Below are 72,089 nucleotides of genomic sequence, written 5' to 3'. Positions count from 1 at the left end.
TCTTGTAGTCATTAACGATACTCCTAGCTTAATCTCATTCTGCCATTACTTTTTTTCACATCATCTTTTCTTGTTAGGACATATTACAAGCTTATATCTTATCTCCTTTGGATTCTAGTAAAATTTCGGCAGAATTTCCTATATATTTCTTACTATCCCAAAACCTGTACGCAGAAAATACCAACAATGCCTCACAGGGCCAAGATATATACATATATATATAGCATATCATAGCCACACAGGGCTCCCAATATCAACAACTGTATGGAAATAATGAACTTACCTCGTATGTCCAACTCAAACTATATCTGTTATACCTTTTTTTTTCCTTTTAATCTTTGGTTGTATTTCAATCATACCTGCAACATTCATACCATATCTAACATATATTCTGCTTACCATTACTGATTCCTTTAGCTTCTTCTGTGGGCACCTTATAACTGAACTTATCAACAATACATATATATATTCAATCCATTTTTTTTCTTACTATACTTACAGTAACTTACCTTGATGATAACTAGTTTTCCATTCTGTATATACAAATTTTGATACATAACCTCAATGAAATATTACACTCTGTAACTTCCAGTAGCATTATTTACCTTCTCTTGTCGACACCACTCTCCTGCTGAAATCAAAGATCAGCATATAAGGGATATCATTTCCTATCTTTTAGCTCTATCGCACGATCTAGATTATGAAGGAGAGGTAACATCCTAAATGTCCTGTAGCTTCCTGTTTATAAATGTGGCGCGCAACACACCATAAACAAGACTCTACTAAACACGGCTCGTAGACACTTCCTAGGACTAAACTGCTCTGATACCACTTCTGTCACGACCCGAATAGGGCCGCGACGGGCATCCGGGGCTAACCACCGAGCACTGCTCGTTCTAATACTCATCTTACTCATTTAATGCCCTTTTACCAATTTTATACACGAATTGTAGGAAAATCATATTTTATATAGAAACATAAATACTTATATACATTTGCCTCTCGGCCGTCAAAATAATATATACATAATAATAACATCTTGTGAGACCATCTAACCCACACTGCGCGTCTACGATCCTCTACTGACATATTATACATATAGACGGAACAAGACTCCGTCGTGCGCGAAATACATAAAGGAACCAAAGGAATAAACATAAGCACCTCCGAACAATGGAGTGCTCTCAATCAGCTGACAGCTACTAAGAATCTGGATCAAGCTCACCTCCCTGTCTACCTGTGGGCATGAACACAGCGTCCGAAGAAAACGGACGTCAGTACGAATATTGTACTGAGTATGAAAGGCATAAACAGTAACAATATATCAATGAAATATGAAGGCATCAATGAGATAAGGAGGCATCAAGAAAGAGCAATCTGTACTGGCTATCAAATACAACTGAAATAATGCATGCTGACTTACTCATAATATTTATCATGTCATGTATCTATACATATATAAGCTGCCCGTCCATGCAGGTACGGTGTGATAATGTATAAGCTGCCCGTCCATGTAGGAGCGGTGTGATAATCATAGCCTGCGTCCAGGCCTCCCGCGTCCGGGGTATAAGCTGCCTGGTGTGCACATCTACGTGCCTGCTCGGCCGACTATAGCGCGGCGCGGTGTGAGAAAATACATAGATATATATATATATATATATATATATATATATATATATATATATATATATATATAAAGCATGCATAAGAGCCCAATCAAAAGTCATAACTATATCGGAGTGACGTAAGGTCGGTGGCTTCCGACGTCATTATGGAACATTCATTGACATCCTGCCTCACTTTGAAGGAATTAGCATATAAGGTGAGTGTAAGTAATAAATAGCATCATTAATATCATAGGATCATCACAACATGAGTATTAGGATTTCTATACTTTACTCATTACCTTGTGTGGCTAATTATGGACATAGACTCATATTTTTCGGAACTTAAGGAAACTCATAGATAAAAAGAGAGTCAAGCTATAAGATTCATGCTAGAGAAAGAAAGGACTAGCCTCACATACCTTTGTCGTTTAGCTATGTTGTCGTTCACTTGCCCTCCCCCAATGTCACGTCATTACCTTCACGGGAGAATTTGTATTAACATTAGTTAATCGACTATAAGAACGCGTCGTAAATTCTAGAGAAAATTGGGCAGCATTTCCCCTGTAAACTTAACAATCCTCGAAATTCCAACTTAGCCAAACATCAATCAAAATACCAACAACAACAATACCAACAATTTCATATCAAACTAGGATTAAATCCATTCTTAAATTACTCCCAAAACAGCCCAACATGCATTCGGATGCCAATGCTTGTATACACTTCTTTATTTCCTTATATCCATAATATAACAACAACAACTACCGCCAATCCCCGATATTCCAGCCTACAAAACAGTCCATAACGACCATAAAACAGTCCCCAAAATATCATCGCAATACAGCCATAAATATTATACCAAATAGCTCCAAAATACAGTCATAAAATAGCCACGAAAATTACATAAAACAGCCCCAAAATATTGTCACAAAACAGCCACGAAAATTACATAAAATGGCCCCAAATATCGGCACAAAACAGCCCGGTATACGCTTTGTATACAATATCGTTATACACGTTATTCTCTCAAATTCAAGAACAACAACTTATCAACAACATCAACAACAATATCAACAACCTCATATAGCAATATAAGCACCTAGAAATCTCTCAAAGTTCCAATCAAAAACAACCCTCAAGGCAACCATATCAACCAACTAATCTATGACTTCATAACATAATTCCCTTCACTTTAAACTAGGGAATTCTCCCATGAATAACTTAATTAACAAGAATAGAGTTTATTACATACCTTATTGCCCAGAAAACTCAACTAAAATCCTAGCTCCAAGCTTCAATAATCAGCCACACATCAAGCACCAAATACTATAATCCTTTCCTAACTAGTTTCCAATTTCCTAAGATGAAATCTTGCTTTGATTTGGAGGAATTCAACTTGAAAGATTTAGAGAGCTTTTAGGAGGGTTTAGAGAGAGTTTAGAGTGAGAGAGAGAGAGAGGTAGAAAATGAAAAAAAATCAGATTTTTTTTCGGTTTTTAATTTCTGATTTTTACTGTTCACCGGATATTGTTCATCCGCGTCTATTGTTCATCCGTGTCTACTGTTCACCCGCAGAATTATTTCATGGACTCAATTTTTTTTTTCTGAGGTGTAACAATTATCTTTCGCTCTTCCTTTTCATCCGTTTTTTTCTTCCTTCTCTTTTTGTTTACTTTCTTTTCAATTCTTATCTACCAATTAGTCACCAAAGTCTGAAGTCACTGCTTTAAATATAGGAAAATTTCTTTTCCCTTAAAAAAATCAGACTAAATATTCTATATTTACAGCATCTCATAAAATTCATGTTTACCAATTTACAATTTTCACGACGTTTTTTGCATATAAATTCCGCAAAAGAAATGACGTATAGAAAACAAATCTACAAAGTTCAACTAAAAGAGAAAAGAGAGAATAAATTATAAAATTAAGCGAAACTAAAATGCGAGACTCCATATTCATGAAGTACAGAATACTAAGGATTAATAACATATAACAAGTCACACACGTACCAAAATATTTCTGTGGAAGAATCCAATGCTATCACGCATCTCCATGACTCCACCTTTCTACTTCCACCGACATGACCACTTTTGTTATCTTCATCGTCTCATTATATAAAGTTGTCATTATTTTGTCCATTTGATCGAGGACTCTCCTCATCTACGTTCTTCAGAGTTGATATCTTGCAATTTTCCTTTCTTTCTATTTTTAATGATTCACTTCTTTCCTCTGTGCTACATATACTACCGAGATCGTCTATTTTCTCCATTTCATTCCCTTCCTCAGCAACACTATAAAAATGCTTTTTTCTATTTTGCTTACCTATATACGTTGTCATAGCTATAAAATATTCGTCCTCAGAACAAAAACAGTTTGGGATGATGAAATGTCCTAAGAAGTGTTGTTTTTATATCTTGCATTTTCCTTACTGTCTTCCTCTTTAATGTGCTTAAACACATATACAATAGTTAACGTCCATACATGTATATTCTAATAATAAAGCAATTAATGGTAGAAATTTAAGGTAAGAAATGAGTAGAGGGTAACGTACATGTTAATTCTAATAACAAAAAAATATAGTGGAAGAAATTTAAGGGAAATTAATAGTGAGTCTTCATTTAGTCTTAACAGAAATAATCTGTTCATTCACTTCTTTTTTGAAAAAGATATACTACAACTAACTTTAAAATAAGTAAAAATAAGTAGGAAGTGGTGACCCTTTGTCTTCACCCGTTTGTTGATATATTAAAGATCTTATTTAGGGGACTTAAATTATAATTAATAAGGGAAAATAAAAAGAATCAGATTATTTGGATATTTTGGAGCAAAATGAGAAGGTGAAAATTTCAAAAAAAAAGAAAAAAGATAAATAGGAATGGTGATCATAGAAAAGTGTCACGTCACCTTGTTTATGTCTATCTTTATATTATATATAGATTCGTACAAATAAGTGAATTTAGAAATTGAATAAGTAAGATCACTTATTAATCCCGTACAAACAATCTTGATATTGCATTCCCCATATTAACTAATTCATCAACCAAACGACCCCAAGTAACATTAAAATATAATAAGAAAACCCAGGAATCCAAACAGCCCATTCGCCCCACAACTTCCCAGCTTCGTCTAGTACATCAAGGTTTATTGTGCAGAGTTTGGATCTTGTTGAGCCTTACAAGGACGTCATCCATGGTAATTCGGTCTTGAGGCAAGTCCGCGGTACATTCAAGAGCTATTTCCAATACTGATCTCAAACAACTTTCAGTAGCTATCAAATGTTCATTATCGTCATCTCTTGAAAATAAATTGACATCCACAATGTCCATGACCCTATGAGGATATGATTCGGCGACCCATCTCTTCAATGTAAGCTCTCCAACAAATTGATCATCTACTGGCTTCTTTCTTGTGAAGGTTTCCATCAATAAAATACCATAGCTATAAACATCCCCCATTGTTGACACTATCCCTTGTGACCCGTACTCTGCAATTTGTAACTTAGCCATCAAAACGAAATACATATATTGGTACATATGCATATAGAGTACAGTGTTAAAGAAGGAAATTAGTAAGTAAAAAATTGATCACCTGGTGCCATGTAGCCAATGGTGCCTAAGGTCTTGGTTAACGCTACTGGATCATGCGCCGTCAAGAGTTTGGATATACCAAAGTCACTTACTCTGGCAACCATGTCTCCATCCAAAAGTATGTTACTTGGTTTTAAGTCGCAATGGACCACAACAAGTGAATGACCTTTGTGTAGATACTCTAAGGCACAAGCCACATCAACCATAATTTTCAGTCTTGGGACTAAATCCAAGAAATTATTGTGAGAGTAAAGCCAATAATCAAGATCTCCATTAGGCATGTACTCTAGCACCAATGCCTTGAAATCAAGATTAGCACAACTACTAATCACCTTAACAAGATTTCTATGGCGAATATTGCGCAAAACTTCACACTCCAAATCGAACCTTTTGAATGCATCTTGTACTTGTACATTGAAAACCTTTATAGCAACTACTGTCTCATTTGCAAATTTCCCCTTATACACCATACCAAGGCTTCCCTTTCCAATCAAATTCGATTCTTCAAAGTTGTTAGTCCCTCGAACAATTTCATAGTAAGAAAATCTCTTGTGTGATTGACCATTCCAATCAGTTAAAGGAATAAGTTGGTCGTTTCGCTTTCGATATTTCAGCAACCAAATAATGAAAATGGCCATGAGTATGGCTCCAGCTACAACAGGTCCAAGAACAAATTTTAGTAGTACTTTTTTCATCCCATTTCTGCTTCTCATATTTTTCTGGTTTTTGCACGCCTTGACGTGGAATCTAGAGGGTCCACACAACTCCGTGTTACCAATGAACGATTCATCCGTGAAATTAGCAAAAGGTCCTCCATCTGGAATTTCACCAGATAGTTCATTGAAAGAGACATTCAGATAGATGAGGTGCTCAAGCTTTGCCAATGACATAGGAATTTGGCCTGATAAATTGTTGTGTGATAGATCCAAGTTTTCCAAGCTGACCAAATTTTCAAATGACTTAGGTATAGCACCATCTAACCTATTTATATCTAATGAAAGATTTACCAAATTCTGAAGTTGTCCAATAGTGCTTGGAATTTGACCAAACAACTGATTTCCTGATAGATATAACTCAATTAAACCCCTCATATTTCCAATCTCCAACGCCAACGGACCACTTAACTGATTGAAAGACAAACTCACTATTGAAATGTCTTTGTTGCTCCAAAAATTTAACGGAATATTTGAACTTAAAGAATTCGAATCCAAATAAATATTTCTTAACGAAGAAATATTCCCTAAACACCCTAATATTTGCCCTGAAAACTGATTTCTTCTCAAGTCCAAATAGTATAATTCTTTGATATTGCATAAGCTTTCAGGTATGATCCCATCTAATTGGTTCTCATACATTCTCAAAGTTTGCAACTTTTTCAAGTTTCCCAATTCTTGAGGAATTGAACCAATCAACTCATTGGCTCCCAGTGTTAACCACGATAAGTTAGTTAAATTACCAATTCCAACTGGGATTTTCCCCCTAATTCCACAGTTATAGGCAACGAACCTCTCAAGAGACAGCGATAAGTTTGTTAAGGATGATTTCGGAAGACTGCCATTAAACTGGTTGTCTCCTATCATTAAAAATTTCAAGAACTTGCAATGTGAGAGGGAATTTAGAAAACTCAATTCACCCGTAGAAAGATCATTTGTGAATTGATTCCTCTGCAAGTTGATGCTTTGAATCTGGTGGAGATTTATTCCAAGATCAATTGGTACATTTCCACTAAACATGTTCCTTCCAAGATCAAGAAAATTGAGCTTAGTGGCATTTGAGATTGAGCTAGGAAGTGTACCACTAAATTTGTTTATGCCAAGATAAAGTCCCTCAAGATTTGGGAGGCTATATGCTAAGTTTGAAGGAAGTTTACCAGACAGAGTATTTGCCGCAAGTGCTATTACTTTTAGTGATGAAATGTTGAAAATTCCAAGAGGAACATCACCTGATAGCATGTTAGATCCAAGATATAGTTCTTCAAGACTAGAAATATGTCCTAGGTCTGGAGGAATATTACCATGAATATTATTGTCACTAATGTCTATCATCACTAGAGTTGACAAATTTCCAAGAGATGGTGGCAGTGTTCCAACCAACTGGTTTCTGAAGAGACTCAATCTCCGAATTGATGAGAGGTTCTCTATTTCACTTGGAATATTTCCTGCAAATTCATTTTACACTTATACGGTCACTACTGAAAAAAAAAAATAGCAACGAAAGAATTATGTAGCTAATCAGCAAATTAGCGATGAATTAGCTATAAAGTTCGTAGCTAATTTCAATTTTTTTTCTTGCAGTGGGTTATTACCACATTTCTTTTGCTCGATATATCTAGAAAATAAAAATTATATACTTTGGAGTTTATGAGACTTTAATTTCTTCTTATAGACCACTCAATTCTTATTATAAAAATAAAATAGGAAAAGAAAAGGGCTAGAAGGAAAAAGAATCTCTTTTTGGCTACTAGTTATATATATAAATTTCCTTTTAAAGTTGGACCATTTCTCAATTTATATGTGTCCATTGTCATCGTGCGCGCAGAGACTATGCTAATCTTCTCTCCGTTCTAATTTTATCTCATGACGCCAAAGGAACCATTAGGAGGATATTAGATTACTAGGTATTAGAGATTGTTACTTGTCAGATGTTTCTTTCTTCTCATGTTTTTGCTGAATACTTCTTCTAATAAAACAAAATAAATTCACTTAACCTCTTAGGTTTTTGGGCTTGGAAAACAATGTCCTCTTTACTTTTTGAATGGAACAATAAACTTTCTTGATTTTAAATTAACAATCAAAAAGAGCCAGGTCACTGCATACATATTTAAAATGTCAAAAATTGGCCTCAATTAGGATATATGAAATATAACATGTACAATTTTTTCAATAAATAAAAGAATTTGAGAGATAATACTGTATATAGAAAATTGAAATTTCAAATCTCTCTTTTTCCTCCTCTAGCTTTTTTCTTTCATTTTTAAAATCTCAATTTGCTTAATGGTTTTTTTAGAGCTTCAGTTTTAATTTTAAATGTCTTGATCCGTTTAAAAAGGTCTAATTATTTTAAAATTAAAAAAAATTATCTCATGCAGAATAAGGTCTTATTTCCTTACCTCAAAATATTTCGCCAAATAACTGAAATATTATCAGTTATATACAATAAAATATTATTGAGTACTTTAGATAAGTCTTTTTTATTTGAAAAAAAACTGTAATAGTCCCTCTTAATTGATGGTCATTTTTGACATTTTAAAAATACAGGCTATGACCCACATCATTTTTGGCCCTTGATTTAAGATTTATGGAATTTATTTTCCCATTCTAAAGGTGAAGGGGTATAATTTTTCAAGTCCCAAAAGATGAAGAGGGAATAATCTCCCACTAAATAAATGTTTTAAAATAGTTTATACTACCCAAAATTCTAGGTAGTGATGTTCACTTTTACAAATGGATTTAAGTTTTACTCTCTCCGTCCCAAGATAAGTGTCATCATAGCGCAAAAAAAAAAAATTGTTTCAAATAAGTGTCATCTTAGGAATTCAAGACAAAAATTGAAAAGTGTTTTCAACTATGCCCTTAGCATTACAAAAGTAGTCCTCTTTAACATTGCTCAATTCTCAAAAAACATCTAGTAATAAATAGGGGCAGTTTAGTAAAATTCACATTATATTTATTGATTCTTTATGGGCGTGAATTTTGCTAAGGTGACACTTAATTTGGGACTGAGAGAGTATGTACTAATAATGTAATTTTCTTACATCATCCTGGTAATTTAACCTGTTATAACACGTTTCTAATTATTAAAGATTATCAATCGCGCCTATTACATAAAGTTACCTGTAATTACTTGATTGTAGAAATATTTTTACATCCTCGTTATACTCTTTACAAATTTGTTTGCAATTTCTACTTCTATCAAATTTATTTATTTTCTAAAATCACAAGAGTTATTGCTTCAGCATGTTTTACTCATTATGTATATTACCTGTAAGGTTATTCCCAGCAAGAAATAAATCTTGAAGTTTTGCCAAACTCCACATGTCTCTCGGCAAACTTCCTGTTAATACATACATATATGCAATCTAAGAATATCAATAACTAAGGTAAATCAAATTAAACTTCAAGTCGTGAACTTATTTTTGTATGCATAGAACAAGTATTAGGATATAAAACCAAGATAAAAAGTGAGGAAATATTAGTCCAAGAATTGAATTAATATTACGTACCTGTGAACTGATTATATGACAAGGAAAGATAAACAAGTTGCGTGCATTGGTTCAGCCCACTTGGAATTTGTCCTACTAATTGATTATCTGAGACGGATAAACCTTGTAGATTTGGAACCTTAGTACAAAATCCCCTTGGGAGATTCCCGCTAATCCTATTTTGTCCCAAATCCATAATCCTTAAGAAAGAGACATTATTAAAGATGGCCAAAGGAACATGTCCATATAAATCATTACCAGAAAGATCCAGCATTTCAATCATGTTAAGGTTCCCAAGGCTCCCGGGGATTTCGCCACTGAGATTATTCATTTGCAAAGACAAGTATTTTAAACGCCTCAGACCCCCGATTTCATCAGGGATTTGGCCATGGAATGTATTGTTTCCAATATCCAAAAAACTAAGGAAGGAGAGGTTCCCAATTTCTTTTGCTATTGAACCTCTAAATCTAAAGCTTCTCAGGACTAATTTTGTCACTCTTTCATGATGCCTTTTACTGCAAGAAATGCCAATCCAGTTGCAAAATGAAGTGCCATGTGTCCAGTTTTTGGCTAAAACTGCAAAGGGGTCAGAAGTTATTTGAGACTTGAAAGCCAAAAGAGCAGATTGATCATCAGCTGCTAAATAACCATGCATGCAGCATAGTAACAAAAGGCCGAGGAAACTCATCAAATTCCTTCCCATCATTTTTGGTTATTAGTGTAAACAAAAGTTGTTGTATGTTTAATTTCTTCTTACACTTTGTAAGTGTACGTCCTCGAGCTTTTATAATAGCATGTAACTTATACACAAGTCATATAAACTACTTAAGAATTGTGCTCCTATTAGCTGGCAAACAATTTGCAAGTTAAAGTAGGGCCTGTTAATTATTTTTAATAATTATGATTAAGATATTTGAGTCTAAATTCATATCTGATTATTAACATAATATATAATGTATATTGATTTATTAACAACGTTGAACCATTAATTAAGTATGTTTATTTCCTCGACATCTAACAACGTATAATTTTATTTATTTATTTAAATTATAGTATATTATAGAATTTTAAAATAATAATAACTGAATATCATGTTGGAAAATATTATCCGAGAACACAAAAAATGCATGAAGAACACAAAGATGAAGGTTTGACAATATGAATAACGAACATAGGATTGAGGCTTGAAACACGTGCGGAACGCTTTCTTAAAAACGATATTTGTTCCGTCCATTCTGCGAGATTGCTATGAGATTGTATGCAAATAGTTTAAACGGATATGACAAGCCTTTGAATTTCTGCACTAAGCAAATAGTGAAGAAATTCTATTGGAAAGGAAGAACTTAGAACTTGATCTTTTTGGAATTAGAGAAGAGTAATTTTCAGACCTTCTATTGGAAAGGAAGAACTTAGAACTTGATCTTTTTGGAATTAGAGAAGAAAGAGTAATTTTCAGACAAGAAAATTCTGTAGGATTAAAAAGGTACATTGGAATGTTAAGAAGTTGACTTTAAATAAATGTAGTGGTTATCAAAGAATGAAAGGACGCAATCCTTTCATTTAAAAGACACATTTTCATCTCAAATTAATATTTAATTTTATTTAAACAAAATTCCAACATATCATATCAACAAAATATTAGAGAAATTATTAATTTATGTAGCGTCATAAAAGCTAGTATTTGTTTTAGAAAGCACGCTCTAAAAAATAGCAACGGGGCAGCCGGTGGTAGTGGCCATCGCCAATAACAGTTGTAAGGTGGTAACTAATGTACTTGTGGTAGGTGGAGGTGCCTATCGTTGGTGTATTTATAGCAGTGAATAGTTATGGTTATTGCAGTTTGAAGTGGTTGTCAATGGTGATTGTATAATGCGCTAATTGGTGGTTGTGTGGTGGTAAAATTAGAAGTGATTACTCTACAATGCTAGTTGGTGGTGTAGGTCGTTTGGTGTTTGGGTTGGCGGTGCATGGGTTGCAGAGGCGGACCCAGGATTTTGAGTTCGGGGGTGCTGGACTCAGGAATTTTGAGTTCGGGGGTGCTCTATTAACTGTTTATATCTGTTTCCTTTATATTTTCTATACAATTATACACTCCGTGATTAAGTTTAATGGGTGCCGGAGCACCCAAACTTTACACATGGATCCGCCCCTGATGGGTTGTAGTGGTGGTGTCCACTTGTGATTATGATGGCTGGTAGTGGAGATTGCTAGTTGTGATTGTTGTTAGTGGATGTAACTATAGTAAGTCGTAGAGGTGATTAGTGGTGATAGTTGCATGAGATCGCCGATGATGGTAGAGGTAGTTACATGCTTCTGTGTGTTTAAAGTAGTGGTTAAAAGTTTCACCTTCACAAAAAAATTTAAGTAAATAGCGTATTATGTAGATTTAGACCTATTTACCATAAATAAGCGTGAATGGCTATAAGTCATCTTAATAATGATAAATTGGCACCTAGACAGCTGATTGAACAAGTTCATCTTCAAGCTACAACTGATAAGAGTATGATTAGACGACTGTATCATTTGCTCCTTGGTGATCAGCAGAAAGTACCATGGAAATCCCTCATGTTCAGTAATTCAGCAAGACCAAAAGCTATTTTTATCATGTGGTTGCAGATACAAGACAAACTACTCACAGCAGATAGGCTGACAAAGTGGGGATTGGTAGCTGAGCCAGAATGTGCAATGTGTCAAAGTCATCCAGAATTTAGGAACCACCTATTTGTTAGTTGTGTTTATGCAAGACAGGTTTGGGAGAGAATATTGCAGTGGCAACAGAGACAGGCATAACCCAGTGATTGGGATCAGCACATCAACAGTATCATATGCAATTGTATACGGTAAAAACCGGATATGAGTCAAACCGGTGAGACGAGGGGCCGATGGAAGAAGGTTACAAGAACATAGGTGAAGACTTTCATTCTGAACCGGAGGAACGCGCGGACCGGAAGAACGCTCGGACCGGAGCTGAGCAGGGGCACCGTTTGGTCCGGTTTCTTCATCATCGGGTCGGTCGGGGACGTTGGTCCGAATATCCGCGGCTATTGGTCCGGTAGAGCCGTTGCGCGTGAGCCACGCGTCAGTAGCGTCCTGTCATGGTCAACCACCAACCATGCGTGTGTCAGACCGTACGGTCAACCTAACCCACTCAGAGTTGTCCTTCCTCTTATTTTTTAATGATTTGTATTGTATGAAGCCCATAGAGGCAACACTATAAATAGAGCTCATCCCTCTCCTTTGTGAGGGTTGGCTTCCACACATCAAGACCACTTTGTAATAGCAATATATATACAAAATCTCTCTCTCAAACACCTGATTTCGGTCATATTTGTTGTGTTTATTTCTTGCACTACTTCAATCGAGTAACACTCATACATTAGTGAACATACAAGCATATAGCAAACCATCGATTATAATTGCTCTCGTCGTATTATATCCACATTTATATCTTTATTTTATCAAGTAGATTAAGACGTAGCCACATATCTTATACCCACCCACAAATTTAATTGATTATCCAAATTCGGGGTAAACAGTTTGGCGCCCACCGTGGGGCTAAGATAATAGTGGCCTTTTGTCTTGATCCCTACCTTACCCATCTAAATCAAAAGCACCTTCTGTTCGTATTTGAAAAAACGGACTAAATGGCTGACAGTGGGCAATCCGGTCACGTTAACAACAACGAAATCGTGGCCGAAAATGAAGGAAGCGGTCCACGAGGACCACCAAACCCATCTGATCCTAACCCCGTTAATTCGAGGGAGGGCCTCAACCAACGAAACACCGTAAACCAGGAGAATGCCACTTTACCGGCCACTGATCCTCTAAATACCCACAATTCTGTTACTCTGTCCTGGGCACAGGATCGGAAAGAACCGGGTACACCCAATGATAATATTGACCTACGTTTAATTTTTGAGATGTTGCAGGAGCAAAGAGCGTCGATTGCCGAGCAGGGAATCGCAATAGCCCGATTGCAGAACGGAGGGGATACAACAACCCCGGAAAAAATGAGCGGTGTTGCTGAACCTAGAAGGGAGGAGGCACGTGTCATTGAGAGAAATGGATCCGGAGCAGGATCCTCAACTAAGGTCCTAAAAATGCTCGAAACTTTGGCAAAACGGGTAGATACGACCGAGAAGAGGGTCGAAACGTACAACTCTCGGGTGGATCAGATCCCGGGGGCTCCCCATTTACTGAAAGGGTCGGATTCGAAGAGGTACATCCAAAGGCCTTTTCCTCCGAGTGCGGCCCCGAAATTAATCACGAAGAGGTATAAAATGCCGGATATCCAGAAATATGACGGCACAACGGACCCGCACGAGCACGTGACCTCATACATATGTGCCATAAAGGGTAATGATATGGAGGAGGACGAAATTGAATCGGTACTGCTAAAGAAGTTTGGGGAAACTCTGTCTTAAGGAGCATTGACGTGGTACGACCATCTACCCGAGCATTCGATCACCTCCTTCGAAATGCTCGTCGATGCCTTCATCAAGGTCCACGCCAGTGCCAAAAAGGTACAGGCCCGCAAGGCCGATATTTTCCGTATAACCCAAAGAGACGATGAGTTACTGCGTGAGTTCATCAACCGGTTCCAAAGGGAACGGATGGAGCTCCCCCCGGTCCCAGAAGAATGGGCCGCGCAAGCTTTCACAAAGGGGCTCAATGTTCTAAGTTCAACAGCTTCGTTCAAATTAAAAGAATATGAGGCTGTGACATGGGCCGATGTCCATAATCGGTACGAGTCGAAGATTCGGGTGGAGGATGATCAATTCGAGCTCCCCCCGGGGCCAATAAATGTGGATAGAAGTTTTGAGAAACCAAGAAAGGGTTACGAAACAAAGGCCGAATCATCGAAGGAAAGGTATCGGCCATACTCCCATTCGGAGAGGCAAAGTTTTAGGTCGGAAAAGTCAAGGGTGAGCCCAAGCCGTTTCTCAGGTCGGGGTAGTAAACGGGTCGAACGCCCGTCAAACAGCCGGGGTCTCTCATTCAGGAGCGACGCCGGAAGTTCTGCCGGTAACAAGGGTTTGCCAAAGATATCGGAGTACAACTTCAACGTTAGTACTTCGGGCCTCGTCTCGGCCATCGGTCGGGTCCCGGATGTAAGATGGCCGAAAACTCTAAGGTCGGATCCGGGCCAACGGGACCCGAGCATGGTGTGTGAATATCACGGAACCCATGGTCACAGAACCGAGGATTGTCTCCAGTTGAGAGAAGAGGTAGCCCGCTTACTAAAGAACGGTCATCTCCGAGATCTGTTGAGTGAACGAGCCAAAAGTCATTACAAGGAAAGGGAAGCGCATCGAAGGGCCGAGCCGGTAGAACCCCAGCATACAATCAACATGATAGTTGGGGGTGTCGATGCCCCTCGGGGGCCGGTAATGAAACGGGCCAAGGTTTCTATTGTTCGTGAAAAGCGCATCCGAGATCATTTATCCGGGGGCTCTATCTCCTTCGACGACGAGGACGCAGAGGGCATCATTCAACCACACAATGATGCATTGGTAATTTCTGTACTTATCTTTAAAACTAAGGTTAAACGTATTTTGATTGACCCAGGTAGCTCGGCCAACATCATTCGGTGGAGAGTGGTCGAACAGCTAGGGCTGCTTGATCAGATCGTACCGGTAGCCCGGGTACTCAGCGGGTTCAACATGGCAAGTGAAACTACAAAGGGGGAGATCTCATTGCCTGTAAACGTTGATGGCACCATTCAACAAATGGTGTTCTACGTGATCGAAGGGGACATGAAGTATAATGCATTACTGGGCATACCCTGGATACATAGTATGAGGGTCGTGCCCTCGACACTGCATCAGTTGCTAAAATTTCCCACCCCGGAAGGAGTAAAAACCATCCGAGGTGAGCAGCCTGCTGTAAGGTAAATGTTTGCAGTAGCGGAAGCAGCGCCTCGGCCCATAGAATCGGTTCAGAAGGAAAAGGATGTAACCGGAGGAGAGCACGCCCAATAGTAATCAAAGCATACCGGGTCGGATCCAGTGCATGAAGAGGATGATTTCGAGGTACCCAGATCGTTCGTCATGCCGGATGACTCGGATGCAACCAAGTCAACTGTAGAGGAGCTGGAGAAGATCATCATGTTCGAGTACCTACCCGACAGAAAGGTATACCTGGGCACGGGGCTTACCCCGGAGCTCAGGAGCAAGTTAATTGAATTTCTTCGAGCTAACGCCGATTGCTTCGCATGGTCGCATATAGATATGACAGGTATATCACCGGAAGTAGCAACTCACAAGCTCAGCTTGGACGGGAAGTTTTTCCTGGTGAAGCAAAAAAGAAGGCCCATGGCGGAAGCAAAACACGCCTTCGTAAAAGATGAGGTAACAAAGCTTTTAAAAATAGGTTCTATCCGGGAGGTGAAATACCCGGATTGGCTTGCTAATATGGTAGTGGTGCCTAAAAAAGGTAATAAATTTCGAATGTGTGTCGATTACAAGGATTTAAACAAAGCATGCCCGAAGGACTCAATTCTGTTGCCTCACATCGATAGAATGATCGATGCGACGGCCGGACATGAGATGTTAAGTTTTCTCGATGCTTACTCAGGGTATAACCAAATTCGGATGCACCCGGGGGATCAAGACAAAATGTTCTTCATCACTCGGTACGGGACTTACTGGTATAATGTGATGCCTTTCGGCCTAAAAAATGCCGGTGCAACTTACCAACGCCTAGTTAATGAGATGTTCGAAGAACAAATAGGAAAAACAATAGAAGTTTACATTGACGATATGGTTGTTAAGTCCCTGGAAACAGAGGACCATTTGAATCATTTGCAGGAAACCTTCGACGTGCTCCGCAAGTATAACATGAAGCTTAACCCATAAAAATGTGCCTTCGGTGTCCGATCGGTTAAATTTTTGGGTTTCATGGTGTCAAACCGGGGTATTGAAATCAACCCGGACAAAATCAAGGCCATCGAGGATATCGAGGTAGTGAATAACATCAAAGGAGTACAGAGGCTCACCAGAAGGATAGCAGCGTTGAGTCGCTTCATATAGAGGTCTTCGGACAAGAGTCATCGTTTCTTCTCCTTACTGAGGAAGAAGAACGACTTCGTTTGGACACCGGAGTGCCAAGAAGCTCTACAAGAATTGAAGAGGTACTTGTCTTGGTACACCTCGTAGTCGCGTACGTGGAATCTATTGGGCATTAGTTGGTTAAGTCTAGACGTGGCGCATTCATCTCATGGTTACGAGGGTTTGAGTTCATATAATAATCTATGGAAGACTCGGGGACCAAGCAAATCAAGGAAATTAAGTGTGTCGAAAAATTTGAAACAGGATTTTGAGCCAACTTTAGAGGGGTATATCTCCATGAATATTAGGAGTTTTAAGATGTTTCAAAATTCTAAGATGAAGCTCGTCGAGTCTAGTTTCTAATGCAACAAACCACTCGTTGATAGGACATCGGAGTAGAGAATTATAGACGTTACAAACTGAGCCGACAAGCAGACACAGCACTGCTACAGTACTGCTACAGTACTGTAGCCACAGTGCTGCGGCCCAACCCCTATAAAAAGGGTCAAACCCTCATTTTTTTCATCCAACACTCTCCAAAAATTTCCAGAAAATTCCACTCCAAAAAGGCTCTCAAATATCACCTAAAAGTAAGAATCTTGAGTAAAATTCAAGCTCCGGAGTACTAATCGAAGACCGGACAACTTGTAGTCGCAATTATCATATCGTTTTGTGTTAGAGTTAGCTTGGGAACAAGTGATTATTGGAGATCTTTCCATCTTGGTAAAAATAAGGTATGAATCCTTGAATCTCTCCCCTTATCAACCTTGATTAAGGAAATAGTTATAAAAATAAAGGTTGCAGTTTGTTGTATTGATGTTGTTGGTTTATGGATGAAGTTTGAAGAGGGATTTGTATGAAAATACATATATTTGTCTTGTAGAATGTTAAGGATGTGGTTGTTGATGTTGTTGGTATTGTTTGGGAGTTGTTTTGGTATTTGGAGGAAGCCGATGATATAGGGGAAATGCTGCCCAAATTTTTGTAACCCCAAATTGGACTTCCATAAATTGGTGCTCATGAGTTGATGGAAATATGCAAATTGGTCTTCCAAAATTATTACTTATAAGTTGATGGATTTATGACGAAGGTGTGATGAATGATATATTTATCGATATGTATATATAGCCTCGGGCGAAGGGCAAGCCTCGATATAAGGAATTCTTTAAGGGGTGGCTCGACGGATAAGGTACGTAAGGTGTTCGTTTCCCTCTTTCTTTGGCACGAATCCAATTGGTACGTAAACACGAGTGTTCCATAACAAATGCCACTTCATTCCTATGCTCGTAATTTCAATCTTAAGGTCTTGTTGTGTGATTGGTTTGAAGACATTATTTCACTCATCGTCATCAATTATTCCTTTGGACCCGAGATGAATTCCATAAACTATTCGGGGGTTAACGACCTTATGTCACCCCGAAAGGCCAAGAATCAGATCCTTGATTTTTCTCATTCAAAACCAGCCTCAGAACATTGCTGCGGAAGGAAAACAGAGTTCTGCGCAGAAAGCTTCAGGACTTTACGCTTTTCTTCCGCATCGCGGAAGAAAAGCGGAAGCCCTCAGAACTCTGTGCTTTCCTTCCGCATCGTAGAAGGAAATCGGAACTCTGCGCAGTTCTTTTTTTCAGTCCAGTCCAATAATGGTATATACGTATATATATACATGTATTGCACTATTTTACGACACCGTGCCGCGTTATAGTCGGTCGGGCATGGCGCGTAGATGCGCACACCACTGCAGTGGGCATGTTATGATATCGCCCCGGAAGCGGGAGGCCCGGACGCGGGCTAATGATGAAAACACCGAGCCTTAATGGCCGGGCATGATTTTACATATATGACACCGAGCCTTACGGCGGGGCATGGATACTATTTATTATATATATATATATATATATATATATATATATATATATATATATATATATATATATATATATATATATGAGCATACAAATGATTTTATCATGCATTGCATTTTGTGCTACTTCCAGATGTTGGATTTTTCTTTTGCCTATACTAGTGTCCCATTTTATCTTAATTGTGTTGTTGCCCTCCTGCCTTACATACTCAGTACTTTTATCCGTACTGACATCCCTTTGTACGGGACGCTGCATTTCGTGCTGCAGGCCCTGACAGATTTGTTGAAGAGCAACCACAGTAGGGCTTCCCAGCTTCAGCGATGCTAGGAAGTACCTCTACTCCGGGCTTGCTATCTTTTGGTATTTTTCTTTTGGTGTAATATATGTTCATAGGTATACTCGTAAAGGCTCATGGACATTGTGGGATATGTAAATATTATGTATGGCCTTGTCGGCCTTGTTTTAGCTTCTTGATATGTTTTGATTGCCTTGTCGGCTTTAAGATATACTCGATGTTGTAGCAACCTTGTCGGTCCGCATGTATATATATATATGTGTGTGTGTTGATTTATTGAATACCTTTATGTTGGCTCCTTTTCCGCGAGCAGACGTTCTTGAGTTATGGTATGTGATGTCCAAGTAATAGATAAGTCATGTGACTTCGGCTTACGGGTCGGAGCCTGTCATACTCCTCGTCGGGGGTGTGACATGTCTAGCCCCCCGTTGCTGCACACACCGAAGGCGGACGAGCCGTTTTTTCTCTACCTTGCTGTCTCCGAGATAGCGGTAAGTGGTGTTTTGGTCCGAGAAGAATCAGGTACACAATTCCCTATCTATTACGTGAGTAGAACTTTGGGGGATGCGGAGACCCGTTATCCCTATTTGGAAAAATTGGCATTGGCATTGGTAAGCGCTTCTAGAAAGTTCAAGCCCTATTTTCAATGCCATCCAATATGTGTAGTAACTACTTACCCTCTGAAAAATATCATGCATAAACCGGAATTGTCGGGTAGGTTGACCAAATGGGCTGTAGAAATTAGCGGTTATGATATCGAGTATAAACCTCGAACGGCCATCAAATCCCAGATCTTGGCCGACTTCGTGGCAGATTTTACCCCGGCTATGGTCCCCGAGGTCGAGAGAGAGCTTCTGCTGACCTCGGGAAAAGCCTCGGGCATCTGGTCTCTAAATACGGACGGAGTCTCGAACCTCAAAGGTTCCGGGCTAGGGATCGTCCTTAGGACCCCGGCCGGGGATGCCATTCGACAGTCCATTAGAACTGCTAAATTGACTAACAATGAAGCCGAGTATGAGGCTATGATTGCAGGTTTGTAATTGGCTCGAAGTATGGGGCCCAAATAATAGAGGCAAAGTGCGATTCGCTTTTGGTCATAAATCAGGTGAACGGCGTCTTCATGGTCAAGGATGAATGGATGCAGAGGTATCTTGAAAAAACCCAAGTGGTACTTCATCGATTTAAAGAATGGACCATGCAGCACATACCGAGGGAGCAGAACAGCGAGGCCGATGCATTAGCAAATTTGGGATCCTCGGTCGAAGGGGAGGAAATCAACCCCGGGGCAACGGTGCACTTGTCAAACACAGCCGTAGAAAACGGACACGCTGAAATAAACACTATGGGTTTAACTTGGGATTGGCGCAACAAATACATCGACTACTTGCGTGATGGTAAGCTCCCAAACGACCCAAAGGAATCACGGTCACTAAGGACCAAGGCTGCCCGTTTTTGCTTGGTAGACGGCCAATTATATCAGCGGTCTTTCTTCGGGCCACTGGCCAAGTGTTTGGGCCCCAGGGAGATGGAGTACGTGATAAGAGAGGTGCACGAATGGACATGCGTCAATCACTCCGGTGCCGATGCTCTGGTCCGAAAGATTATCAGGGCCGGTTACTATTGGAACCGAATGGACGAAGACTCAAAAAAAATTGTCCGTAAATGCAATGGGTGTCAAAGGCATGCTCCGATGATTCATCAGCCCGAAGAGTTGTTGCATTCGGTGGTGTCACCCTGGCCTTTCATGAAGTGAGGAATGGACATCGTCGGCCCGTTACTATGGGCACCAAGTAAAGCCCATTTCATTTTGTTTATGACTGATTATTTCTCCAAATGGGTTGAAGCGCAGGCCTTTGAAAAAATCAGAGAAAAGGAGGTCATCGACTTCATATGGGATCACATCATCTGTCGCTCTGGCATCCCCGCCGAGATAACTTGTGACAACGGGCCTCAGTTCGTAGGCGGCAAAGTCAACAAATTTCTCGAAGGGTTGAAGATCAAGAAAATTGTATCAACTCTGTATCACCCATGTGCAAACGGACAAGCGGAATCCACGAACAAGACAATAATCCAAAACCTGAGGAAAAGACTCGAAGCATCAAAGCATCATTGGAGAGAAATATTACCGAAGATATTATGGGCTTACAGAACTACATTGAAATCAAGCACGGGGGAGACTCCCTTTTCGTTGGTTTACGGGGCTGAAGCTCTTATCCCCGTAGAAGTTGGTGAACCGACCCTCCGGTTCCGATATGCAACCGAGGAATCAAACGAAGAGGCCATGGCCGTAAGACTCGACTTCACGGACGAGCTTCGCGAAAACGCGTTGGTCCGTATTGCCGCTAAAAAACAAAGGGTGGAAAGGTACTACAATCGGAGAGCCAATTTTCGTCACTTCCAAGTTGGGGACTTAGTGCTCCGAAAAGTTACCTTGAACACCAAGAATCCCAACGAAGGAAAACTGGGCCCGAACTGGGAAGGACCCTACAAGATAACCGAGGTAACGGGCAAAGGATCATACCAGCTGGAGTCCATGGACGGACAGCGGTTGCGCAATAACTGGAATGTGGCTCATCTAAAGAGATACTACTGCTAAGGTAAGAATACCCCATGTTTTCTCTATTTGTGACCTTTTCTTTTTTGCAGAAAGCCAAGTACCAGGCAGAGCAGAGAATCCAAATCTGAAAACACGTGTTGCACTCTTTTCCTTAGTACGGTTTTGTCCCAAAATGGGTTTTCCGACAAGGTTTTTAATGAGGCAACAAGTACAACGTGTTACTTGACAAAAATAAAGGATGAACACCCGGACCATCGAGGTCACGCCCTCCGAGTGGGGACTTAATAGCACTCACCCGACTTTGCAGCCCGGATAAGTGCTAGGGGAATACTATGCCCGCATCGAAGATTACCCCAGTCAAAGAAGACGGAGAAACTCAACACTTGCTACGGCAAAATTATCCTAGCCACCGGCCATAGCCTTCGATGTAAGGACCAAACTATCATAATGTATCGTGTCCCATTTAGCATTCGATGTAAGGACCAAACGATCATAATGAATCGTGTCCCATTTAGTATTTGCTATGGCAAAGGCAAAAGGAATGAAAATTCTCATGTGAACAAACATTTTGCAAGTATAAAACTATAGAAAGTTCGGACAACAATATCTCGGGTGTCTTTCTGATAAATGGACTCTACCCCGGTGATAACCGCTGTATTTCGACACTGCTTCATTCACACGCCCTATACCGGGCACAATGGTCGAAATTCGACAAAGGCAACGAGGTCATAGCGAACCGAGCCAAAATCGTTAAAAAATTCGACTGACGCAACGAGGTCACAATGATCCGAGCCAAAATTTGATAAACTTCCCCAAACGGGGACTGTTATGTCAAAATTTAGCCAAGGCCGAAGAAATACCAGCCCTAAAATATTGCCGAAAAAATACCGGCCCTAAGGAAATGCCTATCGTGTTTCGGAGACATCTGAATTCACAACGCATCGGGTAAGTCCTACGGGCACAGTGAATTAACGACTACGAGTCTATTTGTTCTAAAAAAGCGTCGGGCAAGTCCTACGGGCACGGCGAACTAACAACCACGAGCCAGCTCGCCCTCAAAACGGACCAACACTTCTGGCAAAAGTAATAGCAAAAATTCAAACAAGGAAACCAGAAAGATGCATTTTTCATTTCTACAAAGGGATGTTTTTTACATCGGAAAACCAAAGTCCTACAGAGGCAAAAAATAAAATAAAGATAAAAGCCAAGTACAGGCCCTAATCTACTCGGAATGGCTGGAACCGGAGCGCTCAGACTCTGTCCGCTCAGAGTCATCGGAGTCAGAACCAAGAGCATCCTTAGCCTCTCCTTCGACCCTTTTAGCCTCGGAAATAAGGGCCGGAAGATCGGTAAAGCCATGCTCGGCTTGCTCGAGAGTAATCCTCCGGGACTTCCACTTCTCGTACTCAGCAACAATAGTAGCCTGAGCCTCGGCGGCCTCGACGCTCTTCAGAGCCTCATCCAAATCAGCCTCGGCCTGGGCTAACTTCGCTGCTAGGGCGTCTCGAGCCTCCCGAAGAACATTCTGCATCTGGATGGCCGATTGAAGCTCGGCCTGGAGGGTGTCATTTGCATCGGTCGTTTCCTTAAGTTCGTTCTTCAGATCATCGCACATCCTGGCCCGGCTCTCCGCTTTCTCTTCGAACACCCTAGCACGCTCTTGATACCGGACACTCTCAGATTCGAGCAGTCGGTTCCTCTCGGCCAAGCTCACAGCGTCCGACTTCACCAAATCTAGCTCCTCCCGGAGTTTGGAGAAAGTGGCCTCAAGATCACCGAGCCTCGAGGAAATTTGAGCGTTATCCCGGTTAAGGCCGATCTTCTCAGCTTCGAGGCTCCGATTGTATTCGGTCATGGCGACCAGTTCACTCATCAGCTGACAGTTCTCGGCCTTCGCTGCGTCAAGCTCGGGCTGAAGATTGGAAAGAGCGACTGCTCGGCTCAACTCCTCCTCCTTCTCCCGAAGAAGGTGCAGATACTTCTCCGTTTCCCGGCCTTAGGCATCCAATTGGACCTTAAGATCATCCATCTCTTGCTGGGCGCGGACGAAGGCCTCGTTGACAAGCACCACACTCTGCAAAAGAAAGCAAGTTAAAAACTTGAACGGGACAGGGTTAAAATCCTCAGTAAAGGTGAGCAGAAACAGCTTAAAATCCTACCCGGTTGCCCGCATGCATACCCTCGTTGATGTGGCATTGCCAGGTGACCCCGGTCATCTTCTGCTTGTCCGAATCCGAGACAAGAGGCCTCAGATAGCTCGCTACGCCCACCGGGCGAGAAAGGAAGTTGCAGTCCTCGGGGACGGTGACCACGACCGACTTTGTTCTCCTCGGTTCCACGCTTGGCACCGGGAAAATACCCAACAAGTTGTCCCTAGCCCCAGATTCGGAGGATAGGCTGGCCGACCTCGTGGCCCGAGGGATAGGGAGATGCCCGAATCCCGCAGCTTCGCCGGTAGCGGGAGGGGTGCCCGAGACATATCGTCAAAATCGTCAGGCCGTGGAGCCGGGGTAGAGGAACTTGGAGCAGCCTCAATATCTTCGGCAAAGCTCGGGGGTTCCGTAGTTGCAGCAGGCTCATGCTCGGGCATCAGATCAACGTCAACGGGGACTTCGATCTCCTGGACCGGCCCAGTCCTTTGACCGACTTCAACAGTGGCCGCCTCCCCGGACCTCCTTATCCTTTGCAGGGGAGCTTCTTCAGAAGAAGTTTCACCTGTAATGTCGACAAAGTCAATCGACCTTAGAGGAGCAGGGGAAAGAATTTCTTCCGCACCTGTTTGTGAGACCGGGACCAGAAGTCCTTCAGCAGCAGAAGGAAGAGGTGAAACGGCAACGGCCTCCTCAGGGATCGGAGTCACGGGAGAATCGGCATCAACTCTCCGAATAATAATATCGGGCTCTGCTTCATCCCGGGATGTCTGGGCGACGCTCCTCGCCCTCTTCTTCAACTTTTGCCCCCTCTCCGAGGGCCTCTTTCTTATGGCGGCAGCAGCAGCAGCAAGGGCACGAGACGCACCCGCTGAATCGAACTCAGATGCCGACGTTGTGGGTTCGGCGCCCGACTCCGGTCTTGGATCCACCGAACCTTTGGGCAAACCTGAAAGCCGAAGAGACAATGAGTACGGATAGTGAAAAATGCAGTGAACACGGGTAAAAGCAAAGCACTACCGTGGTTTTGGGCGACCCATCGGCCGCGTGACAGGTGGGCCCATGTTCGGTTGTCGTGGTCATACTGGCTGAGGAGTGTCATGACCCATTCATTCAGGTTACGGACGACCGGAGGAATGTATCCGTTGGCTAATAAAAATAAGAAAAGCAGTGAGAAAATAAGACCGAAGAATGACAAAATATACAAAGGCAATAACTCGAAGTTCAGGCTTACGCTTGTTGTTCCACTCTTCCGGGAAGGGCATGAAATCATTCGGAATGATGTACGAGGTCCGCACCCGGACGAACCGCTCCAACCAGCCTCGGTCTCTGTCTTCATCCATCTTCGAGAAAAAAGGGTTCCGGCTGCGTTTTGCTAATTTTATTACGCCTCCCCGGAATAGCCTCGGGGAATATAGGCGTATCAAGTAGGCCAACGTGAACTCTTTCTCGGCGTTATTGGCCAGTAGTCGGAGGCACGCCACGACCCTCCAAACAATCGGACCGATTTGGGCCAAGGTCACACCGTAAGTCCGACACATGTCTAAGATAACCGGGTCGATCGGAGGGTCGAGTTTGAGAGTGAAGGCGTAGGTGTAAATGTACAAAAAGCCTTTCCGGTGGTCGTAACTGATTCGCCTGGCCCAGGGGCGAAAACTTGAACCGAACGCGTATGCGCAGTCAGCCCGGACCAGGTCGAGCTTATCCTCGGTAATGGAGGAGGGGTATCGTCTCACATCGAACCCCCTGTCGGACACCGACGAAGGTTTTTCAACCTCGAGGTCTTTGTTGAAGTTGAATTTGGCCGGTATAATATTCGAGGCTGTAGGCTCGAAGGAGCTCTTTGCTTTAGCCGGAGATACGGCCTCGGTTCCTGGGGATGAAACCGAGGGAATGTCATGGGAAGTGGCTTCAGACATTGGGAAATATGAAAGGAAGAAGTTGAATGGATTCGAAAAATGAGATAAAGAAGGCAAAAGAGCGAAGGGAACAACCAAAAGGTTCAAAAAATGGCAAAAGCTACAGAAGGAAGCAACAATAGGCGAGAATAACAAGTAGAGAAGGCGGCGGTATCGATCCTTTTCACGTAATGCAAACAGCAGATCAACAAGAATCAAGTTTTTCAGATGATTATGAGCAAAGATATTGAATGTGTAAAAGGCGGAACGTTTGAAGCGGAAAAGATTAATCAAAGAACTAAATGTTCAAATGATGAAATGGAAGGGCCTTATATAGGCATGGCACTGTGGCGGTTACGATTCCCCGGCCAATCCGGGAGCGCCACGTGCCCCCATAATTAATGAGAAACGACTCGAAACGACGTGCATGCGGCAATTGTCAGAGCGGACCATCCGGGATAGGACACGTGGCCGCTGAAAAGGGAGACGTGACGCAACCGTTCCCGCCAAAATGAGAAGATAACAACGAGCTAACGGAGTCACCGGTTTCGTGATTCATCCACTTCCCATTGCTCCGATAGATCGGTGATCCGGGAAGTGTGGGGACTATCTGTATACGGCAATATACCATTAGTTACGAAAAAGAAAATAATGATAAGTTGAGAAGTTTAAGTAAAGACATAGCATTATTTTTTAAAAAAAAAATTATCACATAAATTAAGACGAAAGTGATACTCCCTCCGTCCCAAAAAGATTGGCACTTTTCGCTTTTCGAGAGCCAAACGAGTTGTTCTTTGATCGTAATTTTTTCATATGTCTTTTAAATATTTTAAATTATTAATTATGGTGACTTATAGTACTTTTTACGTAGTTTTCAAATATGTAAATTTTATTTTGAAAAAAAAAAAAAAGATTCTATGTTAAATCACACGGTCAAAATTAAAAAGTTTGACTCTCGAAAAGCGAATAGTGTCAATCTTTTTGGGACAAAGGGAGTAATATATAAGACCAAAAAAAATGAAAAATGCTGAATTGTATCATACCGTCAAGGTCAAGCTCATGACGTCGATAATACTGGGTCGCATGAAAGGAACCTTGGTAGATCAAAGACTATCTCTACTTATATATTTATTAACAATGAGAAAGTAATTGTTATAAGAATGATGAAAGAACATATAACTTCTGACCTCCATTACATCATAAAGAAGTGTACGTTTGAATTCATTAATTAAAGTCAACATTATTAATTTCATGACTGCCTTGTTAAGGGCGGCTAACTTTCTTTGGAAACATTTAAGGTTGAATATAAAGATTACTCAGATCTCATACCTTAAATTAAAGGATGTCAGTCCAATAATTAGCTCAATAAAATAACAGATATTGTTAAAATAATTCTAAAATCAGAAGTCAAGTTGGAAACAGCATTCGACAGTGACAAATGAAGTGATCGTTTCTTTGTTGGAAAAAGGAATCAAAGAACGATTTAAAAGACGTAGAAGTCATCTCAATCCATTGCAATTATGTTTTTAATTTTACGAATGATTTAGCACAAGATTATATAATTCTAATAACCAGGTAATATCAAGAAGACAACTATATATAGTGGGCAAACACTAATGATTTGGGAGACGACTATGTACTGGGAGAAATCTTTAAGACTAACAAGCAACTTCGAATCTTCTTAGCAGCCTATGAGTAATATATTATGTGCGATAGAATGTGAAATAAGAATGCAAATATTAATAATATACGAATTAAAAACATTGAAATGATAAAATTAATTCTCATAATAGTAAGAAATCTTTATTTTATTTAAGAAGTAGATAAATATTTAAATTATACATTGTATATACTTATATAATCCCCGCATTATACAATCCTTAAGTTACTAATCCTTACATTACCTTCTCTATATTACTAATCCCTGCATTACAATTCATACATTATAAATCCCTAAATTGTTAATTTACAAAAGTTTAACAAACCACCTACTTTCAGAGTCATTACCTCCCGGTGCATTAGCCCATCAAATTGAAGGAGTGAGTGAGATATTGAACCCCTGAGGTCCCGACTTGTTCATATAGCCTAATGATGACTTAAAATGTCAGTGTCACGTGGAATTAGGCATCCACCTTAGATAGCATTAATGAAGGAGGAAGGTATTTAAGCCACCTGGATAAGATAGCCCCAATGAAGGAGTATATTTAAGGGTATTTTTTACGTAAAATATGGGGAAAGTTTAAAATGGTAGAGTCTAAACAAACAATTTGCACCCCGCATACGTGCAAAGACATTTACATGATTTTCTCAAATTTGATTCTCTCAGTGATCATTTCAGACAACTTTTCTCCTTTGAGCTTCAAGATTCCTTGTGTCTGCATTAGTTCAATTTCATGACCTTAGATAGTAAAAACTTCCTCCGCTATTAAATACTAGTTTATAGTACAAATAACATAAGTACACAGATCTGCCACTCCAGATAAGTTTTTCTTGATTTTTTCTTGTACAAGATGGAACTTCAATATGCACAACTTGGAAAGCCCCTTGAATCTTAAGGTCTCAGTATTTTTCCACTTGGGGATACAAAATTGGAGTAACAATGGCAACTGTGCGCGATTCTAAATGGCAAAAAAAGGTGCCAATAAAACTATGGTAATTATGTACATATATAACTGACTATAAAACTTAAATTGTACACTGAAGTACAGTGACATATGAGAAGAGCCTTCCAAGGCTGCTGCTATCATCAAGAAAGTAAATCTTTTAACCCGATTTTGAACTGTTTTTTCATATATTCTGCCAGCTTATGGAGTACTATAAGCTTTGGTTAATTTGAACTGATCACACAGCATGTAACTGATTTCGAAAATTCAGTTTTATTCTATCAGCATCGACAACTTCTTTCTTTCCGGAAGAACTAGCAGCTGCTTGTTCCTTCAAGGCTTCCTTCTCCAGTTTCTTCCTCTCCGCATCAGCTTGCTGTACGTTCTCATCACGTGATTTTTTAAACATCTTCATGAAGACCACCAAAATCTGTGTCACTGTATTCAGAAAGTAAAGAAATGAAGGCTGCCAAAATTTGTCACGAACATCAAAATAAGATTTGAAGAAATGGTTGGCTGAGGAGAAACCTTTTGAAGCAATTTTCACATTGGTTAAATTGTGACATGCGATTACATGAACTAAACAAGATCACCAGGACAAATGCGATTCAAGAAATCTAGCCGATGGCAATATGCACTCAACAAATGCTACAAAAGCCATAAACTGTGCATCCCATAGTCTTCACATTAAAGACAAAACTACTAAAAAGTCGTATCACTGATAACCCCTACTGAAATAGTTAAACAGTCAAACGACTGTAATTTTTCTTTTCCAGATATCTTAATAGATGAGACAGCAAGAAAAAGTATAACATGCGTAGTTCTAACCTTGCTCAAAGGGGCATCGAGCTGGATCCTCGCCAAAATATAGGGATAGGGAGTCTGCACTCCTTCCCTGCAGATTTACAGGATGAAAATAATGAGCAAACTTGACAAAACTTCCACGGGGATTTCAACTATGACAAAATGAATGCAATAAAACTCACCACTTCAATATAAAGAGTAGTGAGAGACTTGACTTCAGCCTCAGCAGTACCAAGGAAATTCTTCAACACCTGAGAAGGAATGTACAAGTAATTAATAACTAACCACATATTTCAGATGTTTTACAAAATTATGTGTACACCAAATAGAGGACATTGCAATCAAGTTTTTTAACCACCAATTCTGGACACATCACTCTTTTACACCAGCGGTATAACTGCTTCCTTACTTTCTCTTCTCAGAATATCCAGAATAAAGCTTTTAATAGTAAATAAGGATCCTTGTATAATGAAGGAAACTTGGGGAAAGAGGAATCCGCACAATGCCATTCGTTCACTTTTGTCATAAGAAAATCACGAGAATTTGTTAATACATTTAGACATTGCATTTTATGATCTTCTCAACATATAAGAAAACCTAGGATCACTTTGGTCGAATAGACTGAATCATGTGCAATACTAGAATAGGCTTTCTACAAAATATTGTTAAGGTACATTGTCAAATGGCCTTGAACAGTTAAAATCTAAAGCTAAAAAGAAACATAAACCTGGAATTACATGCAACCAGCTAGGGCATTGAGGAAGTAGAAATATTTACATGTTGCCATTCTCCTTCTTACCTTCTGAAAGCCTGAAGATATTGCACCATCATTGTCGGATGCAGTAAGTTCTTGTTCTACTTTCTCAAGACCTTTGCTCACTGCTTGCATTTCTTCAGCCAAAGATTTCAGTTGGATCTAACCAATTAATATGACGTAAACAAACATTTCAGTTCACTGTCACTAATAGTACTCCAAGTGAAGACCACATATATATAGCAAGGGTACCTTAGAAGCAGCTTCCAAGTGAAGAAGACCCTTGTCGAAATCAAGCAACTCTGGCATTTTCTCAGCAAGGAGCTGACAAAAACAAGACAGATTTACATCTTTGGAATCGCAGTGGAAAGTGGAAACATACATATCGAAAAGAATTGAGACACAAGAGAACTCCAGGCTGGCTAATTGACTGGTCCATCCCAGCTTGGCTCTCCATCATAGAATCCAAATTCCTACATCCCAAATTTCCTATGCTTGATTCCCTATTAAAACTGTTAATCCCAAATTTCCTATGCTTGACTCCCTATTAAAACTGCTAATCCCAAATTTCCTATGCTTGATTCCCTATTGCAACTGTTAATCCCAAATTTCCTATGTTTGATTCCCTATTGCAACTGTTAATCCCAAATTTCCTATGCGAATTTTCAGCATCTGCTTTCCTTCTTTCTTATTTTCTCACTTTTTTCAGTAGGCTAGCAAAGAAAATGCACTATCTCTCTCCAAATGCCATGAGAAGTCTTAGCAAAGAAAATGCACTATCTCTCTCCAAATGCCATGAGAAGCCTTAATAAGCGAACTAGGAGTAGCTTGTATTAATCAATCTTCAAATTACTTGTGTTTGCTAATCGATTATTTGTACATGAATAAATTAGCAACAAATTTAAGCTGTCATCAATATCTGAAAAAGAAAAAAGAAAATTGTTAAGTGGTTGTAACTTGGAGAGATGATGTAGAGTTGGCGCTTTGATGCATGCTTCTCAACCTCTGTTTCTAAGAGCTCTTAAACTAGCAGTATGATGCTGTTTCAAATTCTTATTGGGATGTTCCCTTTATCCTTAATTTTTTTCGGCGTGTTAAAACAATGACCAGTCCTATTATTATGACTCAACCACAGGATAGTTGAAGTCAACTATATGAATCCTCATATGCATAGCGCAACATTTCATTTGGATCCATTTCATTCTAATAACCAATAATTTGTCTTTTCAAACAAATAAGTGGCTCATTTAGTGCTAAAGGTTCTCTACACTTTTCAGATAAAGTATTATAATTTTATTGATAGTTGAGCAAAAGAACAGTATACTAGAAGTGCTCGCCTACTCTCAATTAGCCCCATCCATGGCTACCTTATCGCCCTTGTAGCATGTGCGAAATTGTGGCAGTTTTTGGTGGGTTATGACATAGAGCTCAAATAAACTTGGCAATTTGTCAACCCAATCTTGAACTACTTGTCAATCATCATTGAGCCAAAAGTAATCCAACTCAACTTAAACTTAAGTCAACTACAATTGATCTATATAGTACATAAAGGTAAAAACAGAAAGGCATCATAATGCAGTAGTTCTACCTTGCACAGATAATGCATCAAGGTCATTTTGTTGTTTTTAGCACGAGTGTCAGAAAGCTTAAGAAGACTGTCCAACTTGAACCCTACAGCAGATCCTGCAATGTTATTTCAAAAAACAAAGATATTATACACAGCGCGTCCACCCAACAACTGATTGTTCTCGTATAAAGAGTTAGATCTTAGAAATTTGTACCTCGTGCTGTACCCTGATTCAGTGCATTTCCCAATGTTAGAATGGTCTGCATTATCTGACGTAATTTGGCAGATTCTTTCACCTACTCGACCAGGAAATGCAGTTAGAATCAAGTTAAAATCAGAATGTTCCGAATCAAACTTCATACAGTACGAAAAGTACCTCTGTAGTAGCAGCATTAATTGTACTCAGGTTAGTTCTCAAGTCCTTCACCTGAACAATTCAACATATTATAGTCAACAGAAAAATGAATGGCAGAATGCATAGACATTAGTTCGCTAACAAGTACAAGAGCAAATACCTGATTAGAAAAAGTGATAGTAAATGAAAACACTCGTAACTTGGACTCAACTCGTGGGACCTTCATCAGCTCCAGGAAAAACTGAAACAGGTATTAATCCAGTTAGTTACTCATAACTTAGAGGATAGAGAAATTTGTAGTTCCCACATATATGGTCAAATTGGAGAAGACCTGCTCACACTTTCCAAGCATTCCCTTGTCCCCATTATAGTTCTGGAAAATAGAAAATAACCAGTAAGATCAAATTTTGAAATAAAAAATTAACAATTCAATATCAGATGGCAAGTATACACTGTCAAGAAAGTAGCACAACTAAGTTCACAGAGTAGGGGTAAATCAAGCAGAAACAAGTATGGATCCACATACACGACAGACTATGATACATGCCTATGTTTATACACATCCACGCCCACCAGAAAAGGGAGTTATCAGAACTAGGTGTCTGTAATTAGATATTGAATCTCACACATAATCTTGCACATCATAAATGCAAGTACATACTGTATAAGCATGCAACCGCCAAATGGGTCATTGAATTATGGGCATCAATCTGCACAGCTACTTACAACAAAAGGCACATCAATAAAATCATAGGCTACTGCTGTACCGATGACTCACTGAACTAGTAGTCTAACGTTAGATATAATGGCAAAAGGTGAAGGTTTGGACTCTTGGTTCCTAATACTATTGGTAAAAAACTTTAATATGAAGTATTTTCTCTAAACGAGAAGAGTTGAATGAAAATTGAAGCTAACTTCAGGAAGATATTTCTATCATTACTTATGAACTCAAAATACATGACTAGACACACTATACAAATATTATCACAATAGGCAAGCACTGTCAGGATGAGAAAAGGGGTAATACCCTCAGTGTCTCCATTTCTTCTTTTGTTGGGCAAAATTTTATCAGATTTTCAACCTGATCAATGTCCAGAGCTGACGAATCCAAAGCCAAAATAGCATTCTGTCAGACATGCATACAAATATAATTTGTTAGAAATCCAGGGTAAATTTTCCCTCAGTAAAAAGATATCCTATTTGTATTTGCATAATATTAGCATGAGATGAGTTCAAATTAAGTAAAATGGTCATGAGGGTTCATAGAGCGGACCCCAACTTGTTTGCGACTGAGGCCTAATTGTTGTAATAATATTAGTACAAGAAATCCACGGTAAATATTTCATTCATTTCAATGTAATTAAGACTCAAAAACAGAAAAACAAAAAAAAAAAAACTTCCAAAGAAACCATGCATGAGCATCCCTAAAGAAATGTTCACCTCACTTACTGAACACATGCATGAACCACCAAAGGATGTGGTGGAGCGGATGGGGCTCCTCCTCCCTTAACCAAGGTCTCGGGTTCGAGCCTTGGGTATGGAAAAATCCTTGGTAGGGAGCGTTTCCCCCCAAATGGGACCCTACGCGGCGCGAATCCGGATATAGTCAGACTCCAATCTGGGTACCGGACACCGGGTGGGAAACCAAAAAAAAAAACACATGCATGAATCGGAATATTATTACCTTCTATGTTGCTCGGACTCTCCAAAAATATTGTCGAACCCATGTTAGGTCCTCCAAAAATGCACTACCTTTTGAAGGATCTGACACACATACGTCAGCATTTTTAAGAGTCCGGGCAACATAGATTACCGTGCATTATGAAAACACGATTTTGACCACAAAACCAAATGTTAGAATATTTTATACAATATCTATAGTGATTCTTTGATGTTCAGCAGAAAAATATCCATTAAGTTTAACATTTAATTTTGATCTCTTCAAGTCAGGTGAAATTACTGATCTTTTCAACTCTATAAAATTGTCAAAAATATAAAGGAATAAAAATGTTTTCTTCTTTCTTTTATTGAGAAAAAATACAGATAGTTAATCCATATATTGTTCTTTTATTAAGCAGAAATGAAGATATTTCACTTTCAATTTAGAGTTCAATACCATACGATATCAAAAAGATTATCGTATGTATAGAGTTGAATACATGCTACAATCTTTTTCTTATTTGGTTGAGAATCGTCTTTTAGTCAAACTCATGAAAATGATTCAATAATTTTGCGTACCTATTTGATTTGTCAGATACTTCTATAGTTTTAGGCTTTTAGCAAATGTACAAAGGGAAAAGGAGCAAAAATAATAAATTGTAATCTTTTGGAAAATAAAGGCTTACAACATATACTTGTATATGTTTATTTGTTACTTTATTACAACTGATAAAAGCATAGTGAGTCATTATTTTTTTTAGGTTGTTCAGTTTGAATCAGTGTCTTCAAAGGCATTTTCGGGGAGAGTCCCAAGGCGAATCCCGGGGTTGGGCATACCAAAAACGCTCTGGGGCGTAGATCCACATGGTGTACGCCCTAGAATTTGAGGGGTAAACCCCGCGAGCAAAAGCGTAAGCCCTGGGCGTTAAATTTGATTTTTATTGTTTTAAAAGTAGTTTTGCTACAGATTATGTTTTTTATTATTGGTGTAATGATATTTATACTTTATGCTATCATGTTTTCATGTTGTAGTGATTTTTCCTAAAATATATAAATAAAGAATGCAACTCTCATAAAAAATAGCACTGCATATATAGTTTTTCCAGATGGTTATGCCTGAAATGTATAGGATAGAGATTCCATAGCACTATGTTCCTAAGGCAACTTTATTTGTTTTTTGTCATTGCTCTTACACTTTTACCCTTCTCATTCTTTGAAATATATAAACAAAAAATCAGTGCAAATATTAGTTGAGGGTGGGCAGGCCTAGTAGATGTGGAGATAGATGATGATTCCATTTTAAAGATTATCTCGCGGCTATTATCATTTTTTGTGTTGATACCCTTCTCAAATAATAATTATAATAATTTTTTCTATATTATTGGTGATTTATTTGAACATATTTGCAGATTTTTATTGAATTTCACTTTTTCTTATTTTTCTTAGTAATAAAATTATAAAGTCGAAAATACATAAGACTTATGCCCCGTAGATCCATGGGACTTACGCCCCGTGCTGAGTAAAACGCCTCATGCCCCCGCCTATTAAAACATTGGTTTGAATCACTTTTTAAATTATAAACAGCTCGATTTCAAAAGTTTCTGATTGTCCTAGAGCCCAAGGAAAGGTTACTTAATCTAATTGTTTTATCTGATAAACAATAAAAAGACATTGTCAAAAGACCCACCTACGGGCTAGGACACATAAACTAATGCAATAGATAAAAGTATTGAAGCTGCTAGTAGAAACAATAAGACATAAAAAGAACTCACAAGCATATCAGGCAGTGGAATCTTGATTTTTGTAAGCATAATTTCGCAATTGTATGCCCTGCGCAAATCAATCTGACAAAAGCATATGTTAGAAATAATCCCCGATCTTTTCACACCTCCAATTTTCACTACAAATAATGGGAGTTCCGGAAAATGGAATCCCAATACCTCAGGAAGGAAAAGAAGCCAACATCACTAGACTGTTCACCAACTATTCCATAGTGATCTCATAGTATATAGTGAAAGCTTTAAATAGTAAGAGCTTCTTTCTATAGAAATGTTCCATCCCTTCCAAGTTAGCACTAACAGATGATAAATTAAGAAGCCAACTGCAATTCATTTACGGTCAATGGATTTGTAGACATGCATTCTCTTTCATTCTAATTCATCTAGACATGCACCACAACCTAATAAAATTACTCTGTTACAAGAATTTACATTTCAAAGTATTAAACTAACTTTTAAGAAATTTTCAAAGGCAGCTGTTTTTATTTTTTTGATATGGTTGACCACATCCTCCAAACCCTCTACCTAGGAGGCCAAGAGTGGTCTTTCCCCTTTATCCCTTGGTTAATGAAACCCCCAAACTCATGGTTGGAGATGAAGAACCTCCCCGCTAGGATATCCCTCCAGTCAAAGATAACTAACTTAACTTTCATGGAACAGAAATGGTGTTACCTATGGGATGGAGAAAGTAGACCTTTTCCACCCAAAGTTCATTTAATCATCCACATCCGGGTTGAGCAACCACAAGCTCTTCTCTATATGGGCATGCTTGTTTCGAAACTTCACCTATGTTACTTAAACCCATTTAAGCCTTACTGTCCACTTCTTTTCTTCCACCTTGTAAGTTACAACTTACCACTAAAAGCACTCTTTAAAACCTATACTATATTAACTTCTTTATTTAACTAATGAAGGACACACATACGTACTCATCCTACAACACTCACTTTACTACATGAAAAACTTGCTTGATAATGCCTATCTGGAGAATGAGTCCATGAAGCATCCCTAACCTTTCAATTTGGCCTCTAACTGAGGACTTGAGCACAACTCCGCCAGTAATTTCACTTACTATACCTTTTTCGCAAAAGAAAAGATATTATATACATGAAGAAGGCCATAGTATCATCAACAGATTTGACTTGTCAAAATATCTCAGCTATTAGCTGGCTGGGTGGAAGTTACGTGTTTTGGGAAGTCCAAAGTGGAGGTAACGCACCTGCTCGAGGAAACAAGAAGTAAAGGAACTTTTGGATTTCGTCCAATACTAGGTGTGTTGAGTGAAGGTCACGGGGCGGTCCAATACTCTCTTTCTGGATTAGATTTACTACTGATATTGAGTTACAGAACTGTTAGTTAGCCAGAGTACAGTCCTACAAAGTACTCTGGTCAAGAATATCTTGGTCACTTGGAACTAGCAGCAATTTAGTTCATTTCTCATTTCAAAAAATTTATGTGGTCCAAGCCTCCAAGGTGTGTGTTTACTTGTAAACCCCTCTGAATTTAAATCATCAAAACAATCATCTTACCTGTACTACTCATGGAAGACTATTGAAGCATATGTTCTTTGACCTTAAAAATGTGCAAATTAAACATTATCCCTGTATGCTCATGCAATTCCAAATGATCGGCAATGCACAATGTCAAGTATTTTATTTGGGCACGGAGAGATAGCATAATTGCATGGCAATTGACGACAGGTGATTTTGACATAAGTCTAAGAATTCCAGTGCCATGTAGAAATGTAACTTCTACACTCAATTACCAATTAGCCAAGTGCCTCAATCACTGCTAAGAACCACTGTGATATTTCGCAAAGAGGGAAAGTAAGGAGTGTCAGCAGGAGAAGTATTAGCTAACAAGAAAAGATTCGGTTTCCTTGTCCCGTGCAGGGAAGAAAGACGAAGTGGAAGAAAGTGAGTGAGCTAGACTATAGAGTCCTCCATTACGTACCCAATTCTGCAGATGAAGGAGTTCAAGGTTTGATTTGAGCCTAAAAGAGCAAAATGTCCATGTGCTTTGCAAAGAGCCAAAAAGTGTTGTTAACACATAAAGCACTCTAAAGTGAGAGTGAGTGGCAGAGGAAGGGAACTAAGACAAATGAATTAATTTACTTCAATAATAGACAAGGTAGTGCGCAAGATAAACAAAGTAAATGGGTTGTTCATCTTATATGTCTATGATGTGTCTTGCTGAGAAATTTCAAGGAAAAATAAATAAAATTGTTTAACAGCAAATTATCAGCAAAATAATGATTAAACAAGATACGGCATATATAACTTGCCAATTGCACTTTTTCTGGTTTGTTGATTTTGGGACCACGCCGACCTCCACCTTTGCCAGTTCCATCAGTAGCTGAAGCCACCGAAAACAAATTTTCAAGCTCTTTAATATCAATTTCAGGTGCGCTGTCATATACAATTATAAAGTCTGATCAGAACTACCCATAACAGACATATAAAGAACAAAATTGCAGTATCCAAACACAAGTTAGGTTAAACTCAAAGTGCTCAGAAATTAGTATATATGCATTATATTTAGCAAGAGAAGTCGAGAACCATGAGAATGGAAGTGGTTATGATGACCAGTGAAGGGGTTTAACAGGACACAGCAATAGCAAACATTTTAGCTCTGGATATTAATGACACAGAAAGTTCTCATTGTAGTTTTTCATCCCCCAAAACAAAATTTGCATACCTGGAAGCATTTTCCTTATTTTGCGTATCAGCCCATAAACTCCCTTGCATAGCCCGTGTAACTTTCGACCAATGTAAGGGCTTCAATGAAGCTTTTTTAGGAGGAATTGAAGTACCTCCTGCACCTCGCCCTTTCCCTAGAGCAGTTGAGCCTACAGAGGCTCTTACACGTCCAGCAGATGGAGGTGGTGGTGGCGCATTAAGGCCCTTTCCACCTGGCGGTGGAGGTGGACCTGGTGTCAAACCCCGCCTAGGAGGTGGTGGAGCATTAGGAGCCTTTGGTGCTGGTGGAGGTGCAGGTGGAGTGGGACCTTGCCTAGGAACTCCCAAAGGAGGTGGAGGAGGTGCAGGTGGCCCTTTAGAATTGCTTGGTGGTGGAGGTGGTGGCGGTGGAGGTGCCAACGGAGTTGGCCGAGGTGGAGGTGGAGGGGGTGCTGGAGGTGGAGGGCCTCTGGAAGAGGCAGAAGGGGGAGGTGGGGGAGGCGGGGGAGTTACACAAGACAAGGGCGAACACTTAGATGACACGGAAGGTGGAGGGGGAGGCGGTGGTGGAGGAGGTGAAGGGGGACACTTGGAAGAGATAAAAGGAGGGGGAGGAGGAGGTGGCGGAGGAGCTGATAAGTTACAGTTAGATTGCCCACGAGGAGGAGGAGGAGGAGGGGGAGGTGGAGGTGGAGGTGGAAGCAGAGCACTTCTAGAAGTAGAAAATGTAGGGACAGGAGGTGGATTTGGAGGAGCAGAAGTGGATAAAAAGCTTTTATTAGGAAGTGGTGGAGGTGGTGGAGCTGATAAAACACTCTTAAAAGGAGGTGGTGGAGGTGGTGGAGGTGGCGGAGGTCCTCTAGAAAAGCTATCGGGAGAAGTTGAAGAAGTAGGTTGTCTTGGCGGTGAATGTCCTCTGTTACTACCAATTGAAGGTGGTGGTGGCGGCGGCGGTGGAGGTGGAGGTGATCTATTAGAACTTGCAAATGCTGGAAGCAGAGGTGGTGGTGGAGGAGGAGGATATGATGCTGATGATTGAGGGAATTTTACACTAGAAATCACAGAGGCAGGTGACGAGGGTGGTGAAGGTAACGGAGAAGAAGAGGAAGGTCTTGTATCGCAAACTCGAACTCCCTTTGAATGTTCAGGAGCAATGGCGGCATCCAATCGACTGTTATTCTCAGAAAGAGACTGAACAGGACCAATATCTGACATAGGAAGCTTCATTTGACCCTCAGAAATCTTGGGGTCAGAAGTTCCATCAGAAGCCGAATCCTGTTCATCTGAAAAATTGACATCTGTTGTATTAGCATAAGTAAGACTACTAGCTTTCTCTGAGTCCAGAAAGTCCAAACTGTCAGCAATACTCGATGCATTATTTTCTTCTTCAGAATCAAATGGGGACGAATACCCGCTCATCCTACTTTGCAAAATTGACAAATCTTTCATATCATTCAGCACCGATAGTTGCTTAAACAACCACAATGAAGCATCATCGCCAGTATCAACCCAATCAGCGCCACTAAAAAGTTCTTGTACCTTTGAAAAAGCTTCAATAGGAAGTCCACCAGTCTCCTCACCATTTAGAGCTGCAGTGGGAGCTTTTATAGGAGATATGCTCTCAACATCACCAAATAAAACCTGCAAGCAGGAAGTATAAAATTAGAGGAGAAATATGAAGAGCATAGGTGATCCACTTAACCAACACTAATCAGACAGTTCGTGAGAAAGTATTCACCTCAGCTCGAAAGCCTTTCGGAAAGCGTGCCTTTGAATCCCATAGAATATCCAGGTTATCGCAGTTCAACATCAAAATGTTGGACCGTATAAAAGCTGTGTTAAACATTATACGGAACATCATGACTTCCCTTTCAGGATCCAGGTCTAAATGGACACACTCCAAAACTACATCTCCTTGCACCAAACACTGAATATCAATCTTGATGACATCACTGTCCTTCTGCAAAACGATAACAATCATGTTGTCACAGAGAAGAACTGAAGAAGACAAGAAACATGATGCAGTGATAGCAATTTTTCACCTGGCGATAATGTCGATGGCTTCTACCTTTCTTTGGCGTGGAGTACAACATATGAGTTGACAATCCATCCTTGCTGAGAAGGTTCCTGCCAAAAATACGCACAATTGGCCTACACCCTTTTTGATTGTCGAATCTTGGAATGGCACGAAGAATGAGGCAATCCAAAGAAAGAGCTCGTTCAGGAGGAGGCCACTCGGGAGATATATTTCTTCTTGATATATATTGCAGGTAACGAAGCTGAGAAGGGAATGGGTTCAAAGGTGACAATAATTGTGATAAACCTTTAGGTGCCTCACGATAAACCATCTCGAGAGTTTTTCTCTCTCCACTTTGAAACTTTCTGAAAATCAAGAAACTGGCCAAAATGAAGGCTAGAAGGGGCCAACCACCTCTCTCACAGTGTAACAAAATTACATTGTTATTATTTCGAAGGGAAAGCCAACTCTCACAGATACATAGAAAATGATGTATCAAAGACAACGGCAGTACAGGACAGCCTTCATATTGCCTCGGGTAATCCATTATAGTTACATCATACTCGCATAAAATCTTCGCGAACTGGCTCCTTTTCTCGCCTTCTCTGAAATTGAAAGCAAGAAAAGAGGAATCCGGAAATTCTTCGTGCAGTTCATTTACGATCTCGTGCAAGTACAGCTGGTAAATTCCCTCAGGCAGTACTTCAGTCGAAAAACAAGAATCAAAAACTGCAGATATTCAACACAAGAAAAAAAAAACTTGAGAAATATATAATCCACTTCCAATGTTCAACAAAACTATAAAATATAAAGCACATTATCAAGTCAAAAGCTAGTTCATTTACCGTATACTCTATCATCAAGTTCCAGCAACCCATCTGGGGGCCTCCTGTAGAAAAATCTACTTAACAGCGACATTTTACTTTAGCCAATATAGCACCTAAATTCACCTGTCAGCAAAGAAATTTGAACCCGCTTTCATTCATATAGTCTCCCATGATCAAAAGGGTCAATGAATCAGCTCATACAAACTCAAGAAAATGTGAAATTCAGAAAGAAAAAAAAAAGCAATGAAGTAGCATTTTTCACTTAAACAACTCAAAACTAGTCCCGATTTCTGAAGACCCGGATAGCTAAAAGGCATTGAAAAATTTTGCTAGTACTTCTGGAAAAAAATCTACGTAACAGCGACGTAATACTTAGCCAATATAGCACCTAAACTTACCTGTCATCAACGAAACTTGAACCCATTTTCATACATATATAGCGTCTCAAGATCAAAAGGGTCAATGAATCAGCTCATACAAATTCAAGAAAACGTGAAATTCAGGAAGAAAAAAAAAAGCAATCAAGTTGCATTTTTTACTTAAACAACTCAAAACCAGTCTCAATTTCTGAAGACCCACAAAGCTAAAGGGGTTTGATCAATTTTGCTAGTGTTTCTGAAAAAAAAAAAATGGGAACCAAACACTGAATTTGGAACCCATTTTCATTCTTACAGTGTCCCAAGATCAAAAGGGTCAAAGAATCAGCTCATACGAATTCAAGATAACGTCAAATTCAAGAAACTAATCAAGAAAATGCAGTTTACTTAAACAACTTAAAATTAGTCTCAATTCCCACAAAGCTAAAAGGCATTAAATTGGAAACAAACAAACACCTAAGTATATATATATATACCAACAACAACACTGTAACATAACAGACAAACTCACATAAATATAGTACCTAAATTTACCTGCCATCAAAGAAATTTGAACCCATTTTCAAAAGGGTGAAAAAAATCAGCTCATACAAATTCAAGAAACTGTCAAATTACTGAAAGAAGTCAAAAATAGTGTCAATTTCTGAAGACCCACAAAGCTAAAAAGGGATTAAACAACTTTGTCAGTATTTCTAAGAAAAGAAACTGAACATAAGAAGACTTACATAAATGTATAATATTTAGAAGAAATGAAATGTTTGAAGTGAAGCAAACGGACAGAAGACGTTGAGGAATTATTCGAGATGTGAGGTGAAGAACCGACAGTAACGTTTTTAGTATCAAATCTTTTCGATTTTTCTGATGTTGGATTTGAACTCTTTGGAGTTCAAATTTTTGGGAACGGAAAATAAGGGGTTTCATTTTGTATTTTAATATATGGTCGTTGAATATTTTTGAAATTACAGAATCAATCCTATACTTTTCTGGATAACCAATTTGCAGGATTGTCGCTGGGGGTGGTGTTTAATTTTGTCCCTCAAATTGATAGTCTTTAATTGTTGGCCCTAAGACCCAAATTTTGTCTTATATGGGCAGAATTCTGCCTTGCGAAATTTATTTATTTGATATTAAGCTGAGTTCGAACCCACAACCTCAGAGTATTAAGTAAAGGACAAAACTTAAAGATCACCAATTTGAAGGACAAATTAAAGACCACCCTAAATGAAGGACAATCCATGCAAAAAAAGACTTTCCTTGGCCCTGGTTGTAGCCAATATTCTAATGAGACTGTGCACATGTTGCTCAATTTTGGGGCCCCTACTAAGGTATAGTCGGCCGAGGGTCTTTCGGAAATAACCTATCTATATCCACGAGGCAGGGGTAAGGTCTACGTATATTCTATCCTCTCCAAATCTTTCTTTGTGAGATTACACTGGGTAAGTTGTTGTACTTGTATTTAAGGTATAGTCGCAGTTAATTTTTATAAGTTTAGCCACTTCAAAATCAATTTTCTATATACATGATCAAAGCTGCAAAACTTCGTGTTAGAAGTTATAATTTTTTCCTGAAGTTTTTGCATATTGCATGTGCAAGCAAACTTCAGATATTTCCGTCTAAAGTTTGGCCCGCCCCCAAGCATACTTCAAACAATTGGGAACTGGGAAGCAAGCATACTTTAGACAATTTTTGTCTCAAGTTTGGACCAACGGACATAATAGAGTAAAAACTTATCGGCATAGATGTTTACACTAAATCAATAAATTTATAGCATGTGTTTGAATATACATAACTATCACTTAATCATAGCTAATTGATATATATTTTTATTTCAGTAAATCAATTAACTAGAGTAGAATTATTAATTTGATGTAAACATCTGGTGCTGATAGATAACTACCACATAATAGCTGGTCAAGCAGTCTCACTGTGATGTGAATTTAGATTGTGTTCCATCATTTTAAATTAATTTAATTCAATTGTCTAGTTAAATCAATTAGCACAACTATTTTAATATGTCAAATAGTAATCAAGTAAAATTTTGATTTGTTTATTGAATCTATATACGATTGTTTAACTTGTACGGGATAAATTTTACACGATTACTTAGCACTCATCAAGAAGAGAAATTTTTGAAAGTACATATACTTGGAGTCAACGTACTCCCAAAGAATACTTTACATAACGAGAATTTGCCATGGAGAACGTTGTTTCCTTTGTGGCTTTGTGAATTAATTGTCATGCCTCGGGCACGGCTGGATGAATATTAAATCATTAGTATTATTTCAAAACAAGAAAGGACAAATGGATCCAAAACCTTTTTATATTCATATGCAATTAGAAAGGGGCAATTTGCAGGGTGATCTTTAATTTTTACCCCTCAAAATGGCGGTTTTTAAATTTTGCCCTTTAGGCAAAATTTACATGGCACAGGCAGAACAAATGCTGCCTTAAGGCAGAATTTCGCTGGACAGATTTGCAAAATGCTACCTCAAGTCTGCCTTGTGATTTTTTTAAAAATTTTTTTACTAAATTGGGGTTCGAACCCACAATCTCGGGGTATTAGGCGAGGGGTAAAACTTAAAGACCACCAATTTGAAGGCCAAAAATTAAAGACCACCCCAAATGAAGGACAATCCGCAAAAAAAAAAAAAAAATAGAAAGAGCCATTGAGTAGTCCACTATCATCACAATTAGGACAAATGTGTCTTTTAATTTCTTTTCACGAAAGCTAATCCAAACACATGACCGTATGTCCAAATTATTTTTTAGAAAGTTTTCGAAAAACTAATTTTTCAAAATTAAATTCAAATTCAGAATCTCCAAGGACCAACAAGAACATACTTGGCTGAGCTGGCGAACTTGTTTCCTCTTATACCAATTTTTCAGGCTTGATTGATGGCCCAATGTGAACAACCTCATGGATTGCTAGCCCAGTTGAGTTTAGGGCCCAATGGCCCAATAACCTATCAGCAAGCATCGTTGGTGTCTTGAGAAATTATGAAGGAAATAACGTGTATGGATAAGAATATTGAAATTATTGTATGCAATAAAATTTAAAAAATATTATATAAAATTATCAAAATACTTTAAAGTTGTTTACCGAAAAAGTAAATTTAAAAGTATTACTAGGAGAATGAGCAATGTCAGAAACTAAATGGGGAGAACTACACAAATAAGATCGATTTTGATCATATTTTAAAGAGTTGCGGGAAAACACTCTTTGCATCAGAAATTGGAGTTAAATTTTGGGGGATCATTAGAAGACTGATCTTGGCACAACTCATAGCAGATGACCAGAATTTAGTACCAAAAATTCCAGCACGTCATCAGGAGTTCAAATGGATTATCTTGCCACAAGTTCCAGCGAATCGCAAATATTTTTGGACAAATGTATCGTAGCTTTGGAAAAAATGCTCATAAGTTATGACTAATCATCAAAATTTTCTGAAAGATGATAAGTCTTGACAAGTCACCAAAAGTTTAGTACAAATTATCTCGGATACTTATTCTTGAATCTCAGTTTGCTTTGTTATTTGTCTCTCATTTCGTTTTCCTATTTGCTCGTCTCCATTTATTTGACTCGTCTCCATATATATATATATACTAGATGGCCTATGCCCGTGCTGCGCACGGGCCCAACAGTTCGGATTATAGTGTATCTATGTATATATAGTTGTGTTTAGATAATGATAATATATATATATACTATGTTCAAAATACGATTAATATAACATTGTAGTTTGTGCTCCGTAATTTAAAGGTGTAAAATACTTATTATTTTTTATCAAATTTTGATTTAAATAATTCTAATTCAAATTATTAAATTAATTTTACATGTTTAAAACGAAACAAAGTAGAAATTGATTTTCTAAATTGATTTTCTATTTAAACGAAAAAAAAATACTATTTTTTAATTTTTGGTAAATATTCTCGGTTTAGCTCATTTTACTTGTCATGTTGTCTTTTGGATGATTTTTTAAGAAAACGTCGATTAGAATTATAATTTGACTAATTTACCTTATTCATTATTTGATCTCCATTTGATATATTTTTTTTTACGACATTAATCTCTTTTCACATTTATTAGAGTAAGAACAAAAATAAAAAAGTAATTAAATTCTATCTTATTTTAAAATATAAATATTTTAAGTATATTTATTTTAGTAAACATAACAAATAAATGACATGGCGGAATAACAAATACAACAGTTTAATATCTACATTAGATCTCAAGCTAATATAAAATAAAATAAAATAAATTGTATAGTTTGACTACTTAACCTTTTGAAGAAAAGTAATTTCATTTGCTCCCACTAATGGATTGATATGCACGCGGCAATGAATCCATCATTATTGACTTAATGAGATACTTTAGAAATTACATGAATATTGTTTGATTTTTTAATATGGGGTGCACTTTTTTTTTTGACATTATTAATTTGCACTATTTTTATGCATATATATATATATATATATACATACTATGTTAAAACATGATTAATATAACATTGTAGTTTGTACTCTGTATCTAAAATTCTATTATATTAGTGTTTACTACGAATAAAAGTCTGCACTTTTTTTTTTACATTATTTTTTTTTAATATGGGGTTCACTTTTTTTTTTTGATATTGCTTGATTTTGTTAATATGGGTGCACTTTTTTTTACTTTGAGTTTGCAGATGGTGGGTTCCATTTTTATTTTTTTTATATTGCTTGATATTGTTAGTATGGGGTCCACCCTTTATGGGGTGCACTTTTTTTTTTGACATTATTAGTTCGCACTATTTTTATGCATATATTAGTACTATATAGAAGCATGGGTTTGCACTATTTTTATGCATATTATATATATATATATATATATATATACTATTTTCAAAACACGATTAATATAACATTGTAATTTGTGCTCCGTATCTAAAACTTTATTATATTAGTGTTTGCTACGAATACAAAATCTGCACTTTTTTTTTACATTGTTTTTTTTTTTTTAATATGGGATTCAATTTTTTTTTTTTATATTGCTTGATTTTGTCAATATGGGATACTATGTTCAAAATACGATTAATATAACATTATAGTTTGTGCTCCGTATCTAAAACTTTATTATATTAGTGTTTGCTATGAATACAAAATCTGCACTTTTTTTTGACATTGTTTATTTTTTTAATATGGAATTCACTTTTTTTTTATATTGCTTGATATTGTTAATATGGGGTCCACCTTTTTTTCCATGAGTTTGGAGAGGGTGGGGTCCACTTTTTTTTTTCATGAGTTTGGGGAGGGTGGGGTCCAGCTTTTATTATATTAGTGTTTGCTACGAATACGCACGGTGTTTAATAAGGGGCCCACAATTTTTTTTTTAACTTTATTTTTTTTTTAATATGGGATTCACTTTTTTTTTTTAATATTGATTGATTTTGTCAATATGGGGTTCACTTTTTTTTTCCTGTGAGTTTGAATGTGGTGGGTTCCACTTTTTTTTTTTAATACTGAATGGTGTTTAATATGGGGCCCACAATTTTTTTTTAATATTAGTTGTTGTTTAATATTTATGGGGCCCACAATTTTTTTTATGGGCCTGTTTAATATGGGGCCCAATTTTTTTTTTTTATATATATACTATGTTCAAAACACGATTGATATAACATTGTAATTTGTGCTCCGTATCTAAAACTTTATTATATTAGCGTTTGCTAAGAATACAAAGTCTGCATTTTTTTTTTTTTTACATTGTTTATTTTTTTAATATGGGATTCATTTTTTTATATATATTGCTTGATTTTGTCAATATGGGATATTATGTTCAAAACACGATTAATATAACATTGTAGTTTGTGCTCCGTATTTAAAACTTTATTATATTAGTGTTTGCTATGAATACGCATGGTGTTTAATATGGGGCCCACATTTTTTTTTTGACTTTGTTTGTTTTTTAAATATGGGATTCACTTTTTTTTTCAATATTGTTTGATTTTGTTAATATGGGGTCCACTTTTTTTTCCCCGTGAGTTTGGATGTGGTGGGTTCCACTTTTTTTCCTTTTTTTTTAATACTGGATGGTGTTTAATATGGGACCCACAATTTTGTTTCTAATATTAGTTGCTGTTTAATATATATGGGGCTCACAATTTATTTTTTTTACAATTTTTTTTTATGGGCCTGTTTAATATGGGGCCCAAAATATTTTGTTTTTTAAATATGGGATTCACTTTTTTTTTTTCAATATTACTTGATTTTATTAATATGAGGTCCACTTTTTTTTCCCGTGAGTTTGGATGTGGTGGGTTCCACTTTTTTCCTTTTTTTTTTAATATTGGATGATGTTTAATATGGGGCCCACATTTTTTTTAATATTAGATGTTGTTTAATATATATGGAGCCCACAATTTTTTTTTTTACAATTTTGTTTTTTTTTATGGGTCTGTTTAATATGGGGCCCATTTTTTTTTTTTATGGGGGGTCCACAACGGACGACGAAAAAGGAGCATCAACCGGTGCTTCTTAATAGTAGTAATATATATATACACTCTTACTCCTCATATTATGAGATTGTTTTTATAAGTGTTTGAGATTGTTTTTATAAGTGTTGAATAAACGCTTAGTATTTTAATTTGTTCATCATATTTCCTGTCAAAAAGTCAACATTATTACGAGTAAAAGCTCCATAACTTTTTATACGAAAAGGTTGAGAAAAAGAGTTGGTGGTCAATAAATTGTATGCATAGTTATGAATACTATGAATTGTAGTTGGCATCAATAAAGATGCATGTTTGGTCCGCAGTGACGAGTCAAGGGAACGACCTTAGAGAGCATTTATGAAATTGCCTGCACAACAAACACGAATTAATGCTCTCCACTTGCGGCAAAGCATTTATGAATTGGCAAACATTTTCAAGAATAATATTTCCTTCGCACCAAATGTATTTTACTAACTTTTATCTATAAACAACATAAAAATATTTACAGTCACATATGATATACTTATGTATACAGTTTTTGATAAGTAATTGGTAATTTAGTAAAAATGATAATAAACCTTCTATTATATATTAAGATTCACCGATAGTGTAAGAAATTTTTTATTTAATTTGTGTATATAACTTAAACTCTCATGAATTTGTATGTGTTCTTACTTAGGGCCCGTTTGGCCATAAGAATTATTCACTTTTTTCTGGAATTTTTTTTTCACTTTTTTCCGGAATCAGCGTTTGGCCATGAAAATTTCAAATACAACTTGAAGTTGTATTCCGGAATTTGAAAAACAAGAAAAACTTGTTTTTCAAGTTTTTGACTTTTTCACAACCAAAATAATTACATTTCAACAAAAAATACAATTTCAAAAATTATGGCCAAACACAATTCCAACTCCAAAATTCCAAAAAAAAAAAAAATGAAAAGGTTTTTTATTTCTATGGCCAAACGCCTACTTAAATTATGTTGCTCCACTAGCTCCAAATTTGAATGGTGAAAGTACTATAACTGATACCTAACCACTCTGGTTGTGGTCTATAGCTTATTATATGCTCCCTCCTTTTCTTTTATTAATTCAGTGTATTAAAAATAAAGTATGTCTTTTACGTGTCCGTTTTTAGCAAATTAAGAGATTGACTATTATTTTTTCGATTGTACTCTTATCATTAGATAATTAATTTTCAAGCTTGTCAGAGTACTAATGGTCTAATTTTAATTTTCAAAACATAATTAATATGAATAACTTAGTGAAACAAATAAATAATTTGTTAAGTGGCGTGCAAAATCAATGTTGATTAGTAAAAAGGAACTGAAGGAGTAATATCTATTCATGCGAAAACAAATATTAACGAAACAGGTAAGTGTGGACAAGTAATGTCACTTTCTCAAAAAAAGCATTTTACAGTCATTTTATTTTGTCATAAATTTAAAACTTATTAACCATTGATTCACTTTGCATTTTTCATTCACTTTTGTTTTTCTTTCCTGTTTATGAAAAGCGCTTAAAGTCTTGATACGCGAGTGTGATAGTAACCTTAGCTTATAAATGGATCAACACAAATCATCACACCATTAGAAGTAAAATGAAAAAAAGTTATGACTAGAAATTTCTAAATATAGAAAGTTAGCAATCTTTTTATAACGAACAAATGAAGGAAACGGTGCCAAACGAATAATTTGGAACATGAAGAGTAATATTTATTTTAAAATATATATATTATTCTACTTTAAAATGATAAATTACATATCCTTTGTATAAAAAAGGAAAAATGTTCAAATTTGTGCTTGAACTTTGTGAAATGATTCAAATTTACCTTTTGTTAATAGTTGGGGACACTTGGGGTCAAGTATATATACCCTTTACGTTATAAGATTGATCCAAATATGCCTGCATTCACTTCAGAAATTTTCCAACATCCAGGTCTTTTATACAAAAAAAAAAAAGATCAAATTTCTCTTTGAAAGATCCAAAATAGTTCAAATTTGCTTTGAAACTTTGCTAAGTTGAATCCCCACACAAAAAAACGCCATTCGAAGATAATTGTTACTCCACTACTGTTTCACCCTAATGACACTCATAGAAATTACATACAAAAGTTCCGCACAAAAACCACTCAATGCAAACGACCTCTCACTTTCATCTTTATTATTTTTCCTTGCCACCATTTTATCTTTGTCATAAGACTTGCAGAAATTGAGAGAATTTGTGAAAAGTTTTGTATTTGTTTTATTCCCATACGCACTGTATATATATAAACTTTGAGCAGAAATGAGAAATAACAAAGTACATACGTGTCTAGCTATGATTTGTACAGGTAAGAATAAAAAAATAATTAACTATGATTAGATGTACATGGAATCCTATGTAATTGTATGGTAGTGATTAAATCCAACAGATGTTGATCTGTTGGTTATTAGCATGCCACCTGTTTCTCTAGAAGGAGAGGAAGATATACATCTTCTTGTCTCAGTGTTGGCATTTTCTGTAGGATTCAACGCCCTTTTCTTTTGTAATATTTGCTCCTCTTCTTCATCTATCAACTTATCATCATGAATACTTGTAAATCCAACCCCCCCCCCCTCAAGTTGGAGGGGAGAGAAGAGAGACCCAACTTGGAGAGACTATGAAAATGAGAAGGACCCGACAATGGTTTTGTAAAAATGTCGGCGAGCTGGGACGATGAAGGAACAAAATTCAGAGAGATTAATCCAGCCATGAACTGTTGATGGACAAAGTGGCAGTCGAGCTCAACGTGCTTCGTCCGTTCGTGAAACACCGGATTGTAAGCAATGTGCAAGGCGGCTTGACTATCGGATTGAATGGGTATCGGAAGGGTTGGAGCTGCAGATAAATCAGTTAACAAACGATGGAGCCAAGTCAATTCGGCGACAAGCCTTCGCATTGAACGGTATTCCGCTTCGGCGGATGAGAGTGGGACTGAGATCTGCTTTTTCGACTTCCACGAGATTGGGGAACCACCAAGGCTGATAAAAAATACACTAATTGATCTACGTGAATCAACACATAAAGCCCAATCCGCATCGCAAAATGCCAAAAGAGAAATAGAGGGATATGATGAGAAAAACAATCTTGGGCTGGAGATGTACGCAAGTATCTTACAACACGAAGAGCAGCAGTGAAGTGTGGAACTCTGGGTTGTTGCATAAATTGTGAGAGGTGTTGAACAGCGAAAGAGAGATCTGGGCGAGTGTGAGTCAAGTAGTTGAGTTTCCCGATCAGTTTGCGATAAGTAAACGGGTCAGCAATCAATTCCCCTGCGTCTGCAGATAATTTAGAAGAAGGATCCAAAGGAGATGGTGCCGATGGGAGATGATCGCAATTAAACTCAGATAGCAGATCAGTTGTGAACTTTCTTTGACAAAGGATGAGGCCTTGAGGTTCGCGAAGCACTTCCAAACCAAGAAAATAATGTAAGTTACCCAAGTCCTTTATTTTGAATTCGTTGTGTAAGAACTCCTTTAGAATAGCAAGCTCAAAGGAATTATTTCCTGTTAAAATGATGTCGTCGACATAAACCGCGACTATAGAAATAGAACCCTTATGCTGTTTGAAAAATAAGCTGTAATCATTCAAATAAGAAGAAAAACCCTTGAAATTCAAAGCAGCAGTGAGACGAGCATACCACTCTCTGGATGCTTGTCGTAATCCATAGAGAGATTTGTTGAGTTTGAGGACATGGTTGGGGCTAGGGGATGACATACCAGGAGGGAATTTCATGAAGACTTCCTCGTGTAAATTGCCATGTAAAAAGGCGTTATTCACATCCAATTGTGTCAACGCCCAACCTTTCTTAATAGCAACAACTAACAAACACCTAATAGTAGTCATCTTGACTGCAGAGGAATAAGTCTCATTGAAATCAACCCCTTCTTTTTGAGTATCACCTCTGACCACTAATCTTGCTTTTAACCTCTCAACGCTTCCATCAGAATGGTGTTTGACCTTATAGACCCATTTACAAGCCAAGGCCCTTTTTCCAATAGGCAACTCAACTACAGTCCATGTTTGATTAGCTTCTAATGCATCAAATTCAGTTGTCATGGCCTGTTTCCAACCAGGGTGTTGAGCAGCTTGAGAAAAACTAATAGGTTCACTGATTTGTGAAATAGAATTCAATACCTGTTGATTGTAAATAGAAAGAGCAGAAACAGGAAAAACTTGGGGTGTGACAGCAGTAGAGAAACATGAAGAGAGGTCAGTGATGACAACTGAATTGCATAAGTAATCAGACAAGTAACTTGGAGGTTTGATTGTTCTGGTTGAGGATCTAGTGGGGATAGGAGGAGGGGCAATGGGGGGTTCAGGATGAAGAATGGGAGACTGAGGAGGGAGAGGGGGTTGAGGGGGAGTTGCAGGATAATTAGAATCAGGAATTGGGGCAACAATAAGAGGATTAGAATCCAGTTGAAAAATATCAGAGGTGATAGGATCAAAACAAGCAGGGCTAGGAGGGTAAGAGGAAAAAATAGGATTAGAAACAGATCCAGATGAGAAGGGAAACACAGACTCATGAAAATGGACATCTCTAGAGATAAAAATCTTTCTAGTGGAGAGTTCTAGAAGTTTGTATCCCTTTTGACCCTGGGGGTACCCAATGAAAATGCAAGTTCTAGCTCTAGGGGAAAATTTGGATCTATTCTGAGGAGAAGTAGAAGCAAAACATAAACATCCAAATGACCTTAGGAAGTTGTATGTAGGAGGTTTACCAAAAATCAGTTCATAGGGAGTTTTGCCTTTAAGAACAGAGGAGGGAAATTTGTTTATTACGAACGTAGCAATGAGCAAACATTCCCCCCAATTACAAATAAGTAATTTAGATTGATGCAAAAGTGCCCTAGAGGTTTCCAAAAGGTGTCTATGTTTTCTCTTAACAATACCATTTTGTTGAGGGGTCCCAATGCAAGAAGTTTGATGAAAAATGCCTTGGGATTTAAAAAATTCAGAGGTGACAGTACCACTACCTAATTCTAGAGCATTATCAGATCGTATGACCTTCACTTTGTGATTAAATTGTCTTTCCACCATGGACAAAAAATGTTTAAGCATGGAGAAGGCATTACTCTTTGTACTAAGTAAATAAGTCCAAGTACATCTACTAAAGTCATCAACAATTGTAAGGAAATATTTGTAACCATTATGAGTTGGTGATTTATAAGGACCCCATGTGTCAATGTGGATTAATTCAAAAATACACTTATGTTATGTCCCATATTTTTATACAGTGGGACAACCCGGATTAACTATGATAAGTTAGGGCCAAGACCATTCCGGGACTTGAAGTTGGGATTCTTGACCTTCGATTCTATTTGGAGACATAAGATGTACATGAAATTGTTAGCATGGAACAATTAGGAAAAGTTGGGACCAAAAGTCACAAATTTGGAAGTTGAAATCTTGCTAAATCAAGCCCTTTGGCCGTGTGGTTGGAGTGAGTCCCACACATTGTTGTGGCCAATTTTAAATGGTCCAACACTTGTGTGGGCCATGGACACTTGGAGAGTTAGTATGGGAACTTAAGAGATGACTTCTAAGTCATCTTCTCTCATTCCATACTTAGCAAGAAAATCAAGAAGTTGAAGAACTTCAACACCAAACTTTCGGCCAAGCCAAGAGAAAACCAAGTCCAATTCTAGCCACCCCAAAATTATTTCCTTGGTGCAAATCCGCTAATTGGAGGTCCCTAAGTAGCGTGGAAGCGTTGTTGGAGCGATCAAGCCCTCCGTTTAGTAGATCGCAAACCCTAGGCAAAGTGTGGAATTGAAGAAGAAAGGTAAGATTTGGTCTTGTTTATGTGTTGTGAATGTTGTATGCATGTTGTAGTATGCTAAAATGAATGAAAATCATGAGATAGGGTATGTTGGAAGTGGGTTGTGTGCTTGGTGTGTTAGCCGTATGAGGTGTGTGTATGTTGTGTGGTGTTGAGGTGATGAATTAATTCTATGTAGCATGTTTGATTGTTGTAGGGTGAAGAAATAAATGAGAACCATTTAAATGTGTATGTGGGTATGTGTCCGTGTGTAGCCTCCCATGTGTGGCAAAGGATGAATTAATATCGCTTAGTGTTTTAGTTGTTGTCGTTATGAATTCTAGTTTGGAAATGAGCGTTTAATTACTCAAGATTGATGTTGAATTTGTATGGGCTGGTTTGAGGGTTATTGTGCGTTTGATATAGGTTGTACATTTATGAGAATGTTATCGTTATAGTGTGGATTGTTGATACAAATCATGATTTGAAAATGAGGAGTGTGTTATAGTGAGGTTCTCGGGTTTGGGGACTGTTTTCGGGTAAATTGGAACAATTGTTGGGTTGTTGGAAATATTATGTAAATTGTTTAACATGTCCTTGAATATCGTTGGTAAGGGTTCGGGTTGGAAATTGAATGGATGAGCGATAATATGGCTTGAATGTAACCCGTCGAATTGAATATTATGAATGTTGTCGAATGATGTGAAAGAGAGTTGTTAATGTTATATTATCTTTCGGATTGGTCATTGGGGTTGCTAGGTTGGTTATTGTTGTTGTTGTTGTTGTTGTTGATTCTGGCCGAGTTAAATTCTCGGGGTTGGCCTATTTACAGGGGAAATGCTGCCCAAATTACTGTAGAATTAAGTGTTAGTTTGGAATAAATTGCCTAGTGCCGATGGCTAATGTGTAATACTCGTTGACGTATTTGTAGACCTTGGGGAGCCCGAGGCGTAGGTTAGATTAGCTTGAGTTAAGTTAGCTTGGAGTGCGTACGAGGTATGTAAAGCTCAACCTTCTTTCTTTTGGCATGTCTTAGTTATAAATAGGCTATGTCACGAGCCTCGAGGAAATTCTAAATCCGTAATCCGAGTATGTTATGATCTCTATATATATTCCTTGGCATTTGTATGTTTGATGTGAGGAAATATGAACCCTTATGTCTTCGAAATAATTGATTTCCAATGTCGCATTAAAAGTTTTGTTTTAAAGAATTCCGTAACTATGAACGTCGTAACTTTCACAGAAAGGCTCGGATTGCTTCGATATCTTCGTAGGAGTTTGCATGGCGTATGATAAGTATGTTTTCCATAGGCTGGCCCGGCTCGGGTCGATACCCATCCGTAGGTCCCGCGACTTTCCTTTATGTAATTCGAAGGACTTTTGAAAGAATGTAGTATGACTATTATCTCGATTTTCAAAGTACGGTCATTTTACTTATAATTGAGTCCATGATAATGATTTTATGCATATGGTTACTCATGACTCTGCTCGTGCGTTCTGTTATATCTTTCGCCGGTTCCCGGGCCGGTTCTGTTGTCGTGCGCACTTTGATATATTCCGGTGTTATGCTGTGTTGATGGTTCACCGAGCCACTCGCTAGAGGGTCGGGTTCCACTTATATTTGGCGTTATGCTGTGTATGGCGTTATGTTGTGTTATGATGTGTGACGGGGGTACGGAGATTTGAACCTTCTGGTGTTATGCTGTGTTATGGCGCCATCGACGGGCGGGCGACCATATTCTCTGTGCCCTATGCATGACTTATATTTTGACAGTAAACATTTTGATATTTTGGGTTTGCACTTATGTTCTGTACTTCTATTTCGTTTATGCCTCAGATTTGTTTTCTGTATCTTCTGCTTTGCATACTCAGTACATATTTCGTACTGACCCCCTTTCTTCGGGGGGCTGCGTTTCATGCCCGCAGGTGCAGACGCACAGTTTGGTGATCCAGCCGTTTAGGATACCCTCTTCTGCTGTTTGGAGTGCTCCTCTTATTCCGGAGCCTACATTTTGGTATATATCTTCGTTCGTTGCATATGTATGTATTTGTTCAGGGGTACGGCGGGGCCCTGTCCCGCCATATGATTCGGTCTGTCTGTTTAGAGGTCTGTAGATGTATATGTGGGTTTTGTGCCTACTTCTGTACGGGTGTGTTTGTATGATCCCACTTGCCATGGCAGCCTTGTCGGCGTGCGTTTGTATATGTTTTGGGCCGTTGCGCCATTTGATAGCCTTGTCGGCTTCGGATATATATGTACATAAATGGTTGTGTTTGAAATGTGTCTGAGATAGCTTGATATAATTTGAGGCAGCGTGTGATATTTGAGCCCGTATACGCTATCTGTATGTGATTCGGATCTGATGAGTGTGTTCGGGTGCCCAGTTCGGGGACTAGTCACGGCCTACGGGGTTGGGTCGTGACAACTTAGTCTTGATAGAACTAGTAGGAAATGGTAGTTTAGATTGCCTAGCCAAAGGACAAACATCACAAGGACAATCAAGAGTAGAAGATGATGAAATGAAACTCAGGCTTTTCATTGCATAAATGGGTAAATGTACCAATCTAATGTGCCACAACATTACATTGGAGTTGGAATTTAAAGAAACAGAACTACTGAAATTATTACATGCAGGAATTGAAAAACTGGAAAGTAATCCTAAGCTATTCTTAGAAGAACTTGGAAGCTGAGAAACAGGTGACTGGAGAACATAGATGCCATTTCTAGCTTGACCAAGAACCTGAGGGATCTTCACTAAAAGGTCCTGCATAACACAATGAGTAGAAGAAAAACTTAGGATACATGAGAACTGTCTGCAAAATTTATTTACAGAAATTAGATTGATTTTGAAAGATGGAACAAACAAAACATTATGAACAATCAATTTAGGAGATAATGTAACTGAACCTCCACGAGTTACCTTGACCCTAAAAGAATTAGGAAGATTGATAAAAAGGGGAGAAGGCAAAGGTTTAAGGCTAGAGAAAAATTTGGCATCATATGACATGTGCTCAGATGCACCAGAGTCAATGATCCAAGAATCAGTGTTCATATATGTAAAATAAGCAACAGGGTCATTGAAAATATTACCAGCACAGTGAACCATATTAGCATTCACATCTGAACTTGAAATCCCCAGCCTACTTAGCTGAAGAAGCTGGAACAACTTAGAAATCTGATCTGGTGTGAAGGGGTTTCCAGTACACTCAACCATACTAGCATTTACCCCTGGATTGCCAACTTTAGTATGTTTAAGAATTTGAAGCAGCTGACTGATTTGCTCTTGAGTAAAAGGGTTTTCTTCTCCCTCAAGAAACACAGTGTGTTGTGCGTTAGGGGTTCCTAGCACAGCATTGCTTTTAATTCCTACTTGGAATTTCTGATTCTTTGTGAACTTAAAATCAACAGGAAACCTAATTATTCTGTAGCACTTATCAATAGAATGTCCTGGTTTCTTGCAATGTGAGCAAATTAAGTTGTTCCTCTTTCCTTTATACTCATAGTTCTGAGGCTTATTAGTTGAAGAGTGTTGCTGAACTGCTAAGTAAGAGGATGAATCTCCAGGAAACTGAGAGTTGACATAGATTTCCCTTTGCTTCTCATCTTGAATCAAGAGAGAGTAAGCAAGATTGACATTGGGGAGAGGAAAGATCATGAGTATGTTGCTCCTCACATGGCCATATGTGTCATTTAGTCCTATTAAGAACTGAATAAGCCTTTCATCCTGGTGAGACTTCAACATTTTAGTTTTTCCTCTACATTTACAGTCACAAGCACAGGTCACAGTGGTATATAATGCATCAAGTTCATCCCATAATAGCTTTATCTTTGTAAAATAGCCTGCTATATCACTGTTACCTTGCACTAAGTCACTGATTTCCTTCTGCAGGTGGTAGAGTTTGGCCCTATTGGATTGGCCAAACCTATCTTCAAGATCTGTCCAAAGGCTCTCAGCAGTTTTTGAGTAAAGCACACTGGCTGCTATCTCTTTGGAGAGGGAATTAAGCAACCAAGAAGTGACCATATTATTGCATCGAGTCCAAAGTGAAAAAAAGGGAGAATCAACAGATGGTGATTTGCAGCTCCCATTGATGAAACCAAGTTTATTCTTAGCTGAGAGTGCTATAAGAAGGGCTCTCCTCCAGCCTGCAAAGCCACGACCATCAAAGGTGGTATTGACTAGTGTCATACCAGGTGAATCTGATGGATGGAGAAAGAAAGGACTACTGGAATCAAGAGGAGTAGATCCAGTAGTTGTAGGAGCGGATTCAGTGGCATTTCCAACAAGAACATCTGCCATTTTGGATCAAAGGGAGTGAAGAAGAAAGAAAGTGAGAAATGAAGAATGAAGTAGGAATAGGATCGAATATTCCTAATCTGATACCATGTAGAAATTGAGAGAATTTGTGAAAAGTTTTGTATTTGTTTTATTCCCATACGCACTGTATATATACAAACTTTGAGCAGAAATGAGAAATAACAAAGTACATACGTGTCTAGCTATGATTTGTACAGGTAAGAATAAAAAAATAATTAACTATGATTAGCTGTACATGGAATCCTATGTAATTGTATGGTTGTGATTAAATCCAACAGATGTTGATCTGTTGGTTATTAGCATGCCACCTGTTTCTCTACAAGGAGAGGAAGATATACATCTTCTTGTCTCAATGTTGGCATTTTATGTAGGATTCAACGCCCTTTTCTTTTGTAATATTTGCTCCTCTTCTTCATCTATCAACTTATCATCATGAATACTTGTAAATCCAACAAGACTACCGATCCTCAACCACTATAACCTTGTCGTGATCATCGTAATATTGCTGCCTATAATTTATAAGCTAAATTTTGTGTACCTAAGTTTATTTTAGTATTAGGAGGTTGATGTGGAGCTTTGGCATCTGACCTGAGAAGAATAGATGAGAGAGTTATATCGATAAAATTCTGACATACGTGAAATTTCAACTCGGAGGTGCAATTGTTCTTCATTTGAATTTCATTTAAGATGATTTGAGGCCTAAGGGTGGTTAATTTGAGTTTGGGGATAGAAACACTGCATTAGAGGTTTTGAATGTTGTTGGGGTCGGAATAGTGACCCCTTTTTCAAAATCAGGTCAATTTTGGACAATTTCGTATAATTTAAGAGCAAATATGATATTTTATCTTATAATAACAAAATCTATTTGCCCCCAACTATTATCGTCTGAAGCAATTCTTATCCTTTTGAACTTGCAAAATTAAAACACTCTCGGGCACTTTGTGAAAGGGATAAAATATGTTCCAACCCTAACTAAAATGACTAAAGAACACTGCACAATAGACTAAGAGCCCGTTTGGCTTAGCTTAAAAAAAAGTGGCTTATAAGCTGGTTTGATTAAAAAATAACTTATAAGTCAAAAAAATAAGTTGGGCCACCCTAACAACTTTTTTGTTTTTTTGTTTATTCTAAGCACTTTTTTAATTTATAAATTGCTTTGTCAAACACCTAAAAAATTAAAAAACAGCTTATAAGCCAATCCAAACGGGCTCTAATGACAACTAATCCTCTGAGATTGATTCTCCTTAATCCCACATAAAGCTCTCAGAGGTCTAATTATATGTCCCAAATTGCATGACACTACTAAGTACGGCTAGCAGTTTGCCCGTTTCCCTTCTTGTCAAAACAAACAAAAACAATGAGATACAAAATTTGGCAACTTACGCCTTTTCGAATTGAAATGATTACACAGCTTTTCACTTTTTGCATTTCACTTGTCAGCTTTATTTTCTTTTTCTGACGATCATTTTCTTTTTGGGTAAGGAATTTGGTTTTCAAAGAAAATAAGTGGGCGTTTGGCCAAAAAAAAACTTTTCACTTTTTTCCGATTTTTTTTTTCAATTTTTTTACTTTTAACGTTTGGTCATAAAAATTATTCACTTTTTTCTGAAGTTGTATTTCGGAATACTAAAAACAAAAAAACTTGTTTTTAAAAAAAAATCAACTTTTTCACGTTTTTACATTACATTTCACCAAAAACTACAATTTCAAAAATTATGGTCAAACACAACTCCAACTCCAACTTCAAAAATTCAAAAAAAAAAAGTGATTTTTTTTTTTATATTTATGGCCAAACGGGCCCTAATTGTGTTGACTTGTTAGAGAATTGAGTAGTAATTAATTTGAGATTATTGTGTTTGAATTTGATAAAAGGGTAAACTAAATTTGATCATGATAAGAAATATCCACTATACATCCGTACTTACTATCAAAATAATTACTCCCTAGAAAAAAAAAAGTATAAAATTGTCTCTGTAATTTGCTAAAAGCTTTAGTGTTATTCTCCGTTTAAAATTTGAATCAACTTTACCTTCGTCTTAGGTACATATTTGTCCTTATTTTTCAACTTAGCTAATAGAATTATTAAAAAGAATATATGAAAAACATCCTAAATTGGTCTTGTGGTTTGCGAAACTAATACTTTTGCCCTCCGTTTTAATAATCAGGGCTAGTATTATTCTTTTTCATTAACTATTAAATTTTGAGCCTCAATCTTTTTACCTATTAATATCACGAAATGCCACTTAATAATTAATATATCACGAAATGCCACTTAATAATTAATTAGACACCCTCTATTAATCTATTTTACTAAACCCCTCTCCTTCTCCCTTGGTCTTCCAAATTCACTAATGGATCCAATTTCGAATCTATGAACTCGGTCAAACTCAAAGTTTTGAAATCGGACGCCATACATATATTTCATGCAAATATAATAAGTATAAATAAATAAATTATATTATTAAAAGACATTTTTAAATATTAATCACAGCATTTAAAATTGATCTGTCACTATGACAAATAGAAAGAAAAAAAAAAGATCAAAAAAATTAGGGGTGGGCGTTCAGTATTTGGTTCGGTATTTTTAAAGTTCGGGTTCGGTAATTCGGTAATCGGTAATTGAAAGTAAATACCAAATACCGAACTTTCGAACTTCGGTTCGGTAATCGGTAAATCAAACTTCGGTTCGATACGGTATTCGATAATACCATATTAAGTCGAGTTTACTGTATTACATCAATGGTTAGATAACAAGCACAAATTTGGGGTTTCTTAATTTTTTTAGCTGTAAATTTGGATACCCAGATTTATGCATTTTGAATGAATATATGTGATTAATAGTGACAGTTGATTTGGGGATTCACCTTTCAAGATTTGTTATGAGTAAAAACTCCATGTCCTTAAATGATGAAGTTGTATCACTAACACATAATTAGCAGCCTCCTCAATGTTTTAGTGCCTCTAAAGCTTAATATTTATACATTAAATAAGAAAAACAGGAAATTGAAATGCGAAACTCACTCATGGTTTTTCACTTTCAGTTGCCTTGGCCTGTTGGAACTACAGTTTTTGATAAATCATCTGTAATAATTATAAGATGTAAAAGATCAGAATAATAGGTTTTCGTTTTTCTCAACAATCAGTGCTCAAAATGCAATTAACATGATCTACGCTAACGGTTAATAATATAAGGAGAGCATGAGAACTTTCACTATCAAAGAAATGTTTAAGCTAAGGACATAGGCTAGACTATTAATTTAATGACCCTCTATTTAATAATTATTTCAGTATTCAGGAAATATCGAATTACTGAACTTATAATTACAGAATACCAAAATAGAATGCCGAACTTTTTTAATTTTATTACTGAAAACCGAAATACCGAAACTCTCAATTCGGTTCGATAATTCAATTTTCGGTATTTTATGCCAAGTCCTGAAAAAAATAGCATGAATAGGGAGTAGAATTATTCTAATGCACGGGGGACACAGAAATGATGCCATGCAGAAAAGGATGGATGATAGAAATGGAAAAATCGCACAATTCCCAATAAAATGTAGGATTGGAAGTGTGTCATAATTATACAGTGGTAGGCTTTCCTTAACTATAGATAGAGTTTTCAATAGCCAATAGGCTAGGCCTCTGTACGGGCTTCTTTGCAAAATTCTAAGGTAAAAAACAACAAAATATTTATATCTTTTTGCTGTATGTAGTCCCTCTCACTCATATAGTACCTAAATTGTTTAGTGCTGCTGATCACTAATTTGCGGACAAAATTATCTCGAAATTATGGTTTTGTGATTTCATACCACGCAGGGTTGTTTAAAAGTTTCAGTCCAATATAAAATCTCGTATAAGATAATTGTTAAAAAAATAGTTCTTCGCCTAGCTCAATCGTAAAAGCTAGTTCTTACGGGATGGGAGGTCTCTATATATGGCTTGAGCAATTCTCACCTCTCGAGCTATCTTTTGGATTACGATGAGGTCCAATGTCTATTTATTTCACATGATATCAGAGTTATGCCCATCCCAATCATTGTTTACACGATGTTAGGCCCCACATCTTTTATTGTTCACGGTCCAGATGTTTAATCCTGGGCGTGCTGAGGGGTGTCAGAGTCCCACAACGGGCTCTTACGTGATGGGATGTCTCTTTATGTAGTCTTGTTTAATCCTCACTTCTTTAACTAGCTTTTGAGATTTAATTAGATCAAATATACATTTTTTAAACAATAATATAGTGTTTGATTACAACAACAACATACCCAATTAAATATCACAATGTGGAGTCTGGGGAGGGTAAAGTGTATGCAGACCTCACTCTTATCTTAGAAGGTAAAGAAACTGTTTTTGAAAAGATATAGTGTTTGATTGATCAAATTAAATAACACTCGTATAGAATTATGCGAGAACCCATATATTATCATATATAATAATTTTATTATTAATAATTATCACATACTATAATTTTCATTATTAATCACCACGTGGATAAAAGTTAAGCCAAATGACCCCTATTAAGGTTGATTGGTTGCAGTTTCAAATGGTTAAGTGCATAAAGAGGCATTTAAAGATCTGAAAAATCCTTATATAAAAATGGTTTGCAGCAGTACTCTGCACAATCTGTTGAATCGGATTCCAGATTGTTTATGCCTAAAACAAACATGATCAAATATTTAATGCTAAAATGACCGTTGATTCTTTTAAATCTCTTAACTTCAATCAAGATCCATTCTGTAAGTCAATCGCAGTTTCCTTTTGTTATTTTTATTTTGGTACAAAATAAGTGTCCAAAAATGTTATTTTCTTCCGAATTTATCTCTACTAAGATAAGTGAGTTTTTATATAGTAAAAAAAAACTTTAGTATTAACTAGGTATTATTTAATTAAGAGTAAGTTCGAGTTAGCATTTTCTTAAGAAGTGTGTCAAAGACAAAAAAACATTGGAGTACTCTCCTTTTTTGAGGATGGATTTATTTACCAACAAGAGTTGTGGTGAGATGGATATGACTCCTCTCTTAACTAGAGATTTCGGGATCGAATTATAAAAAAAAAATCATGTTAGGGAGCATTTTCTTTTTAAATGGGTCTTACCCGACTTGAATCCGGATTAATCGAAGCCACTATACAAATATTAGACACCGGATCAAAAAGTAAAAAAAAATATGAATTTATTTTCAGTCGCGGGATAATGGATATAAGATTTGTGGAGAAGTAGAAAATGATCCCTATGTTTAGGGTTAGTCCAAAGTAGTTCTTAAATATATTTTTGAGACGTTTTGGCTTTTTAAGTTTGTCCAAGTGAGCTCTTTTGACTTACACTAATAAGTTAAAAATTTTGTTCGTTAGATTTGACAGAAATTATGAATGAACAAAAGAAAAGACTCAATAGAGATTCACATTTTTAGATATACAATTTTACAGTTTCTATTATTTTTAGTGTATTTTGTAAGATTCGACGCATCTTTTTGATACAAAAATACTGTGTTCAATTACAACTTTTTCTCTTAATAGCGGGTGCATACTAAGCAAAAAGTTGATGAGTTGATTTATTTGGTAGAACAACGTTTAATATTTTATAACGTCAATTTATATTTGTTTTTTTATAACCGGTGAGATTTTTATTTTCAAGATTACAAATTTTTTATTTTAAAGAAACTTATATTTAGATACTCTTTAGGTGATATGATAGTTTAATGATGTGTATAACTTAATCTATTAATAACTAAAAAGTTGGTTAATGGTAAAAAAAAAATCTAAAGTATTACTTTATTGCGAATTTCAAATTTCAACTATCAATTTTTCCTTTTTTCTACCTGAACTATTATCATGTATGTATTAAAACACACTTCGGCCTACTATCAGTTGCTCCATGTAACTACCTGAACTATCATCATCTACTTAATTAGGTGTGTTTTAATACATAGAAAATAATAACTCGGGTAAAAAAAGAGAACAAATCATAGTTGAGATGAAGTCATAGTTGAGGTGTAAAACTGACCCAAAAAAAAGTTATAGTTCAATGTCTTTCGACCAATATCTTAAGTAGGCTTTTGGACATGCGATTTCATCTCATGAGATGAAATCTCAAATCATAAAAAAAGGCATGATTTGGGATTCCAAATCATGATTTTAAAATTTTTAAATGTAAAAGTTGACCCATAAGTTTATATTTTGTAAAAATAGATCCATAAGTTGGTAGATATATTTACCAATCATGTTTAGCAACCATTTATATCAAATAGTAAAATATCTACAACTGGTAGTATATTTATAATAAATTTATTCTTACCAACCGTGTGAGAGGATTATATTAAAGAGAAGTTACATTACAACTCATGTTTAATTTTTCATTTTATTAAACTAAAGTTTGATCAATTGATGTTGTATTTCTTTGAAAGACCTTCTAGTGGCGTATTAATTTTGTTATGAACTATGACTTACTCATTAAGATTGTATAAGAATTAAGAAAATTTTGGTAGTTTTCACAACTTGTGGGATTTCTATGTCTATCAAAAAAATATAACTTAAAAAATTCAAATTTCATGTCCAAATAAAACTTTAAAACTCAATGAATGTTGCCACATCTCTCGCTCTCTAGGAATAATAAGCGAAAGGCGATTCTTTAGGCTACTCCATAAATTTCATCTCATAATTTCAAATCATGTCTCAATGAGTCCTGAAATGTTGGTTCTTATCCACTTTCATCTTTTCACTTCAATACCAAAAATCTTTCTAACAACTTTTGCAAAAACAAGAAAAAGGACTAACTAGCAAAAGAGACCACAAACAAAAGGTCACATGGGGAGAGTGCTAAAGCCTGAAGTGACTTTTTGAGTAGAAATCACCAAAACCCAAAGTAATCCAAAAAACAAACCAGAAAGGTGAACTCAAAAAGCAAACCTGAAAAATCTCCCCACACTGAAGACAACTTTCCAACACTAATGGCTGCACATGAAGAACAACAAGAAAAACCAGAAAACCCCTTTTTACCTTTCTCTTTAGAACCCAACAAAAACCACTTTGAGAAGATTTTCTCCTCATATTTGGGTCTAAGTTTTGCTATCTTTCTTGGGGTTTTACCAAGAAATGCAATTTCTTTAGTTCCAAGACTTCAAAACCGCAACAAGGAGCTAACTTTTCAGCTCATTGAGACAGAAGAGGAGTTAAAGCAGTTACTTTTTAGCAGAAAAGAGGATTCAAAAGCAAATGCAAGAGTTGTAGAAATCTTTGCAAATCATAGACATTCTTGGCAACAAGAAAAGAAGAGGCTGTTGCAACAGATTGATGAGTGTGATAAAGAGATTGCAGAGTTAAGAGGGAGAGCTGAACAGTTTGAGAAAATGGAAAGTGAGTTAAGGGCTAATATTGATGAGCTTAAAAGGGAAATCAGTGAAAGAGATGAAATGTTGAATTTTATGAGTAGAAGGGGTGGTTGTGAGATGGAAAATAGTACTAGTGGTGATGGTGTTGGAGATTGTTATGCTGAAATGGGTTTGAGGTTTGGGAAAGTTGGGTTATCAGAAGGGGGGATGGAAGAGTGTTATTTGGGTAATGGTATACCTAATGCTGAGCAAATGAGTGATGTTTATGGACAAAGTAATAATGGGTTTAACTCAGAATACTTGAATTCTGCTTCTAAGTTTTGGGCTGAAAAAGCTAGTCCTTGGCAGGTATGATTTGTTCATTCTTTTTTGGGGACTTTTTGTTCTTTATAGTTGTTGTTATAATGTGGTAAAAAGACACAAAGTCTTTGCTAGAATGATCTTCATGTAGGGAAAAAATAGGATGAACTTTGATTAGTTTGTCCCTTTTGTGTTTGTCTTATATTTTGTTTTCCAATTTCGATGGTGCTACTTAGGAAAAAGATGCTTCTTTTATTGACTATCTGATATGCTTTGTTCAACTCTTTTGCTTTTAGTGTTCCACTATTTGTTCTTTATCCTTTTCTTTTGCAGTTTTCTGGGTTTTGGATGTGGGAGGAGAAGGGGTTTTGGAGGTTGATTTTTGTAAATAATAACTATTTGATAAACTAAATGAGCCATTGCAATGTAGATGAACAAAATTAAGTCAAAGAAGTTGAATAAGAATTTGGCTGAAGTAATATTGGCCAATGATGTAGAAAAGATAACCGAGTTTTCGGTGAAGTACAGACCGGTATGAACCTTCTTCACATACCTGAAAATTTCACAGGAATATCCAGTTCTAATTGTTTCTGATAAAGCTTAAATGAAGGTTTATTCAGGAGTAGTTCAGTGCCAGATTCAAATTGAATTGTATAATTGTTACATTCCGAGATGCTTATTAATGAAATCTGTAGTTTAGTGTCCTCAGTTTATCTCCTGCTTGTCTTGTGCTTTGTCTTTATTGTTGAAAGTCATGTCTCTATTCTACATAATTTTGAATGGTTTGTTGATCTTCTCGCTGGCTACTGAAAGTTCAGACTACCCAGGATATGGTTCTGTTTACTGAGGATTATAACTCAGTACTCAACAGTTCATTTTACCCTATACTGGCGTTGTGGACCACTTCTTGAAAACCAGGTCATTGTTTCGTATTTTTCTTCTTTCACCTTTTTCGTCCTATTAGAGGTTTGCAATTCTAGCTTCGAGAATGGTCCCCTTTGGTTAAATAGTTTGCTCAAAAAAATGTATGCGAATTAACTCCAGAAATTTGTTTTATTGGCATAGAACACCGACCTTAATGGCATCCAAGTATATATCCCCTTCGGCTGGGAAGTTCAACGATAATCTGGTTAAAAATGGATCCTTATTGATGCAAAGGATTGTCAGTTATCAGTCAACATCTAGTCAATCTGTTATGTTTCTGTTTAAGATTCATCAACCTCAATGAAAAGATGTCCTTTCCCTTTCTTATTGCAAGTTGTATCTTGTCTTGTCTGTCTCTGGATTTTATTTTCGTACAACGTCATCTTTGGTAATACTTTATATATTATCAATTTAAGCAAGTTCCTCCAATGAAACATTTTGCCTATACTTGGTGAATATGCCAAGTTTGGACTAGATAGAGATCACACAATCAATTTGTGCCTAGCTATTTTTTTCTTTCCTGAGAATGAAACTGCATAATAGATTTTGATTTTCTTAACCTTGGTACAGGGACACCCTTTTCATTGATCACAATCCGGAAGAAAATTGATGCATTTCACTCTTTAGTCTTCAACTTAAATAGAAAGGCCAAAGAAAACATATAACAACCTGTAAAATAAACCTACCTATTAGTTGATCTATGCCTTGTGAGCTGGTAAGGGATAAAGTCGGATTTACAAGGGTTAGGACAAAAAGAGAAATAAATGAAAAGTTCAAAATGCTTAAATTCTAGTTTCAAGCTTGGAGGGGAGAGAGGTGAGGTTCTTTTGACTCTTATTCAGCTTCTTCCTGTTATGTGAGTCGGCTGACCTATCTTAGTAAATAACCAGCTTGGTAGTTAGGTGGCGATTATCTTTGGTTCTTAAGAAAATGTATTTTCTCAATGCAGGATGTGCAGTATGATTCTGCCGATTCACTTCACCATTTAAAGCATTTTGTAGCAAGGTAAACATTCTGTGTTTAGAGAAACGCTTAGATGTTTGCATTTTGGCGTTGAAGCAACTAACTCTTTTGCTTTCTCAGAAGGGAGGCCCCTTGGAAGATAGATGGTGAATCAACAGGAGTCTCCTCCAAACTAAAGTTACTTGAGCAGGAGCTACTGAATTTGGAAAAAATTGGGAAGACTGATTCATCTAAGGTACCATCATCAACGCGGAAGCAGGTGAAGAGATACCAAGCTCTTGCTGGCAAGATCGATGATCTATGCAGAAGAATGGTAATAATTGCAAGCTCATTGCTTAAAAATTTAGTACATGGACTTGAAAGCTTATTGTATGCATGCTTAGGTTTCTCCAAGAATGGACAGTATGTTGTTTTTTTTTACCTCAAAAGAAATCGAAATCAAGAAATGTGTATAACAAGCATACTACTGATAATGATATCCCTCTTAGCAGCAGGCGAGTGATCCCTGTGAAGCCACACTGAGTCCTGAGTTCCGGACCCAAAGACAGACAGAGTTTTTGCTTGAAGCATTTCGACTTCAGCAGCGTGCATCTGAAACTGGACAGAAGCTGATGGTACTGCAAACTGACAGCGGAAAAGGTTATTATGGAGATGAATTTGAAGGTCAAGCCCAACTAGCCACTAAGCGATCCTTTGACTCCATCCGAAACAACTTAAAAGAAATCCAACGGAATTTAGAGATATGGCTGGCCAGAATTATTGGGGATCTTGAGGGAATCCTTTCCCGAGATGGTGCTTCTCGTGTAAGGGATTATTATATATCTAGATATCCTTTTGGTCAATAATTATGTGTTAACAGGTTCAGTAAAATCATGATTGAAAATATAGTGTCTCTTTTGATGAATTTGTCCATGCTAATGAAATGATGTATATAGCTCTTTTATGTTAACAAGATATGTGAAGATGGGCAATGACTTCTTTCCAACTGAATGCACAATATGAGGGTGACAAGTCCACCATGCACATAACTATTATTGCTAACTAATACTAAAGAGCATGAAGATTTGTTACTGAATTATTGCTGGATGTCACTATTCCTGATCTGGATGCTTATCATTTACTAGTTTCATTGGTCCTGGCCTTTCTGCATTAAATAGTTTCCCTGGCTTGAAAGGGACGGTATGGTCCTAAGCAACTGGAAAATGTTTTCTGAAATGTGGCAAACACTAAATATTTGTGGTCCAGTGCTTCACTTAGATTAGAGTATCTGATTTCTGAACTCAATTTTAGTGTCTAGAGATTTCTTTTAATGGCTACTTTAATTTAAGTTTTCTTCCCTATCATATGAATTCCTTGAAGTTACGGAACTAATGAATTTCACGTTACCTTTAGAGTTAAATTTATGAGTTTAAATTTCTCACAAGGTTTGGAAGTCAAATCTTAAGAGGACATGAAAGTGTTTGTAAGCATTTGCAGAAAATGTTACAACGTTGATTATGTTATAAAATTATATATAATTGCAAATAAATAAGAGAAGTAAATCAAAAATAACTTTGTAAAGAGGAGGGATAGATTGTATCATCACTTTTCTTGATGTTACAAATGAGAAGGCAAAACTCTCTATTTATAGAAGAGTTTTGCCTTTCTACCTACAACTTGTACAAGTTGCTCTACAACTTGCAACTTGTACACAACTTGACACAACTAAGATATCACTTTAAGTCAAGTGGTACAATTTACACTTCTACTTGTATAATCATTAATAATACATTCAAAATACAACTTGACAAAATGGTTTATAACACTCTCCCTTGGATGTTCATTAATAGATTTGTGCCTCGTTAAAACCTTACCAGGAAAAACCCAGTGGGAAAAATCCTAGTGAAGGAAAAAGAGTACACGTATCTAGTAATACGCATTGCTAGCTGCCTCATTAAAAACCTTATTAGAAAACCCAAATGGGACAAAACCTTGGCTCAGGGAAAAAGAATACGCGTATTTTACTCCCCCTGATTAAAGCATTACATAGCTCTTGAAGATGATACACTCCGATCTTCTATACCAACTTATCATATCTTGAGGTTGGCAAAGCCTTTGTGATTAGATCTGGCAAATGATCATTTAACGAACTGGTTGATCATTTGCATCTTCATTACTTAGATAGAGTTGCATCATCACCATGTAATATTGTTGGAATCACGCCAAGTACATTCTTGACTTGCTTCATAAATTGCCATTATCCTTCTATGATTTGACTATCATGTAAAACAGCATGGTACAACAATAATCCTTCATGCAAATAGATAACATATCTGGATCGAACTCTTATGTTGATTAGATGAATGTCCTACATATCCAAAACACTTGGCAACATTTGTTAGGATAAACACATTCATGTCAGGGCTTTCATTGACAATATGCAATTGATCTTATTTCCATATCTCTATGAAAGAGAGAAATTATATCATGCTCATAGTTATATCAAGATAAATAAGTGCATCAATTGCACAAATATATGGTACGTCAGGACCAATACAATTTTCTCATTTCAACTTCTTTTAACAGATAATCTACTACTTTTGGAAACTCTTCAAGAGCTCCAGAAATATTCAAGTCATCAACTTGTACAATAATATGAAAGGTTCTGATTATCATAAAGAGACAAGGGTAAACATGGTCATCTTTGTACCATTCGTCAGTGAATATTCAGTAAGGTGATTAAAACATATTCACCTTACCTAATTTAATCCATATAAGGATTATGAACAAGTTCCCCAAGAACTTGTATATGCTTTAGGCATTTTGGATCATTCTGAAATTTTTGAATTTTATCGGGTAAGACATATAGATTGTGAAAACATCCATTTAGTAGTTAAATCGCATGACATCTTCTGATGTCTGGATTGTAGGTCCACTAAGTTTTACGCTTACCAAGATGTATCATATCACTTGATAATTATTTCTACGTTGGCATGCTTTAAGAGATGTATAACTCAGATCCTCACAATCTTATACAATATTGCGTGCCATATTGTATCAAAGATATCGTCGACGAGATATCATTTTGTATCGGTTCGCAATTCGACATAACTTACTGAGATCTCATCACTTCATTATCTTCAGGTACCTGACCCATAAGGTTTCATAAAGTGTTATGTCGCAGGCTCTTCAAGAGCACATTGCCTCCTTATTATGATCATTTGCTCATCCCCTTTTTCAAGGATTATTACATTTGGAACTGATTGGTCTACCATGCTTCATGCATGCTGTAGACTCTGTCCTTCAGGGACAATAGGAGTATTTTGCAAATGAAATATGAAATAGTTGGGTCAGCAAATGCCTCCAGCATTTGACTTGAATTATCTGAGGATCATACTGATAATAATTCATAACATATTTCTTAGCTGCATATTCTCTCCCCCTTATGTTAGAAAAACTAACACATATCCTCATATTCTTTGGAAAATCCATCTGTGTGTATCATGGTATATCCATTAATTATATACTGCACATCAAAAGCTATAAGATGAAAATATCTAGTTTCTGACCCTGAACCAATTATGAGGGGAGAATTTATCATAATTTATTGGTCTGAAGCATACAAGTGTCGTAGTATGCAATATATCACATCTCAGACCAAAATCTGAAGTTTTGTTCTCATAAGCAATGGTTTAGTTATATTATGGAGGCATTCAATGCCAAACAAGCTTAGATTTAAACCAGCATTATCAAGATGAATTGTCTTGATTACATATTCTGGAAATTGTGCTTCCAACTCAATTATTTTGAGCAAGCAACTTCGTAAATGTCAAACTTGTCAGTTGACAATAAACTTACATGTGACCGTCTCATAAATGCATCTATTTAAGACATCACATTGCAGGTGAAGTGGCCCACATTCACCTTTTATATTTTTCAGAATTTAGGGGATTCAAGCCCAACATTAGCTGGTGTGATTAACTTATTATGAGAACAAGCAACACAAATAAATTTTTGAAGAATCTTCTACTTCTTCAATATATTCTGAATACTCAATTAGCACATCAGATTTAAATCAGGACGTCCAAAAAAGTCATATCAACTGAAAGAATTATCTGTGACTCGTAAACTTCAAGTTTACTATGAGGTGTGATATTTCTTTTAGTAAACTTCTACTTTACTATTGCATGAGATTTTGTATTAATAAACTTCTGGTTTATTGTGGTATGTGATCTTATCATGCTCGGGTAACGTTTCACATACGTATTTCTTACCCATGGTAACTTGAAGATATTCAATCTTCCAATCATTTGTAGTCTCAATATAATAACCATTTTATTGTTAGTAAACTTCAAATTTACTATAATTTGTGTTCCGACTGTAACAATTACGATCTAGTACGAATGGTGCTATCATATACAACATCTTTGAGAGACTTCAATTTATTTACCATAATTAGATATTATTTGGACACTGTTGGTGTTATGATACTTGTAGATAAACAATTAGCTCTTCTAGAGCCCTTGATCATTAGTTGCTATTACCAAGTATTTTTTAGATACTTCTGGTATCACGAAAGAAAATTTGATTAGACACTGCTGGTGTCATGAAAGAAAACAGTAATCAAATGGACATTTAAAGATAATTATAAACTATATATTACGAAAAGTAAACGTAAGCCCTAAACTTCAGCATTTCAAATATCTCCTTCAAGGAGATTAGCTATTAAGATCTGAATATTTTGTATCAAAGCGGCAACCACATAGCAACCACATCTTTTAGGAAGAATACATTGATGGTTATTTCCTTCAAGGAAATTAATAACAACTAATCATAATGTATCAATGTGGTTATAGTAGAAAACATTTTACTCTGCTTCTTTTTGCTTTAAAATGATACTTTAATAAACTTTCAAAATGTTTCTATGTACGACAGGTATGTGTTGCAGTGCCTTAATTTCATACCACACAAATAAAATGTATATTTCTTGTATTTTATCTCTCCAAGAGATAGGTTGTGGTATTTCTTCATTCACTTCGGGAAATGAATCCTCATTATTCAAATGTACTTGATGTACGACGGTCATCAATAACTCATTATTTTCCTCAAGCAAAAGAAGATATTGCTTTAGAATATTTCTCAAATATTTTACCAATTCTTTCTGCTTCAGGAGTAAAGTTTTACCACTTCGGGAGTAAAGTTTAAATGTTTACTACTTCGAGAGTAAATTTCAAAGTCTTACTACTTCAGGAGTAGATTTCAAATATTTACTATTTCAAGAGTGAATTTCAGAGTTCTACTACTTCGAGAGTAGATTTCAGAATATTTACTACTTTAGGAGTAAATTTCAAAGTTCTACTAATTCCGGAGTAGATTTCAGAGTTCTACTACTATGGGAATAGAGCTCAAAGT

At 37.2% G+C, this 72,089-nt stretch overlaps 3 protein-coding genes across 5 annotated transcripts; 1 reads left to right on the top strand and 2 right to left on the bottom strand.

Annotated features, from left to right (window-relative positions):
* Positions 1-4,741: 4,741 nt before the first annotated feature.
* Positions 4,742-10,101, bottom strand: LOC132637224 (LRR receptor-like serine/threonine-protein kinase EFR). The gene is made up of 4 exons (XM_060354342.1): positions 9,417-10,101; positions 9,176-9,247; positions 5,196-7,352; positions 4,742-5,091 (listed from the first exon to the last, which is right to left on the bottom strand). The coding sequence occupies exons 1-4, from the start codon at positions 10,099-10,101 to the stop codon at positions 4,742-4,744; spliced, it is 3,264 nt and encodes a 1,087-aa protein (XP_060210325.1).
* Positions 10,102-27,674: 17,573 nt separating this feature from the next.
* LOC132635437 (formin-like protein 14) lies at positions 27,675-41,572 on the bottom strand. Of its 2 annotated transcripts, XM_060351834.1 has the most exons (19): positions 41,351-41,572; positions 41,160-41,239; positions 40,267-40,371; positions 39,447-40,150; positions 39,143-39,364; positions 37,424-39,045; positions 37,011-37,134; positions 34,721-34,792; positions 32,317-32,415; positions 31,621-31,662; positions 31,450-31,530; positions 31,311-31,361; positions 31,149-31,230; positions 30,956-31,050; positions 29,620-29,691; positions 29,413-29,529; positions 28,796-28,864; positions 28,638-28,704; positions 27,675-28,247 (listed from the first exon to the last, which is right to left on the bottom strand). In XM_060351834.1, exons 3-19 carry the CDS (start codon positions 40,337-40,339, stop codon positions 28,048-28,050), a joined length of 3,792 nt encoding a protein of 1,263 aa, XP_060207817.1. In that variant the 5' UTR covers positions 40,340-40,371; positions 41,160-41,239; positions 41,351-41,572; the 3' UTR covers positions 27,675-28,047. The 2 variants fall into 2 exon arrangements, with proteins under 2 accessions (XP_060207817.1, XP_060207815.1); XM_060351832.1 differs by lacking the exon at positions 41,160-41,239.
* A 22,307-nt stretch (positions 41,573-63,879) lies between these two features.
* Positions 63,880-67,669, top strand: LOC132635436 (uncharacterized). Of its 2 annotated transcripts, none has more exons than XM_060351830.1 (4): positions 63,880-64,859; positions 66,685-66,740; positions 66,819-67,011; positions 67,187-67,669. In XM_060351830.1, the coding sequence occupies exons 1-4, from the start codon at positions 64,131-64,133 to the stop codon at positions 67,541-67,543; spliced, it is 1,335 nt and encodes a 444-aa protein (XP_060207813.1). In that variant the 5' UTR covers positions 63,880-64,130; the 3' UTR covers positions 67,544-67,669. The 2 variants fall into 2 exon arrangements, with proteins under 2 accessions (XP_060207813.1, XP_060207814.1); XM_060351831.1 differs by having other exon boundaries at positions 63,892-64,859; positions 67,190-67,669.
* Positions 67,670-72,089: the final 4,420 nt, after the last annotated feature.

Source organism: Lycium barbarum, chromosome 4 (assembly GCF_019175385.1).
Source record: "Lycium barbarum isolate Lr01 chromosome 4, ASM1917538v2, whole genome shotgun sequence".
NCBI lineage: Eukaryota > Viridiplantae > Streptophyta > Magnoliopsida > Solanales > Solanaceae > Lycium > Lycium barbarum.
Note: the sequence above shows the minus strand (reverse complement) of the source record. Positions and strands in the feature narration are given on the sequence as shown.

What these genes read in the sequence shown, in the direction of transcription:
- LOC132637224 (XM_060354342.1), bottom strand. Translation starts at nt 10,101, where the DNA reads ATGATGGGAAGGAATTTGATGAGTTTCCTCGGCCTTTTGTTACTATGC. An exon ending in GTCATATAATCAGTTCACAG is followed by an intron (nt 9,248 to 9,416) that starts GTACGTAATATT and finishes ATGTATTAACAG; the next exon opens with GAAGTTTGCCGAGAGACATG. An exon ending in TGCTGGGAATAACCTTACAG is followed by an intron (nt 7,353 to 9,175) that starts GTAATATACATA and finishes ATGAATTTGCAG; the next exon opens with GAAATATTCCAAGTGAAATA.
- LOC132635437 (XM_060351834.1), bottom strand. Translation starts at nt 40,339, where the DNA reads ATGTCGCTGTTAAGTAGATTTTTCTACAGGAGGCCCCCAGATGGGTTG. An exon ending in CGAAAGGCTTTCGAGCTGAG is followed by an intron (nt 39,046 to 39,142) that starts GTGAATACTTTC and finishes TCCTGCTTGCAG; the next exon opens with GTTTTATTTGGTGATGTTGA. An exon ending in AAGAAATGGAGACACTGAGG is followed by an intron (nt 31,663 to 32,316) that starts GTATTACCCCTT and finishes TCTATTTTCCAG; the next exon opens with AACTATAATGGGGACAAGGG.
- LOC132635436 (XM_060351830.1), top strand. Translation starts at nt 64,131, where the DNA reads ATGGCTGCACATGAAGAACAACAAGAAAAACCAGAAAACCCCTTTTTA. An exon ending in AAAAAGCTAGTCCTTGGCAG is followed by an intron (nt 64,860 to 66,684) that starts GTATGATTTGTT and finishes TTCTCAATGCAG; the next exon opens with GATGTGCAGTATGATTCTGC. An exon ending in TTAAAGCATTTTGTAGCAAG is followed by an intron (nt 66,741 to 66,818) that starts GTAAACATTCTG and finishes TTGCTTTCTCAG; the next exon opens with AAGGGAGGCCCCTTGGAAGA.